Below are 66,048 nucleotides of genomic sequence, written 5' to 3' on the forward strand. Positions count from 1 at the left end.
CTTGTCTTGAAAGTGTGATGCTGCTTTTGATTTCTTGTATCCTCCTGGTTTTAAATTGTCTCTAACAAGTGAATTCTAACTGGTTTGAGGATTTGGATCAGGTGCCTCACAGGAGGTATAAGAACCAGTACCTTTGGAGGTGTAATTCAATAATGCTGTAAGGTGTTGTATCTAGTCAAATATTAGTTCAGCTCTCTTTATTCTTCTCTTCAAAAGGACAGCAGAATAATGCTGCTGTGTAGATTTGTTTGTTGCATGCTGCAGTTTGATATTTATGTGTAGAAATTACCTGAGCTGGATTCTAGCCAAGGTGACAGATTCCCAATGCCAGGTGTTCTGATGGGAAATTGATTGCCAGGTTATTTTCCCCTCAGCCTACTGAGGGACACTAGTGAAAGGATGCTGTTGACTGAGTCACTGTTCACGTTTCATCACAAACAGCTGGGTAGAGGGGGAGAGTGGGAGGAGAAAAAAACACAAAGAATCCCGGCCTGAAGTCTCCCTGCTCTGCTTTCCAGCAGATATTTTTCAAGTACTAATTTGCTTTATGATTTCCTTGCAACTTTTCTAGTGGTTTACAGGATTTGAGTGTCAGATGGGGTTTTTTCCCTGTACTGCTTAAATATTCTTGGTTTTCCTGACAGAGGGTCGTTCAGTTACATTCCTGTTTTGTCGTGCAAGGGGCAGAGACAGCTGGAGAATAGCAGCCTTCATTTTTGGTCCCTTTTTAGCAGGGCTGGATGGTAACCAGCAGATCAGCATCTAAAAAAGCAGAAATTGCTGACACGTGTTGTAGAAATGAACAGCTGGAGATAGAAGTACCTTGCAATGCTGGTCTCAAAAACACAATTGTCTCACAGAGCAACCTCCTTTGCTGTGACAGTCCATTGCTTGTGTGCAGAGAACAAGTTTAAGGAGGGTAGGTGACTTTAAGTATCATGTACACGCTGGGTAGATGGGTTACACTTTCAGCTTGGCTCTTACAAGAAATGGAAATTTTGAAAGTTCTCTTAGGCATCTGGAAAGACTCCTGTCTGTTTCACAAGAGATAGTCTACATCTCCAGTTAAAGATTTTCCTTTTCAGCTTGTCTCCCCATGCCTTGTTTTATCAAAGTACTATTCAGGTGAGGTAAATACTTCATTAAATACATAATATTAAATGTAACTATTAGAACATTCATGTTACAAGTTGTAAAATCCCGGGGAAGAGTTTCCAAAAGCAACTTCAGGGTTTTGGTAAACTGAGAAAATATTGCACTCATCAAGCATCTCCTCTGGTATAAGAAAGCCATATATAATGTGACTAAACAGCTGAAGATATGGATTAGCTGCTTACCAGTATTGAACCTGATTTTTCTGCCTTAGTGTTCTTCCTGAAATCAAGCTAATAACTACTTCTATTTTTTTATTTGAGGGGAGGGATGATGTTTTCATTATAACAAGGAGAGAGAAAAAAGATGACCATTAGTATGGGACATGTATGGGTGGAAGCACATGTATAAATTCTCAGACCATCCATAGGATCCAGTAATATGCTTGTAAGGAATGAGCAGTCGGCATTTTCAGTCTTGTGATTTGGGCATGTAGTGATGGACAGCACAAAAGGGGACTTGTGGGGATCATATAATGTACAATATTGGTGGTCCATGGACAAAAGCAGAATTTGTTTAGTGTGGCTTTTGGGTAGCAGTGGCTCAGAATAGGTAGGATTGATAAGAGACGGCTGTACAAATGATGTTCCGAGCAGTGAATTAATTTTGTTACCTACTTCATGCTTAAAAGGAAAATTAATCCACTTCAGGTCTTATTTTCAGTGAAGACAGTTAAAAAATGATTATTCTAATGCAACACGCAATTTAAGAACCTACAAAAATTACCTAAATAGCACACCGAATTGGACACCAGATCCCTCTGTGAGCACCGGGTTCTAAAGCAAGCTGTGCCCTTACCGTGTGTGTCAAGGATTTTGCACAGTGAATGAGAGGAGGCAGAGTTCCAGAGCTCTGCAGAACAGGAGCGACCTGTGCAAGTGCCTGTAACCAGCGCGCAGGGCATGGCTAGAGCGCGGTCTGTGCGTCTGCACTGGTGCTTCCTTTGCCTGCTCTGCCAGCCCTCGCTTCGTGGAAGTGTAACCTGAGACAGGGCAAGAGCCCTGATCCTGGGGGGAAAGGGGGAGGGAGGGAATCTTTTGTCTCTGTGAAATCTTAGTGCAAAGTAGAGGCAGGTTCCTCAAGCCCAGAGTGGGATTTTCGGGAAGGAGAGTGCCCCGCCCTGGAGCTACGAGCTACGGGACAGGAGGGGAGAGCTGGAGCAAGACTTGACCACAGTGGCAGAGGCCCAGAGCCAGTGCTGGGGCCCTCCGGTGCCACTGAAGGAATTTGCTTTCGTCTTGACTCTTTCCTACTTGTGTTGCTGCCTGCCTGAGTGATCCCGATGGTGAGATCCTCTCTCTTGCAGAGCTGCCGGCTGAGTCAAGCAGAGTAGCCTGAGCTGCCATCAGAGTCTTCATCAGCTGGAAGTACCAAACCACTTTCTCAGGGCAGATTAAGTCCTGCCTGTGGCATTTTGTGACGGGCCATGTAAATCCTGGCAGGCAAAAATCCTGCTGCCAGGCTGGCGGAAAAGTGGCGAGCAAGCAGAGCACCACCAGCACAGCTTTCTCCAAAGGCACAGCCTCCCCATCAGTCGGACACTGAGGCAAACCGGGTTCGCTGATAGCCTGGTTTGCAGCCAAGCCTGTGGTGACCTGGTGAGTCCACTGCAGGGTAGACTGGGCACTCGGTATTTAGGAAAATGTGGTAGGAAGCAGGTGTGCCGGTTGGTTCCGGTGTTTTGTTGCAGGTAATGTTTCCTGGAAGAAGTGGATATAATGTGTCTGGAGCCTGACAGTGAAATGAACTGAAAGGTGCATTCACAACCAGTGGAAGGCTAAATTAATTTCATTCTTCATGGACATTTGAAGAAAAGGATCATGCATTGGAAAAAACGCTGGGGCTGGATGTTATGGATTGAGTAAGCACAAAGATTCCTCTGAGAAAGCGCTACAGAACGTGCTGCTGCTGGAGAAGGTAAAGGTGGAGGGCACAAAGCACCGTGGGTGGGTGACGGCTGCCCGCCGGGGAAGGCACTGTGCTACCTAATGCGGATGTGATCGTCTAAAGTCAGCAGCTGCTTTTAGCCTTAGCTCCTCTGGAAATGTTCACCAAAAAAAAAAAAAAAAAAAAAAAAAAAAAGGCAAGCAAGTAGCTAGCTCTACAAAGTGATCTTTTAAACCTTTTCTAAAAATTTATAAAAGTGGACATGAAAGATCTAAGTAGAAATCGGGCTCAGACACATTCAAGTTGCTACCCTAAATACCTAATTATTCACATTACTTTTAACTACATCATACTGGTGAATATTTATCCATCATTTTCATTTGCTACCTGCAATTAGTACATATGCAATTGACTGTTCTAGTGATCTCTGCAGTCTATCGAGCCAGGCTGCAATGGAGGCTTTAGTCCACACAGAAAGTACAGCTGGGGATTATCGAGTGTTCTTAATGCATGTTTGCCACGAAAAGTCCTCTGAAATGTGATTGCAAAATACACCCACCAGCATCATAATGGTGGGTCAGATTAAATTTCTGCTCCTGGTACTGACTGCTGCCTCACAGCCCTTCAGTTTTCACTCGGGGCATTGGTTTTGGTCAGTAAATCCCTTTGCTGTTTGCAGTTGCTGGAGTGGGGGCAGATTTCGATATGCTGGGGTCATTAATCCTGGAGTCTCTTTTACTCTTGGTCCCTGGGGTTTGTGTCAGTTTGTCCTGAAGGCTGCTCTTGTGTTACCGACCTTTAGCAGAAGGAGACAATACCACAGGACCTCTGTAGTTCTTGCAACTTTCTGTGTGGTTTGGGCATGGTTAATGAGGATTGCTCTCTGTGGAAGGTGACTATAGGAGTACCAAGTTCTAATTATCGAGCCTAATGCAGGTAAGTGATACCTGAGCAGTGCTGTCCTTGCTTTGTGGCAGCTCAGATATCAGCTTTAACGTTTTGATGTGAACCGCTTTGTGCTTTAACTTTCCCAAGACTAAAAGGGCAGGAAGCATTAACAATCAAACCAGGAACGCTGCTAACAAAGACTAGAAGATGCTGCAGTGGAGGCATTCGGCTGTTCAGCCCTGTAGTAACTGCTAGGTACTTGGTGAGGTGCAAACAAATCTCTTTTCACTTGGATTTCCAAAGGTTGGTAGGGATTTTCACAGCTGTCGTTATTTAAGAGGTTTATTTTTACTTATCCCTGACTGTAGTTCTGCAATCCTCTCTGTCTAGGGATGAATTATACCTTAAGTTAGAAGTGCATTTTACCTCATTTCAAGCAGGACTGGATATAATTAGATCACAAAAGCTTTTTGTTGAAGTTAACTAGCAATTCTTCAAGAAAGAATTCAAAACTGCACTTTTTCTCGAAGCAAAAGAAATTGCTAACTTTTGGAAGACCTAAGGAATTCTTAATGATATATTTCAAAATTTTTAACAGGAAAATTTCTGATGTCTAGCCTGTGTTATCCTTGGCCAGCTCAACCTCTTTATTATTTTTTTAACACTGTCTTAGCTTAAATAACATAATTCTTTTTTTCTTATTTCTGTTATTTACCCTTCTTTCCCAGTAATTTGTATAGAATAGCCATTCCCTGTTGCAGCCCCAGTTTCTAACTAGAAAATTGATCTCTTGATCTAGTCATTTCTTGGGCACTCTGATAACTTTACTGAACTGGTAACATCTGGTAACTCCAGCTGGAGTTCCTCTTCCCTAATCACAAATTAACCTGCTGACCTCTTAACTCAATCCAGGAGAGGTGTTATAAGGAAGAAGAGTGGTTTATTGGTCTCTACCTAAAAAGCAGTAACATCTATAGGTACATTGGGAATGGTGCTCTCTAACTATAGTTGAGTTTTCTATCACTGATAAAAAATAATATGCTATTGCTGGTCTCCTGGGGATGATTTAGAGAACTTGACTCCATTGTTTTTTACCTCCTTGCTTCCTAGTAACTTCTCTGCTGATACATAGCATGGCTGGTTGAATACAAATGTAAGTTACTCCAGTAAATTAATTAGATTATTTCCCCTAATGTCCTGCCTCTTGCTGCAGTAACAGCAAAAGGGGTTTCTAACAAGTTAGAGTACTCTCATTTGTCTTTGTGAATTTCATTTTTTCAGTCAATTAATGTTGAAGTGATATTTTCATGATTTTACTTCAATTTCTGGAAGCTTAACTGAAAAAACTTTCTATTTGAATGTCTTTATTTAGGTAATTTTCTGATTAAAAATTATATATTCTATATCTTCCAAAAATTATCATAATGGCCATTTTCTGCTCTGAATTACTTTCCTCCCATTTCTTATATATATTTTGCTCTAGAAAAGCAAGTAGCAAGTTAGACAACTAAAATGCAAAGGACAATGTTTTCTTGTGTCTTGGTTTTTTAAAAACAATTGACAATATTTAAAATTTAAGGTACTGGTATCACATTTGCTGCCTGGATTTTACATAGAGATTTGACTGCATTTTTAATTTACCTGCTCTCATGTAACTGTTTGCAATAATGAGAAATTCAAGCCACTTGGTTTTTCATGCTTCCTGACTAAAGGCTGGGATGTTGGGAACCAAGCAATGTGGTTCTTAAGAAACATTTCCTGTACACGTAGCAATAGCAGTATTTGTAAATTCCAGCAGCGTCTGGTGAAATTTCACAAATGTGTGGGTGTACTAGGTGTCAGTGATGGGAATCACTTGGCTGCCAGTATCTTTATCCTTGGCTGTGGTACATGAAAAGTGTTGGGAATGAGTTTTCAGAGTTATGGGAATAATGAGCCAACGCTTTTGAGGTTTTTTTCTTTTAAATCCACAACCACTTGTTTGTTGGGCAATAGGTGAGAAGCAACGGGCACGCAGCACTGCAGCGTTAATTTTGCCAAGTAACATTTCAGTGAAGAATTATCCAGACCCTGTTGCTTGCTGGGTTTAAAGCCCTCGGCACTCAGAATTCCTCCTCACTGATTATCTCAAGGAGCCTTCCTGGCTACTGTTTCTCATCAGAGGACACCGTGGTCCCAAAACTCGTTGTTGCTCTTTATCCCAGCAGTTCACATGAGATTTGTTCTAGAGAAACACACTGGGGCGCTGGACATCCTGACTTCACAGAACAGACTACACCTTGACTGATACTGGTCACCGGAAGTTTAGTCAAATAAAGGGAAAATTCAGTCCTAAAAGCTTATAAATAACACAAACTGCCCTGCTGTATTTATTCCCAGATAAAATCCAGAATGTCTCTCTCGCCCCTTCGGATGGGGATCTCATCGGGTGCATGGTACACCCAGGACTGGGCAGGAGCTGTTATATTCTCCTTGGGAGGTGGAGGGGAAGAAAAGGTGAAAATCACAGCAATGATTTTAAAATTTCCCTCAGAGGGTGAAGCAGGGGCTACTTTAAAAAACATTTGATCTGGTAACTGAGCAAACTCTGTTGAAATGCCCACATCTCTCTGTGGACCATCTCCTGTGCTTAGCTGAGCTGTTCGGTCAGTTGCTCACCAAACGAGGGGCGCTCCCTCCCACCTTTCCCGTACAGCCTGGGGGGATGCAGGCAGGGCCGGTGCTGGGAGGGGAGTAGGGGACTCCCAGCTGAGATTAGATACAAATACTCGATTTGAGCGCACTGACCTCCAGAGCCCTTACAGAGAGAAACTGGGATGACAGTCCGGGAAAATGCATCTCAGTAGCTGCTTGCTTGATGTCCCTGGTCGTCACCAGCTCTTTTCTGTCATCCCAGCCTGCCTTCTCTCGTGACAGCAGCGTTTCCCATGTGCCTGAACGGCCTGACTCCCTCTTTGTGATTCCTATCGAGTAGAAAAGAAAATATCAAATTGAAACATTTTTGCTTAGCCTTTAGAAGCTGAATTTGCTGTCGGTTCAGCATCTCTGTTGCAGGGCTACAAATTATTCCCAAGGAAAGCTAAGAAAGCCCTGTCCTTTCCAGTTAGGCTGAAGCTGGGATGGGCATGCAGACTGTGACTTTTCTGTGGGCAGGTCAGGTGCTGGTCACCTTTTCCAACGAGGGCTCTGCTGCAGGCTGGAAATTTATATCTCTTGGGAAATATCCTATTGAAGAGTGACATTGAAAGGACAGTACACTTTCCTCACTTGACACTTGAAGTGTCAAGTTTTGTATGTTTTTGCTGGACATATTGAATGTGATCAGACAAGGAACTGTTTTGTGCTCTTGTTTGTACATTTGTAGAGTAATCTGATAGGTCTAGCTCCTCACTCTTCCTTGTGTGAGTCTCCCACAGAACATAAGAAGAGAAGCAGCTAAAAAATGAGCAGATAATCCCTGAAGCCGATTTGATATTCAAACAGAATGCCCGTGATAGGAAAGGGATGGAATTGAATCTCCTGCAAATGTTCAGCAACAGCTTAAGGAGTAAGGAGCAAAACTTCTGTTGTACCTGTGGGCTGTAATCACCTTTCAAAGAGCAGGCACAGCTTTGGGGAACTATATTTGTTCCTGGGTGATGACTCCCAGGTCTAAGTTATTTAGTGAGCTCAGCAGGCACTGGCTGCCTGGCTGTGGAGGTCCTCACATGCTCAGCTTCTCTGCGTGTTTGTACCAGCTTTCAGGAACAAATTTGCAGTGCCACCTGTGGCACTGGTACACCTGGGGTCCATTCACAGCTGGGTATTTGAGCATTTCCTACTTATTAGCAATTCTCAACATTGCTTAAAATGAGAGACAAATGCCTGTCCCAAAGCTACCTGGCAAGCTTTTAGGACAGACTTGTTCTCATTTGAGTAATTTAAATTTGTTCACAGCAATGAATGGCAGTGTCAGCATGGTTCTGCCTCATGTCTAGTGAAGCTACAGATGAAATTATGGCCTTGTGAGTAGCTGATTTCTGTTTGGCCTACAAAAGGTCATGACTCTGGAGTGGCTATTGTTTGTCAGGCACTGTAGTTACACATAGGAACACACCACCTTAACGATGGCAGCTCAGCAAGAGGCTGAGGATGTGCCTCATGGATTCCTTTGTTTTGGAGTCCCTTTCTTCCAGTGTCTTTCATCCTGCCCCACAAACAAGGATGTAGGTTTGCAAGTCAAAGCAGAATAATGTTGTACTTCAATGGTGCTGGCTTCTGTGAAATGTAACTCACAGCATGTGGTCATGCTTTGCATTGAACTGTTTAGGATTATTTAAAATTCTGTGCCTTTTTATTTTTATCAGGCCTGAAAAGAGTGGATGGCCTAAAACGGTGCTTTATTTTGCACTGCTGTGTATAGGCTACCAAACATGAAGAACAGTTTGAGTTTTTAACTGTTTTATTGTCAAACATTACTTTTAAAGTTATTTTCAATAAGATACTTGATTCAGAACTTACTAACTTGCATATTCTGTTGTAATTGGGTTTTACCAGTTATCACAGTTGTTCCAGTGGTGACTCTGCTGATGTATTTTAAGGAGGAAAAAGGGAAGAAAACATTTGTGCTCTTTGAAGGAGCTTTTTAATCTACCTTGCTATTATTTGCTTACTGATCTAATTCTGTGTACTGATTGTGTAAAACTTACATTATTTCACGCTGTTTTGTACCTAATTTTAGCTGGCATTTAGTCCTTACCACTGACTTTAGATAATACCCCTGCACATTTAATGCATTTCCATATAAAATTCTTACTAAGGTGTTAATCCTGTATTATGAAAGTCCTTTCTCAGTAGAATATGTATTGTACTAACCCTAAATGCTATATTCAAACTACTGACTGACCTCACAACAGCAAGGGACAAGGGCCTGTGATGTTCTTCAGAATCCTGATGCGTTTACCAGATCTGCTCAGACTGAATTACCTGTAAAAGCATTTGTGCATGCAATTTTTTCCACACTACCTCAGCAAGTAGTCTCTAATCATACTGTTTAGCAAGTATCACTGAACAGAAGTGTATATTTTTTTTATAATAAGCTCCATTCAACTTAATTTACTCTGATGTAAAAAAAAAAAAAAAAAAATCTCTAACCAGATTACTTGGAAAGTCCTTAGTATGTATTGTGTATTTCTCGGTGCTAAAGACTTTCAGCAGCAAAAGCTCTTGCTTCTGCCTTTTGGGTGAGAAAAAATTCAAGAAAATAGGCTGAGCTGTGCTATATCCCATGTCTTTTGAATTCTTGCACCTTGAATTCTGAAAAGCGGGTCTTAACTGCCTTAAAGCTCTTTTAGGATGAGGGTCATTTGAACAGGCCTAATTTTTTCTGTCTCCGTCAGAAATGACAATAGTTCATGTTAATATCATATAGCTAATGAAATAAATTTCATCAGTTACTAGTGCTTCTGCTGTGGTCTTTGATATGGTTTCAGAATCAGTAACTTCATTTCAAGGCTAGTTTTAGCTTTTTCTATACTGCCATCTTGCTTTAGGACATGCCCACTCCATTGCTGCGGAGAGCACCAGCCCTAATAATGAGCCCATACATCTGGAGTTCAGTTATGCAACAAAAGTTATGATTACAGGAACCATTTATTTGAGAGTTGAAGAGAAAACCAGTTGTTTTCTCATATGGATGCTGTTTGGCATTACCTCATTAACAGTGTGAGGAAAGTATAACCTTGTTTCTTTAACTTGGTGTAACCCCAGAAAACTTCACAGCTCATGGAAGTCAGAAGTGCCCTTGCATTGGGTTACAGAAAGCAGGGTGGTCGAGGTGGGAGGTACAGGTACTGGCTCCAGCTAAACCAGATGACTGCTGTACTTTTTCATTCCTATCCTACTGCCTGCTCAAAGCAGGGTCAGCTGTGGGCTCAGACCAGGCTGCTCGGGGCTTTATTCAGTTACAGCTTGGGAACTGCCCAGGGCTGGAGACCGCACAAGCTCTCTGGGCATACTGTTCCACAGCTGTGCTGTCCTTAAAGGTGAAAAGGTTTTCATTACAGCAAATCAGAACCTATTCTGTACCAGCAGGCGCCTGTTGTGTTTCATTGTCTCACCACACACTCCTGTGCAGAGCCTGGCCCTATCTTCTCAAGGGACTGCTGTCAGGTCCCCCCAAAGCTATTTCTTCTCCAGGTTCTGTAAGAGCCATTCCCTCAGCTGTGGTTCCCAGGGCAGGTGTTCCAGGCCTGCCCATCTTGGTGTCTCTCTGCTGAAATTGCCTCCATCTCTTAGGTGCTTCACAGACTGTATAATTTACTTTCCCCCCTGAAATTGTTCTACATTTTCAACACCCCACAGGCGCACACACATCTCTGTAATTTCCTTTGGAGCCTTCACTTTGGTCTGTGGGATTCAACAACCCAGTATCTTCACCGTAAGGGTTCTGTTAAACTGGCTTTTGAAAAGACATTTACTGAGCCTTCTGTTATACAGTGGAGTTGCTCGGTTATTGTCTTCTGTGACATCCTTTTGGCTGAAATTTGGATGAACTGAAACATGAAAAGGTTGTTTTATAGCACTAAAGCCATGGAGACAGGTTTGTGAACTGCAGACCAGAGTCCTCGAATTCAAATTAGCGCTGTTTAATCGGCAGTGTTCAAACAACTCCTCTGAGACCTCTTGTGGTGGTAAAGATGCTGCTTTTCTTTTCTAAACTGTTTTGGTTTGTTTTGTTTTTCCCTGTGGGCCATAAATTCCTAATGAAAGGGTGCAGAAACTTATTTTCTAGCAAGGGGATATCTTTAAAGTTGGATATCCAGCTAGGGAGAGTGGAAGGAAAAGTGGCTGTGCACATCCACAGCATCCCAGGCTTCCCAGGCAGGTGTGAAGTTGACCCCATACCGTTAAAGTTTTGTTCTCAGATGAATGAAAAACCTCCCTGCAGTGGGAGTTGTCCTAAAACAAGATCTGAAGCCTGCTTGGTTCCACTGCATTGTGTGATGGTGGCTCCTGTCCCAGCCAGAGGCCTGGGTCCAAGGGAAGCTACAACTGCACAAGCTCTCTGACAGCCTCTTCTGCGTAGGGTGGGACACAGGCAGGCATTGCCTGGGAGTGAGCTGTCATGAGCTCTGTCCCTCTGATCCACGATTTGCTGGAAAACCTCTGCAGGGAGCTGTGTTCTCTTTGGAACAGCTCTGTGGGTGCTGCTCCTCTGAAGGCCTAGTACGTGACTTCCCTGGGCTGGGGTATATGTGAGCTGAAGCTGGGGAATGTGCAAAGGGGAGGGGGAATGTGACCACAGGTATATCTTACTTCCAAGCTCTATATCATAAACTTTTTGTGGCTGCCTTTTATGTGACAGCGCACTTCCAGGCAAAGGAGGCAGCAGGAATATTGCAGCAGTTGGAGCTGAGCTTTAGCTGTACAGGCACAGGAATGCACAACTTCATCCTGATGCTTTTATAGTCAACCTTTCACTGTATAGGTAAGTACTTAGCCAACCCCCAGTACTGCTTGCTGCTTAAAACAAAGGTTTGGACATTAAAGAGCTATTTGAATGTCTGAGATTTACTGCAGAAGAGAGGGCACAAGCTGGAAGCAAGGAAAAGGCAGAGCAGTTTTAGTGGAGAAATGCCAGGGTTGCGAAGGGGATTTTTTGGATGAGGCCAAGTGGAAAAGCTGTGCTTGTGTCAAATTCCTGTAGCAGTGGCTGGCAGCACCTCAGGACAGTTAAAGGAATCAGAGACATTGCCAGTGGCTTGTTTATTCCTGCTTGGTTGTTTGGCTCCATGGTGCTTGTTTTGCAACTTGCTTGGGACCGTTTAATTTTGTGTTATTTTTTTATCTCCTTGCAATGAACATTTTGAATCACCCTGTCTTTTACGACCAAGCCTGACACTGAATGCTGAAGTGGTTAAAGATGACCTTCCTTGCTATCAGCTGTGCTCTGTATGTTCAATGCATATGTGAATTGGCTTAAAACCTATCAGCATGCTACATTATATGAAAAATAATTATCTGCAGTGGTGTTGCTCATAGCTGAATTTTTCTGTCAGTTATGCAGTTAATGCCCCAAAGGTAGATGTGCTTATATAGTTTTGCTTGTTGGCTGTTCTGCCAGCTGTGGGTGAAACAAAGATCTCTGGACACCTTGGGCTGTGTTCTCTTGAACAGTGGATTTGAAGCTGCATTCTTGCCCATGTGTTCAGGCAGTACCTCTGGAGCTTGAAACCTGCTCCTGAGATGCTCTTGGAGCATCCAAGTGGACATGTCAGTGGCCCTGCTAAGAGCTGAAGGGCTTCATCTCTGAAGGGCAGACATACACATTTCAATGGCAAAAACTTACCCACTGCACTCAGCTTAAGGAAAATGGTACCACACTGAATGTATTGGTGTCTGCTGTGTGACTTGTTCCTATCCGGGGACTTGGGCAGAGGTTGCAGGAGAGAGTTTTTCCTATTATTCCTGAATCTTGCTTTGTTTTCACAAAAACATAGCTGCCTGTGGGGCTTTTTAATAGCTGTTGAAAGAAATTATGACTGTGGGTTGCCATTAGGACTATGATTAGAGTAAGGATTTGATGATGGCTCTTGGCTAGAAACCTCAGAAAGCACTTAGAAGTCATATTTCCAAAAGTTCATAATGCTTGCATTTGGGAATAGGCTTTTGCGTATTGTTGGGAAGGCAGAAAAAGTGGTTAGTTTTTGTTTGGGTTATTTCTTATCAAGTTGCATGGCATCATCCTTCGAACGTTTTAAAGAATAAAATGTTAATAAGAACTTAGTAAGGATAAGGATAAGTTAATCATAGAAAGTTGAGAACTGTAAAAACCAGAAATTCCAACCAAATGGAGGGCACTCTTTGCCTAAATGTCCTGATTTGGGAGCGTCTGTCCAGGCAGGAATCAGTAGGTACAGAAACCTGACATTTTCATGTGTTTGTAGCTTCTTTGATGTCAGCTGAAGAAGCATTGGTGACCTTAAACTGACATTTAATCTTTTCTCTGAGAGTTGTACAAAATAATCAAACAACAGATATTGTTAGCTGCTCCTGAGAGCTGTTGTTTGTTTCAGTAACAGATTAAACACATTACAAGACTTGACAGTTTCATTTAATTGAACTATTTACTCTTTGCTTCACTAAAAGGATGTTTCTGAAAACAGGATCTAGTACAGAGTACTCATGCCAAAATAGTTTCTCTGTTATATACTTAAAATTGAAAATGTTTATCTTAACTGCCTTTATAATTTACACAGAATTTTTATTCTTTAATAAGAACACATCTTGTAAAAGCATTAATGTTCAAAAAGGAGTTTGCTAGAGTTCCCAACTTTCTATGATGTTCTTATTAGCATTTTATTCCTTAAAATTCTTTAACTATAAAATGTGATTTTTGCTATAAAATGTGACCACGATACACTCTAGTCTATAGAAAAGCAGAAGCCTTGCAGTTGGTAGCAGTACTCCTCTTGCTTATGATCTTCCTGGTACAATTCTGCAAAAAGTGAATTACATCAAATATGCCAAGGCTCTCATGCAGAGGCGCACAGGATCCGTGGCATCTTTTGTATAATCCATTCCATGACAGATCCTCCCAACTACAAAACAGAAACATTAATCTTCTATTTCCACATGCTGTGTCTTCTCTGTATCAACAGGTGTTTCGGGGTTTTTTTCTGGAATGGATTTAGTCCTAGCCCTTTATTGTTCTGTAAACAGTTTACCTGAACTTTTAAGAAGTAAATTGAGTGCTGTTGTAGTAAATGCCTCTCTGTTCACTCCCCCAGAATTCACCTGGGTTTCACCCAGATAAAACTTGTCTTGTATGTAATTTTTCTGAAGAGCCTGAAGATGCAAAAACTCTGCAATTGTTAAAAAACTCAGTGAAAAATGATAATGCTGACATTACAGAGATGGAACAAAACCACTTTGTGCTAGTCAAGAATACCCAGAGGCTTTTCTGTGTCTTGAGTTTTGTTATCCAATGCTCATATTACAGATGACTTCCCACATTGCGATCGGTAAGTGCTACAAAAAGGTTATTCTTGGGTTTTAGGTGTCCAGGTAATGAGCAGAGTTTGAACAGACCTGTAAAGCAAACTGAAGGATAAGAATACCTGAGCCCTGGCCAGCTGCCGAGATTGGCTTTGGTTAACGTAGTTCTGCAAAACCTGCAGAGGGTGGAAGGGAATGGGGCTGTGTTTAAACCATCAAGGGAGAAGCTGAGTTCCTTGACTGCTGACAGGTTCCCTGCGCAAAGGTGTAAGCAAGGCCCTCCTAAGACTATGAAGAAAGGAAGGTGATTGTCATCAGATCTACATAGAGTCGGGAAGTGGGCAGGGGATTCTGCAGGGTTTTTGAGCTGTGAAAGGACAAACGCTGAGGAGCTTTAATGAGCATGGTGCTCTGGTGATTTTACATTAGGCCTATGAAACACAGCTTGCACAAATTGTTAAGTCTTCTCCATGTGCAAATCTAAGGGATGCAGCTTTTATGTATTTACAACAAACTTGGGAGAATATTTGAAGTGCAACAACAGTTATTTAGCTATGGAAAGTGAATCTACAAAGTTTTTAATAAAAACTAGATAGACGCTTGTAGGGTACTGCCTGGGGCTTTACCCACATTGCTTATCAATGTTGCCAATGATCTAACTCTTGCTTTCACAATTTTGGATCTTATTTCAAAGTCAGGCGAGAATGATATCTAATATTTATGTTGTTAGCAAGTGTGCACTATTGACTCTGCAACAATCACTTCAGACTTGTGTTCAAACATGATTTTAGATTTGTTAAAATTCCTTCAGTATCAAGCTGGCTTATGCTTAATGCTTTGTTTTAAATATTATTCTGAAACAGCCTTCCCTGAATGGAGACACTGAATTTGAGGCTGCAGAACAGATACAGACAACAGCAACAAGATAAAAACTATAAAGATAATTAATACATTTTAATGACACTTGGTATTTTACTCCTTAGCAGTCTGGTGCTCTGCAGGAACAAATGGCGAAATTGGCAGCAGCACGGTGTGCCCACAGCAGACACTTCAGCCAGCAAGCCATTCACAAGAGTTATTACTGAATGCTGATGGCCTTTCCCATAGAAAAAGAAAGCTTGCAATGGTTTCTGCACCTGCAAGGAGTTTCCTAGCAACACCACTGAGGAAACTGTATGCCAGGATTTTCTTTTCAGAGTTCTTTTTGTTGAATATAGCAGCAGTTGTAAAACAAAGGTCAGGAGCAACTTAAGCTCTTCAAAGCAATGTTGTGTATTTCATTTACTCAGAGAAGTGTTTGTGTTGTAGTTTTCTGCCTAGAGGATAAATATTGGGTTACAGTGTCATCCAATAGACAACTGCGGTTTAGTTAAACGTGAACATCGCTTAATATAAAATGTCACTTTTTACTTGCGGGAAAATTCCTGTTAGCATTTAACACTGGGTCATGCCTTGTGAGGGAACCAGAAGTCCCTGCTGCCTTCTGCCTGCTCTGGCAGCTGGGCACAGCCAGGGGCTTTCTGTGCAGCACGGAACAGGGGAGCACAGAACATCACCTGGTCGAGGGAACAGACCATTAGTCTAACTAAAAAAAAAGAAGAAAGGTGAGGCTTTTTGGTTTTTTGTTTGTCTGAGAAGGTGTATGCGGTCATTGTCTCACTGCGTGCACAGACCTCAGGTGAGTCCCTGCTTCATGCCTTGTTATCAACAACTTCATGGAAAATACTTATTTCAGCTACATGATGCACAGGTATTGTGTCAGAAGTACTTGCTGGGCTTGTCCTTACTGGCTTTGCCATCTTGGGAAGGGGAGAGGACAGATTTTATCTGTGTTTTAAGGATGGGGGAATTAAGGTGAAGGACTAAGACCCTTTTCAGCCCTCTGGGCTGGGGTTGCAGTCACTGGGGAAGCTGGGCCACACTCTTGGCCCCTCCAAACTTCTGCTTTTGTCATGCAGAACAGGGACAATGTTTTTGTCTCCTACCAGGACAGGTAGTGAGGTAGCCTGGAAAATGCATGCAGCTGTAATAAACGTTTTTGGTCTCTACCCAGTATACTAAATAATCTCTAGGTCTAGAGCCCAGTCTAAAAGTGGCATTTTACCATTTCTATTCAATTTTATGTGCTAGACAAGGGACAAAGTCTATTACATGTCTTTTTTTTTCCTTGTGTTCTGACTTGGTGAAAACATTTTGTACTTAGATTGTTGGAAGTTGACCTTTTCCCATTAGCTACTTGGAGAAATACAGGTTCTGCATGGTTTAACATGTAAGCAGTCCTCTAAAAAATCAGCAGTCATTAGAAATAATTCTCTCTCTCTGCTCCCTGTTTATTAATCTAAATTATGAGTTTGGCTGGAATTTTATACCAAACAAACTAACATGCTTAAGGCAACCTTCTGTTTCCTTCATTACAAAGGCTCTTGACAAGTGTTAGCACCACTTTCCTCCTCTCAGAAATATTTCCAAGTAATTTGCCAAAGAAAATTAGTTGAGGATAAGGGAAATTTTCAGTGGAAATCTTTCACAGCTAACAGAAGAAATGAAACACTATTCCATTCAGATAATTTTCTTTTCTTTTAGGTGATGTGACCCCTGCTCTCATGAATCCTCTCCTGCAGTCAGGCTCTGTTCCTTTGGCAGAAGGAATATGTTGGACCATATCAGACATGAATGCAGATCATGTGATGGTCACACAGGAAACTTTAATGGAGCAGTTAGTGAAAAATTATCCAGGTAACGTGTTTGTTTCTCCCTCCTTTAAAAAGTGGCTGTATCATCAAGCTTGAGTTTTTGATAGAGGACAAGGGATCACTGAATGTTTACAACCAAAGCTGGCAAAGTGAAGGAGGGTAAGTTAACAGGCACCTGATAGAATACATGAATGCGCATACTTCTCATCAATCTGTGAGTGTCACTACATTGACTTGGATGTAATCCTTTTCACAGATTGTAATAAATCTTTGAGAATAAGAGGGAACTGAGTGCAGTGGCATGTGGAGAGTATGCCCTTTCCAGAGAGTGGGAAAACACAGAAGTGGTACTTATGTGCCAGATACGGAACTGCATAAAATAGACTGTTAGATCACAGAGATTCTAAGTCCTCATGTAAGAAACAGGAACACAGCTGACTTTGACTACAAAGGGACTGGGTAGGAGTCTACATCTGGTGTTTGCTATCAAAAAAATATAACCAGCCTCAAATTCAGGTTTGTTGGTCATAGCCTAGCCATTTCCTTCCTGAAAGCAAATTACTTACACTAAGTTCATCACTTCTAGCTCAGTTGGTTGGAGCACGGTGCTAATAATGCCAAGGTGGTGCGTTTGATTCCAGTATGGGCCATTCAAGCTGGACTTGATGATCCTTGTGGTCCCTTCCAACTCAGAATATTGATACTGAGATTTTGATAGGGTGGCAGATACTTCCCTTAAATGTTTTCTGTAAATCTGAAAAATATCCCATTTCCCTTAGATCTGCAACATCAAAGTGTTAATGTGTTTGAGACTTTGTACAGTCTCGTCATGGCCCTCTCAGTAGGCTGCTTTTTTGATACTGAGCTGCTTCTTTTGAGTCCTCTTAACCTGACAGCTCTGTGAATGATATAGGCTGACATGGTAGGCATTTTAAGCAGTGGGAAAAATATTAATGCAACCCCACAAACTGGCACAGGACCGTGCCAGGAACGTGTTGTAGTCACTAAGTGCACTGAGATAACCACAAGGTAGAATTTGTAGGTCAGCCAGAAGTAGCACTCTCAAAGTTTGTAGGGTCTTGGAGGTATTTCTTGCTGTGTTTTCACCCTGCTGGAAGTTTTTAATTTTGTGGACAGGAGATCAGCTGTGACTAGACTAAAGACTCTGAGACTGTGACACCTGATGGAAAACCAGTAGCTGAGACCAGTCTCAGTGAGATAATAAATTGACATCTGACCAAACTACACCAGAAACTTCAGAGAGAGTGATGAAAGTCACTGTTAAATAACATGCCAGGAGGGAAATGCTTTGAACAAGACATTGTTTAGTTTGTACCTGACAGAAGGTCTCTCTCATGAATAGCATATCCTGACAGGGACAAAGACAACATCCTTGCTCCCTCACAGTGGTGCTGCAGTGAAAACCAGAGACACAGCTGGCCTTTACCTAAATGCTTTGGATATTTTATGCTTGGTTGATTTCAGGACTGTTGTATGAGAGAGATTTTTTGGCCAGCACCCATTTTATTTGAAAACTTATTTCTGGTTTGAAATATCTTGTCTCTTTGTTGTAGGCATTGCAGTGCCCTCCCACAATTTATTATATAATATCCTTGGCACTCTAATTAAGGAAAGAAAAATCTATCATACAGGAGAAGGATATTTCATTGTGACTCCCAACACATACTTTATCACAAATGAAGCCACAGAAGACAACAGAAGGGTTCTGTTGGAGGACAGTTGTTGCTGTTCATCGCCTTCCATCACTTACCTGGTAAACATTAAGCCCTGTGCAGACCTAGTGAAAGAAAACATTCCTACAGTAACTCATTACAGATCCTGCCATTGTTTCCCTGACCAAAATATGCTCTGTGAACAAAGACATCAACAGGTAATGAGCCATGAATCTAATGGAGAGGGAAAGAGAGGCTGCAGTGAATTGAAGCCTTCAATTCAAACTCAAGGGATCTCTGCACCTGCTGAGAACCGTTCCTGGGACACCATCAAATCTCTGGCATCTGTGAAAGCAAAACTGAAAAGCAAAAGGTTTGGCATTGGTATTTTCTGGAGAAGTGGTTCTAAAAAAGAAAAACACAAGAAGGAGTACTCCACTTTTTCAGCCCAGTTTCCTCCCCAGGAGTGGCCAGTCAGGGATGAAGATGACTTAGACAATATTCCACGTGATATTGAACATGAAATCATCAAGCATATTAACCCTACTCTTACAGTTGATAATTTGATTAAACACACAATATTAATGCAGAAGTTTGAGGAGCAGAAAAAATATATCAGTAAAGAGGAAATATACATCAGTAGTGGTACCTCAGCTGAAGTGTCAATAGTCAGGCAAAACCATCATCTTTCAAAGGATTGTATTCAAAAGGCACCAAGTAAAATAGCAAAACACACCAGGAAAACCAAATCAAAGAAAGAAAAGCAGATTAGCAGGAGCAGCGGGAAATCTCACATACAGAAGCCAACATCTCAAAATGTGAAACTGGAAGAGAACATTTCACTGCCCATCAAAAACCAAGAGCCACCTGATGTAGCAGTGGAATCCCATGTGATATATAAGAAGCAGATTAAGAATCCTTTTCAGGGTCTGCCATGGAGACCTCACAGCTTTCATTCAAGAGGGTACCAAGGTGTTTTTGACAGTCAGCTGAAGTGCCGGACTCAAAAGCAAGGAAGGGCTTTCCAAAGGCCACAGTCCTTGGCCTCCTCAAGACCCTTCGGCTGTGAAACTGAACAGCTGGCTGTAGAAACTGAGGCTGACGAAGCTAAGCAAAACAACCTACTCCATGCTAATAGGTCTCGCCTTCAACTAAAGAAAGACAATTTAAGTGAAAATGGTAGTCATCTACAAGGCAGTAATCTGCAAATAGATAATAAAAGTAAATACTTTCTAGAGAGTAATATTTCTGAAGAAAATGTCTATAAAAGAACAGTAAAAAAAAGGTCCCCTTGCTCCTACATTGAAGATAGCGGTGTGTGCAAAGAAAATGCAGAATTTCCATTCTATCTGAAAGATGAGCACTGCAGACGCAAAGCTGACACTGTATGTGAGTTGTTAGATGGAACAGCCAATGAATTTCAAAATGTCCATCTTTCAAATTACACAGCCAGTGTTAATCTGACCCAAAAAAATGGTGTGAAATGCAGACCAAAGACTGATAAAAAGAGTGAACTTATATTTAACTATGACTGTGCCAGCCATCCTGGATCAATGGAGCTGGAAAGTGAAGGATTTACTGATAACTTCCGTCTTCTGTACCAAAAGGGACGTGATGGTGACACCTGTAACTTGTCACATCTGGATGAGAATTCTGAAGGCCATGCATCATGTCACCTGCCTCCTGGCCATGCCTTTTCAGACACAAGAGACTGGAGTACAGCTGTGCAAAAGCCAGGGGCAGCTGTGTCCTTAAAAGCCTGTAAGGTCAGTACTTGTGCTGCCCAGCACAACACAACTGTAAATGAATGCAACTCTGGAGAGCACGGATATAAGGGACGTGCTAGCTTTGCAGAATCAACAGACAGCTCAAAAGAGCATCCAAAACCAGACTCCACAGAAGAAAGCTGGTTGTGCAGTCAGGTTCTTCTGAAAGGTCGCAGAAAGGATGAAGGAACTGGCCTTACTGAATGTGGGAATGGCTCAGCTGTGGCAGATTGCTGCCACGCTGACGAGGCTGACTCTGATGCTGACACTTCGCAGAACTTCACACATGAGGTAGGAGAAGGAGAAGCACTCTGTGCCTTGGGCTCGCAGATCAAAGAAGTGAGAAACCCTTTAGGAAAAAAATATCTGTTTTTTAAGAATACATGTCCTGTGATCCCAGAACAGAAACACTCAGAAGGGACAGAAAACCACAGCATTACAGGAGACAGTGGAATTGACTCCCCAAGGTACGAAAACACATGAAACTAAGTAAGATGTTTTATCTTCAAATTGACCATCAGATTTAGGCAGAAATGATGCAGTAAATCATAAACTCCCTCCTCAACAACAAAATTCTTATTATTTTTTAAAACTTCAGTGTTATTGATCCACAAATACTCAAACTGTATAGTTCTGCTAAGTCTTTTTACATGAACATTTTCTCACATCAGTTATACAAATGCTGCTGTTTGTCTTTTGCATTTGTTGCCATGAGGCAAGAAAACAGTATGAGATCTGTCCTGCAGGTAGAGATGGCCAAGCGCAGAAACGTTAAGAAACATGGTGTTTGATAAACTCAGTGTTAAACACTGTGTTTAACAAGCTCCTGTTAGCAGGCAGGTTCAGCTCACATAGATCTCACCATATGACACTAGATATTGTCATAGTTTCTCCAGTTGTACATAAAGAATAGAGATCCAACAAAAATTTAAAGTAGAAAATACCATCTGACTTGCCCACAATAGACAGGAGAATGTGTACATCACCTGAGCTTTCATAGTGTATGTTTTGCCTGTAATTACACCTGAAAATCCCTTAATGGACAACAAATTGGCATGAAACAATCTTTTACACAGGTGTACATGGAGACCTCCAAAACTTAACCAAATTGGCAAGAACCTATGTTAAAAATCACATCCTTTTTTTTTTTTTTTTAACAGCGACACATTCTCTTAGTATCTTAAATGAGTAGTATTTAACTAATTAAACCATTGGAGTTCTCATTAGTTTTGTACTGTCACCTTGAGAAGCTGGTATATGAAGGAACAAACCACAAACTACAGTTTCTAAGGAAATTCTGCTAATTGTTAATCTTTTCCTTAAGCAGCTCTTGGCTGTGCACTCTTCCAAGCACACTTGAAATCTTTAGCAAAATGTATTTCAGAGGATCATTTTTACTGTTTGTACTGATGCCATCTCTGGCACTAAAAGCTAAGCCAACTCAGTTTGGTTTTGGAATGTGAAGTCTGACTTCTAATAATTCTATTATTTTAGGTGGACTGAAAAGAAGATGAAGCTTCCTGCCAAATTCTAAAAGTATAAATATCAATGCAAAGAGGAGGGCAAGTGAAAGGACAATTGCAACAAAATTCCTTACTTGATCTAACTCTGGTCATGAATATTTGATTATTTTTTTAAATGAGCTTTGTAAACTTTCCCCTTGTAACAAGGTACCCATACTGTCAATGCAGCCAGTCACATCAGTGAGGCTGTCTCTAAATCAAAGTTGTTAGTTAAAACTTTTGACAATGGTGTTTGGAGAGGTCATGTGTATTTTGTTTGCCCTCATCTTTAATTATTTTTTGTGTGTCTCTGTGATAATAAAAATGAGAACTGGCGTTCTTCATTCAGACCCACACCATTGACCGGGAAAGGGCTTGTGCTGCTCTAATAGGAACTGCAGTAGGCCAGGGCTGTTTAACACTGTAATTCTGGAGAGCATTTCCTACTTGTGCCACAGAAATTAGAGCATGCTTCACCTTCCCTGCAGGAAAACAAAGCAAATGAACTAGACATGCACCTGGTCACTACAAAAATTCCTTTAATACCAAGGTTCTCTGACTCTGTCCTGCAGCACTCTCAGCTATCCTCAGCCTACTTGGCGTGTTTGTATCTGACAAGCACGGTTTAGTCTTTGCAAATGAAAAGGTGCTGGTAGCAGGAGACAACAGGTAAGGCCAGTGGCACTGCTTTAAGAGAGGCCCTGCTTGTAGCCTGACCTTCCCATTCCACAAGGAATCGACATCCTGGCAGCTGTCAGGATCGCTTCATAGATTTTACTTCCTAAAACTAATTTTGACTTCTTTATCCTGATTTATCTCTGTAGCTACAAGCAGATTGTGCTGGGCTCATGCTGCAAATCACCACAGGCTTGAGGTTTTTAAATCGTAGTTATTTGGTCACACTGCCCTTTCCTACTTTAGACTTTTCACAACTGAACGCTTCTCTGCCGTAGTTATAGAGGCTAAGTCATCAGCTTGTAAAACTACTGGAGATTTGTTCTGGGGAAAGGCGCCCTGGCAACAGCCGTGGGCAGAGCCCTCATGGCGGACCCGTCATGGCGGCCACCCCCTCACAGCGCGCAACGCGCGCGGGGCGCGCCGGGGCTTGCAGTCCTCTCGTTGTCCCCTAGGGCACGCCGGGAGTTGTGGTTCCGCGCCGACGGCCGCAGGCGATTGGCTGTTGGATGGCGCGGCCCCGCCTCCGCACTGCCGGATCCGCCGTCCATTGGCTGCCGCGCGCCTCGGCCGCTCGGAGCGTGACGCGCGGCGGGCGCGCGGCTGCTGCGGAGCGCGGCGTGGCGGAGCGGCGGCGGCGAGCGGAGATGCCCGAGGCCACCCGGTGCAGCACCAGCAGCGGGGCCGAGTCGGGCTCCGACTGCTCGATGGACACCGAGGCGGTCCCGGAGACCGGCCGCCGGCGGCACAAGGTACCAGGGAAGGGCTCCGGGTACGGCCTGGCCGCGCCCGCACGCTGGGGCTGGTGCCCGGCGGGTCTGGCCTCGGATCGCGGCCACCCCGCACCGCCAGTGGCGCGGGCCGGGCGAGGTGTGCGCGGCGTGGCCGCGGGGCGGCCCGGACCGGGCGGCCACGTGCGCGGGCGAGCCGGGCCGCGGCCTCGCCGCGTGTCGGGGCGGCCCCACCAGACGTGCTGGGCTTGCCGGAGCCCGCCGGGAGCTCGGAAGGCGCTTTCCCCGGCACCCGGAGCGGGGGAGAGCCCCGAAAACGAAGGCCCGGTTGTCTCGTGGTCGGTAACGTGTCTCCTGAGCGGTGGCGGCCGGCAGGGATCTGCTGCCTTGTGCCAGCCACCGCCCCCGTCAGTAACTAGAACGTGCACTTCAAGCTTTAACTGTTCTGCACCCTCTTCTCTGTTCCGTGTCGCTTGGATCCACGAGCGTGTATTTTCATTTGCTCTGTGCCTTGCCAGAAGGAAAAAAAGGAGAAGAAATCTAAACACCGGGACAAGTTTCAGAGGGGAAGGACTCAGACAGATGAAAGCGAGGAATCGGATGAGGAGCGTTACACACCGAAACCCAAGAAATCAAAGAGTGTCAGTAAACAGAACGGTCATACGAAAGAGGAAAGCCTGGAGAAATCGAGATTGTCTTCCTTTAGCAGCAAATCCTCCCGCAGAAGCCGACAGAGTAGTTCTAGTGAAACGTCAAGTGAGAGCGAAAGTGAGAGCGAGCAGGATCAGGTAAAGCTAAGGACTGGTTTTAGTTATAGTGGTGTGTTATAATTTTTAACTCCTGCATTGTAACAAGGCCAAATTTAGAATGGGTTGTAGTCCCTTTCCCCCCTTCCTTATCAGTCGAAAGTGCTGTAAATTTTCAAGATTTAAAGTTCTTGAATTATTCAGTCTGCCAAGAATTTGGAAGAATTTTGAATTATGAAAGTCCTGAAGTGCTGGATCAGTGCATCATGGTTTCCTTGCTTCAGCAGTCTGGTGCTGTGGTAGCTGTTGCTGGACAGAAAAGTTGCACTGAGATGGAGCTTTAATATGATTCAGCATCATGAGGTGTATGTGATTTTTGGGGTTGTCCTGTTCAGAGGCAGGAGTTGGATTTGGTGATCCTTGTGGATCCCTTCCAACTCATGATATTCTACTATTCTAATGAAGAGTTTTCAGTTTTGGTTTGAGTGTTTTGGATTTACTATGCTGTTAGATACGAAACACTCTTAACCTACAGATGACTTCTGCTAACTTTGTCCAAGTTTCAAATATGATGGTAAAACAAAGAAGGCTCTTTAACTGCAGCTGTGACACTGTCACTGAAGAGTATGACACCAGTGGCTATGCTGAATTTACTTAAATTACTTCGAATTTACTGACAGTCATGTGATATTCACATGGAATCTTATCTGAGTTATTGTTTACCTAACAGGAGTTGACTGGAGAACAGAAAGAGGGTGCTTTCTCCAATTTTTCTATTTCCAAAGAAACTATCCAGCTTCTTCAAGGTAAGTTTCTTGGCAAGGTGTTGTTGTAGAATGTCAGTGATCTCTGTCATGTTTTTATGCTCAACACCCTCGATCAATAAGCTTTCGAGATGTGCTCTGCTTGTGCCTGTACAAGCACGGATGCTGTGCAGAAGACATTGATTGCCTGCTCTAAATACACCTTTGAGCGCAGACTTTCCTGTTTGCAGTGTTGTCCAGTTTAGCCTTTGCAGTAAAATTCTAAATGACACAAGCCAAGGGGGAAAAAAAAAGATGTGTGAGAATTTTTCAATTAAAGGGTTTTTTGGTGTGAATAAAGGAAAACCAGTTATATTTAGTATCTGTGATGTTAGTTTGCACATGATTTAGTATGAATAAAAAGAAGAGTAGAAGGGATTTTGAGATATGTTGGCACAGTACTGAAAGTCTTCCATAAAGGCTATTAACTTTCTCTGTCCTAGCTAGCACTGTCTCTGGGGGTGTGAAGTGAGAGAATAAAATGGATAGTCCTGGGGCACTCTTTGCAGATGACTCATCTGATCAAATAAATCAGTGGAGGTGATGATACAGTCTTACTTTAGAGTTGATGGAAATTCTTGGAATAATTTCCACTGAAGAGTATGAAAGAACACTTGTAAAATGATCATATTAAGGAAATCTCTTGAAATTGTCACAGCTCGAGGAGTGACATACCTGTTCCCCGTGCAAGTGAAGACCTTCAACCCAGTGTATTCTGGCAAAGATGTCATTGCTCAAGCACGAACTGGAACAGGGAAAACATTCTCTTTTGCTATTCCCTTAATTGAAAAGCTTCAGGGAGAGTCACAGGAAAGAAGAAGAGGCCGTCCACCAAAGGTAACTGTGCCTGGCTAAAATGGTGATTTTGCTTTGTCTTACATCTAAATGATTCAGGGTTTTCAGCTGCTAGAAAAATTCTTCAGGTCTGTGCAGGGGTAGGCTGACCCACATTAAAGTTGATTTGAAAGCTGTGTTTGCTGGGCTTTGCCTGCGTCCTGTGCTGCCTCCCAGCCTCTGATGAAGAGTGAAGAGCACAACAGATCTATGCACTTGTCAGTTCCTTTTTCTGCCACAGGGACACCAAAACTACAGGTGTTCAATGTGTTCCTATTTAATTTTGCTCAGTCACGTTCCCTGTTCAGGGCCAGTGGCTACTGGATGCTTGTTTTTCCTCCAAATTGCTAACAGATGAGTTACTAATTGTAACTTGACAGCTTGATAAAAGCTGTCTACTTAAACATGTTTCTTTCTAAAACATGTAAACAGTGGGAGGTTTTAAAAATAGACTTAGTTTTCACTAGGAGCACCACCAAATGTTGAAGCTTCTGCTCCAGAGAATGCAGATTCATTATAAGCTGTGTTCGTTCTGCTAAGGAATACCATGTGTGGTTTTTCACTGAATTCTTTACGATTGCTCCAAAAAAACTAGATAGGCCAAAGCTCAGCATGTCCTCATTAATAATTTTTGTCAGTTTGTTTAATCTTGCCAGCCATCTCATAGATTACCTGAAGTGCATTCCAAAACTAGTAGTAGCAGTTTTATATGCATCTGCCCATCACATTGCTTGGCTGACTGAGAACGCTGTCTCTAGATTTGGTACAGTCTTTTGGAGAAGGAAAAGCTTTCTTCAAGGGAGTTGTAAGCCTTATAAAAGATTCCAGGCCTCACTCTACCATAATACACTACTGTTTGCTTTTTGGTAATGGGTTTTAATGTTGAAAGAGGTAAATAGGATAAGAGGATAAGGATTTTAAGGTTCCTTTTGTGAAGCGACTGATGCCAGGTTGGAGAGCAGTGCTTCAATCACATTTTAAATGGAATTGGTTAACCTGCCTGCAGGGAAGCTGTGTGTTGGAAGAGAGGATGGTTCCTTGGTTGCCTCTGCAGGGATATAGATTAGCACAGCAGCACTGCAGACTGAACATATGTTTCCCTGAGCCACAGGGAAGCCGAGAGACAGCTGATAGCTCTTCCTTACACCTTCTCATAGGACTGTGAAGCGTTACTGAGCAGGTGCAAAAACCTTTTGTTACCCACATCCTTCAGTCTTGTATTCATTCAAACAGCATATGCACATGCAGAAGAAAACTTGTAGCTGATCTATTCAGGAGCTAAAATTAAATAAAATTTAAGTATCTCCTATCCTGTTTAAAAAGAAGTTAGCCTGTCCTAAGTGAGTATATGCTGAAGGAGTTTAATGATGTTACAAGAGACTTAAGCAGTGTGTTTCTCCAGCCTTTGCTTAGATAATTATTTAAAACAGCTGTGTTTTTTTTAATTTTACAAAGGGTCAGATCTAAATTAATTATCAGAAGTTTAGTGGCTTCTCAGAAGCCATGCTGAGAAGATACCTGTTTTGTCTTTTCTATGCAGGTTCTAGTTCTTTGTCCAACAAGAGAGCTGGCAAATCAGGTTGCGAAAGATTTCAAGGACATCACAAGGAAGCTGACAGTAGCTTGTTTTTATGGAGGAACTCCCTATAATGGACAAAGTAGGTGACTCTTCGGACTAATAATTGAAATATTGATTGACTCCCATATTTAAGAAATGCAGTTGGGTCTTTCCAAACACACACTTACAGCTCAAGAGCTGGATACTATTCATGGGAAATTCAGCAGCTCAAAATGTATCTTCTTATGGAGATAAATGGCTGTGGCTGTCAGTTGTATTCCTGGTGTTGCTTATCTGTTCATGTACCTTAAATTAAAGTGAAACAGAGTATACTGTTTGTATCACCTGTATTTGGGTTTAGGTTTTTGTAAACCCATTTTCTTTAAAAAAGTTTAATCTTAAAGCTGTGGGTGGGTATGTGTTTTTTCATGTGATAAGAGATACATAGAGGATCTGTAAAGTGGAGAAGAAATTGTTGTGACAGCGTAATTTACTGTCTGGGTAGTTGTAAACAAGGAATGAGAATGAGCTCTTTCATTATGATACATCTTGAGGCATTAGGGATGATTGTTTTTCCACTGCAGAACCTCAGGAAGGAGTTGATTTCTGCAATTTGAATAGTTAAATAGGTAAATTTTAAAAAATTTCCAGTTAAAGTAGATAATTTGGGAAGAGCTAACTATTTCTAAAGAATATTAAAAGAAGCTTACCCTTGCTACTTTAAATCATGGGGACAGGGAAGGGAAGTACACTTTTTTTTTTCTTCATGAAGAGAGGTAGATATTCTACCTTACTTTTTTTGTTCCAGATTTTTTCTTCCTGTTCATCATTTGTTCTCACTTTTGTAAGGAGTGTACTTATGAATGGTTTAAGAAGCTGTTTCATTACTACCATGTGTTATTGCTCCCTAGTTCACTGCTAACTTTACTCTTCCCTGTTCACCAGCTGATCTCATGAGAAGTGGCATTGACATTTTGGTTGGGACACCTGGTCGAATCAAAGACCACCTCCAGAATGGCAAGCTGGACCTTACCAAGGTGAAACACGTTGTACTTGATGAAGTTGACCAGATGCTGGACATGGGATTTGCTGAGCAAGTGGAAGACATTTTACGAGTTGCATACAAGAAGGGTAATCCCAATATTTAAACAAATAGTAGGAAATATTAGGGATAATTTAGTTAGCTAAAATTCAGGTATAAAGGGACTTTGTTTAGAAATGACTGAATATTCTATATTGTGATCTTGAGACTCATTCACAGAACCTTTGCAAACTGGAAATTCAGTACCTAGGGGTCTGTAAATAACTGTCTTTGACACCTATCTTCAAGTTGTGCTTGGGCTTCTTCAAATTAAAACGAATTAGCTTTTTACTTCTATCAGTGCTTGAAAACAGATTGGATTTTTTGGCCTTAGTAATTTTTTCATAATCTTGAAATTATTTAGACTTTCTAGAACATTTTTTACTCCAGGTGTCAGTAATGCATAAATTTAAAAACTTCAATTGCCTTCTTTATGTTATGTACTGATGTTTAACCTCATTTTTAATCACCCATGTAATGAACTTATGTACATCTGTTAGGTGAAATGTATGAAGTTTGTGAAGCATTGTTCTGGTTTTTTTTAAGATTCTGAAGACAATCCCCAGACACTGTTGTTTTCTGCAACTTGCCCACACTGGGTGTATGATGTGGCTAAGAAATACATGAAGTCCAGATATGAACAGATTGACCTTATTGGGAAAAGAACTCAGAAGGCTGCTACAACAGTAGAAGTGAGTAATCTCATGCGAAATGTTTTCAGGCTTTTTCCCTTTTCTTTTATGTTATGAGAGCTCATCTCTTCCTAAGGTGCATTACCACAGTGATGTTGGAAGTTGTTTTGAGAATTTTTTTCTAAGCATAAGGCACATTACAGCTAGTGAAGCTGTTTCTGGGTTTAGGATCTCTCTTCTCACATCACAGGTAGAGAGAGGCTTTTCTTGTCCATTTTGTGGGTTTTCAGAGAAAAGTAGTATCTAAATTTATCCAAGTTGGAAGCAAAAGGCACACATGAACATCAGCCTGCTGCTTTTAAATCGTCATGGACATCACAGTCAACTTCTGCTATTCTGTATACAAGATACTTTTTTTCAAACTTCCTGTAGTATCTCACCTCAGTAGGCCTTCGCTTGCTGTGCAGTAAATACCATAGCAAGGAATATAATACATGTATGCTAGACACCTGACTTTCTCTTACTGTAATTATTTTGCTGAACATAAGACTAATTGTGGTGAGCATAAGAGCTTTATGGATTTTTTATGTTCCAGGATCGTGAGTTAGCACATTTTCCCCATCAGGGAGCTGTCTTTACTATTTCTGTATTTAACAGTTCCAAAAGTATTTTAAAAGAATCTTAACTTTACACAAGCTAATCACTGGAATTCTTTTCCGCAGCATTTGGCAATAGAGTGTCACTGGTCTCAGAGAGCTGCAGTTATTGGAGATGTCATTCAGGTCTACAGTGGCAGCCACGGGAGGACCATTGTCTTCTGCGAGACCAAAAAGGAGGCAAATGAGCTGGCTCTGAATGCTTCAATCAAACAGGTATTTTATCATGTGTATTAAGTAACAAAACCTGTCAGAGATGTATCAACCCTATGTTGATACCAGACCTATGATGTGTAAGTTTTAAGGAGAGTTTCAAAATGCATAGGGCAGGCTTTTGTGTGTGGTCAGATAGGATTTTACTCTCTCTCATGCACATGAAACAAAAGTTGTAGATTTCTATTTTGAAACAGCCATAGATGGTGTGGATGGCAAATTAGGGCAAAGTTTTCATATGTCACAGTAATTAGATGTAGAGCTAAGACACACATTGCAGTTCTGTTTTCCTACTACTGTTAAAGGCCTTTTAGGTATATTAATAAGAATTACTGAGTACATATTGTAAGACACTTAAAATATAAATTTGAGTAATTCAGTTCATCTTCTGTATCTTGCCATACGGTACCTATCAAATACCAAGATGTTATACCCAAAGCTGACCATAAAATGGAGCACTGTATGGGATTTTGGTACAGTTCTAAAATAATACTGTTTTTCAGGATTGCCAGTCATTGCATGGTGACATTCCTCAGAAGCAAAGAGAGATCACACTGAAGGGTTTTAGAAATGGTTCATTTAAAGTTCTGGTTGCAACCAATGTGGCTGCCCGTGGTTTAGATATCCCAGAAGTTGACCTGGTTGTACAAAGCTCACCACCAAAGGTAGGAGACTGTTATGTTGGATGTCTTGTAATAATCTGTAGTCTTGTTCTCAAGTAGTGTACGCTATCAGGTGATGATATTGACCACAGAGAGTTCATCAGCATTGTGTTTAAGGGGAAGGAACGTCCAGATATGTAGAAGTAGTTTCTTAGGGGATTTTTTGAAAGTGTGTCAGCCCCTAGTATGTTTAAAGATGATTTCCTTAAAATGTCTTCTTATGAGGCTGTTCCAAGCCTCTCCCTTTGAAGCTAGGTGTGTGCAAGACTGGAAGCAGTGAGAAGAATAGTTCTCTTAAGTGGGGGTGAATGTGAGCTATGGACCAGAACAGTGAGAACAGTGGCTGAAATTAAGAGCGTTTAAAAGAAGCAATGTAATGTTTCAGTGAATACGCTATTAATACCACAGTAACCACACTCAAGTGGATGTGCAGGAGGGTGAGTGGGACTGTTGTAGAGAAATACGCACTCCAAATGTGTGGTGATGCATAAAGTTGATCTATGCTTATGGCTCTGGCTTTCAAACCATGATTTTTAGAGGATTATGGAAAAGCATATTTGCTTGATATTAGTGAAATAATGTTTTCTAATTTAATTCTCTTATGCAGTTACTGTGCACTGTTCAGGCTTAACGGTAATGGCTTCTACAAGTTACGTGGATGCAATGAATTGATCAAATTACAATGAATTAGGTAACTCATAAGGCTCTCTTTTTCTGAAGGATGTGGAGTCTTATATTCATCGTTCTGGACGCACAGGTCGAGCTGGGCGGACTGGGATCTGTATCTGTTTTTATCAGCGAAAGGAAGAATATCAGTTAAGACACGTGGAACAAAAAGCGGTAAAGTACCGTTTTCTTCTAATTGCAAGACTCTTAATTTGTTCAAGTACAGAATGTTGTTTATAAAGCACCTAGAGGAGGTTCGGGTGTCTTGAGGAGGGTGGTTGGTTACTGTCGGTTACTGTGGAGCAGCGAGAGCACTGAAGATTCTCATGCCCACACCTCTTCAGCAAATGCCAGTAAGGTTGTCCTTGTGGAAATGAGAAAAAAACTCGCAGTATTTCAGTGTAGTGTTCACCCTGGTTATCATCTGACCAGTGATGTGCATATGTGCAGCTTTACTGAGAACTGTTACTTGAATTTTTGCACTTTGTGCAGTGTTCCATATGGTAGTTTCCTTGACAATTAAGTATGTGATTGGGATGAGATGGTTTATTCCTGGCACATGAAACAGTTACATTTAGACTGAGACTCTGTAATTTGTACTTAGATTCAAATCTATCAGACTAAAAGTAGTAATTTAGAATTTGTAGGACTCTGTTTTCCCCAGGAATCTGCCAAAATGGTTTCTGTTTTCAGTTTGGGGTCACTGAACCGTTTAAACTGATCTGGTACATAAAAGCCTTTTAAGTGTTACCCATTTTCCTGTAAGGTTAACCTTGCAATTTTCTCTAGAAAAAATTGGAAATTAAAAGGTGAAAATAAGAAGAAAAATTACAGACTTTAATGCTTGTTCTGTTGGAATTCAATACTGCCTCTTTAGAACTGAATTATTTATGGTCTGCAATTTTTATTTGTCTTTTGCCTTTTAAATTTCAGGGCATTACATTCAAGCGTGTTGGTGTTCCTACTGCAACAGATATAATAAAGGCTTCCAGCAAAGATGCCATGAGGTGTGTTCGGGGACTCAAGCCCTGCTGTATCTTCCTCCCTTCCTCATTCAGAAGGACTGTTTGAATTATTCTTTGCTGTCTCTTTGAACTTTCTGAACACTGTTGAAATCTTGGATTACTGTGGTTTTTTCCTATTCCAGAGCCTAGTAAATACTGGTGTATAAATTGTTAAATTTTTTTGCTTTAATTGCTTAGGTGCCTGGATTCTGTTCCTCAGACTGCTATTGAGTATTTCAGAGAATCTGCTCAGTTGCTAATAAAAGAAAAGGGACCAGTTAATGCTCTGGCTGCAGCTCTGGCCCATATTTCGGGCGCTACTTCCATCGAACAGCGCTCACTGCTGAACTCAGATGTGGTAAGGAAGGGTGTATGGCTTAATGCTTGTCTTGAAACTGGAAAAAGAGCCACACCTCTGTGTTGTCTAAACAGAGAATTATTTGTCTCCTGACCATTTTGTTTGAGAACTATACTTAAGCCACTAGGAAGTACTGATTTTGTTAAAAGCAACAATAGAGTGGCTGTAAAGATACTCGATGCCCTGTAACAGTACCGACTCAAAGATTTAGTTAATAAACTGTAAATTGGCAGGTTTCTCCTGTCCAATATATGTGCTGAAGCTTATTCCTCTGACTGAGTGGAACGTGCCCCATTTCTTTTTAGGGATTTGTTACAATGATACTACGCTGCTCTGAAGAAATAAACAATATGAGCTATGCCTGGCGAAGACTGCGAGAAGTTTTGGGTGATGATGTTGATCGGAAGGTGAACAGAATGTGTTTCCTCAAGGGAAAAATGGTAAGTTTTTGTTTTGTGTCTTTGCTACTGGGCTCTTCTGATTGCAGCCTTTTCTTAGCAATTGTCAGGGGAGCTATTTGGTCTTTTTCTCTATTCCAGGCACTGTTGATGATGGGCCTCAATCTGTTATTTTAGTGCTTAGGGCTCTGCTGACATGCTCAGGAGGTAGGATAATGCATGGCTATGGGGATAGCAGAACAGGTAAAAGGTAGGAAGCATGTTAATTGTGCCTTAATGTCAAAACAGAAAAGCATTTTTTAGGACAGTCAGTCCTGATAGTACCTGTCTGTCAGGTGTAGATTTGTGGGCTCTGTTTTTAGTTGCAATCATTTAAAACGCTTGACTTGTATGCATTAAAATTATTCTTTCTTTTCAGGGTGTGTGCTTTGATGTTCCTGCGGCAGACCAAAAAGAAATAGAGGTATGTTCATTGCAAATACTGGGTACAGCATACTGGAGATGAAACTGGCCGGACTGGGTTAGACTGAAAAGATGATGTAGCCTTTATCCTGCCTTTCCTAGTGGCAAAAGGGATGGCTTGGAAGGAAGTGAAGAGCAGAATAAGCACAGTGTTTCTTTTCTAAGCCATTCCCCTGTGACCAAAAGTCTATAACTTGAAACTTTTGCACTGAGAAAAGTGGTGCTGGATTCATCTTTGTAGGCAGCAAGCTTTATTCCTCTTTTCTCTATTCTGTTTTCACCCAGAATTCTCTCCACAGAAAAGTGAATTCAGGCTTTTGCTTGGTAGCATTAGTATTACTGTGCCAAAATTATTGATCCCTCCAGTTAGAAGCTTGAATCCCATATATCAGCTCACGATTTTACCTTTCAGTTGAGCAAATTTAATAATTATTACATACCCTATATTTGTATTCCTAGAATTTAACTTGCTATGTCTGACTTCATTCTGGTAGGCAAGATGGGAAGATTCAAAACACTGGCGTTTGTGTGTGGCGACTGAATTACCAGAGTTGGTAGAATCCATACGAGGAGGAGGCGGAGGTGGTGGAGGAAATGGCCGAAGCTTCTCAAGCTCCAGGAATGGTCGGCGTGGTGGCTCTGGTAGAAACAGATTCAGGAGCAGGGGCCAGAAACGAAGCTTCAGCAGAGCGTTTGAACATTAACTTCAACAATCCAGAAGTGAGAAAAAAATGGGACTGAAGTGTTTTATATTACATTACACTAGGCTGTTTCTGTGTGTTTGTACCATTGGGGAAAATACTTCATTAAGGTTTTTTTTTTGGTCAGTACTACTTTGCTCATAAACAAGGTTCTGTTCATTTTAAAAAAAAGTGCAAAGGAAGAAAAACCCCAAAAAATCCACAGGGAAAAATGAATTGTTTATTTTGTTTCTCATATTGCTCTTTGAATCTTTCCATAATATGTCTGTTGCGTTCAAGTGTAGCCTGGTTCACTGTATAATATATAGAGATCTGAATTGCTGCTCAAACCTGTACATTTTCTGATAAAATTAAATATTATTTTACAACTTCATATTTTGTTGTCACATATTTGAAGCAGTATTTTGGTGGCGATGTTGGGAGGTGCTGGATTGGGGAGCGTGGCAGCAGGAGCCAGTGAAGGAAAAATAAATCCTATTGGTTTTTTTATTTTGTGGAATTGGAATTAAACTCTTCTTTCCCTAAAACTTACTGGTTTTTAGTTTCTGTCCCAAATTGTGACTCCTTATACAACAGGCGTAGGAAAGACAGTTTCCAAAGCTTGAGGGGAAGCTCCTGAAGAGGAACCCTGATGAGGGACAACTGTGAAGGAGATTCATAACCCCATTAGGGTGTTGCAAAAGGTGGAATATGGCAAGATTATTATAGGTAAGGATGTTCTTCACTGTAACATCTTTGTATATTTTCAAGCCTAATCAATGCAACAGATAACAGTAGCCCTTAATCAAGGACGTCCTGGAACTAAGAAGCTTTAAGGATGAAGTAAATCAGTATGTTGATGTATGTGTATGTATACATTGCTGAGTTGGCAAAATGCTCATGGACCATGTATCCTATGGGTGAATTATGTTTTAGTATTGTAACTAAAAATCACGGCTACAGGTCAGAAAGACGCCTACCTAAGGGGGTCAATACCCTTTTCCTGAGCATGTGGAGAAGTTAGCTGGGATTACCGAATTTGTGTGGAAAATACTAACCAATCCCTGTAGAGTGCTGGGCCCTTTCTAACTCGGGATTTCTGTGTTTGAATAAGCCCGATAGTGGTGCTATACTTGTGCCACCGAACACCCGAGCTTGTGCAGCTCTGAAATCAATAAGGTCTCTCGAACGTTGGCTTGTTGCACACCGCGGAACAAGCCCGGATTTGTGGGCAACAAGGGGAGCCCCATGAGGGGAAGTCCGCGAAAGGAGGTCTGCTAAGCGGACCACGAGGCCAGGGCCGTGAGGGAGCTCACGGTGGCGGAGGAGCTGGCGGAAGGGGCCGGCGGGCGTTGCGGCGGAAGGGGCGGGCCGAGGGCGCAGCGGCTGCATGGGGACCGTGTGGGGCCGGGCAGCGCGGCTGGGGCTCCCTGCGGTGCGGGCGGCGGTGGCCCCGGCGAGCGGCGGCGGGCGGCGGCTGGGCTGGCTGTGCGGCGCCGGGGCGGGCCCGTCGGTGCTGCTGTCGGCAGCGCTGCCCTGCGGACCGGCCCTCCCGCCTCACTTCCTGCGCGCCGGGGCGGGGCGCGCGTCCTGGGGCCGCCGCGCCGAGACCGGCCCCGACACTGGCAGCAGCGCCGCGGCCGCGTACCTTCCCGGGGAGCATCCGGCAGCCATGCCCGCCGCCGAGCCCGAGCACAGCCCCGCCGAGCCCCAGGCGCCGGCCGCCGCAGAGTCGGTGCGCCGCGGACGCCGCAGAAAGGCCAAGGTGGGCGCGCCACGTGCGGCCGCGGGTGCGGCCATTTTGTACGGGCTTGGGGGGCTTAAAGTCGACTGGGGGCGGGCAGGGGGGAAGAAGGGGCTTCTTCGGTGTGACGGCGGCTTTCCCGCAGCAGGAGGAGACGCCGGAGAAGAAGGTGAAGCGGCAGGTGAAAGCGAAGCGGCGCGGTAAGGCCGAGGCCGAGCAGGCGCAGCCCGAGGAGAGCGGGTTGGGGGACGGCGATTTCGAGCCCCCCGTGCCCAAGAAGACGAAAAAGATCAAGGAGAAGAGCAACGGTTTGGTAGGAAAGAGCGACGCGTCCCAGCACGCGGTGGAATCTTCCTCCGTTGTGAGCGACAGCGTGACATCCCCAGCTGCCGGAGAGCAGGACAGCGGCGCCGAGGTAGGGGTCCTCTGCCAGCACAGCCCATGTCTTGATTAATTAACGTTCTGCTTGTAATTAGTGGGTTTAATAACACGTAGTGCGCGCTGTGTGGAGACTTGAGCTGCGAGACAGTGGGAGCACGAGGCATCTGTCGTAGGCACATTTTGCAGCTGTCCGCCTTGGATGTGCGGCACTTGCTCCTGGGCATCGGGAGTGCCCGGGCATCCCGCCTCTCATCCTGCCCGGCGTCCTGCTCGTTCCCGCCCGGGCTGCGGGCAGTGAGTGAGGCTCGGCACCACGTGCACCAACGCGTGGGAGCTGCTCTCCGTGGGAGCTGCTCTCCACGTGCTTTCCCCCTCCCGCTAAATGCCGACCGTTCGGAGCGGCGTGTCCTGTCGGGATGGCGGCTGGTTAGGGGAGCAGTTTCCGTGTGCTACTCGTCTTCGTGTCACAGGTTGTTTGTGTCCCATAGCACAAAGGTTTTTCCCTGCTGCATAGGCAGCCACCATTCCAGAAACATGACTTAACTTTGTGCTGTGATGGTACTCTCTCTGATGGCAGGACCTTTGAAGAAGTATTGGTAAAGTGTTCTGTAATAGAAAGCCACAGTTGTCCTCATTAATTCCCACTTCTGGAGTTCTCCCGCTTCTCTCACAAATGTCCAACGGGGCCCTGTGTAGGGCCTCCTGTGAGTAGTTTTGTGTCTAGGGTGGGAACATGTGTCAAGAGAGTGTTTTTTGTATGTAGGGTGTAATGATGCAACCTCTTGGATCTTTGAAGTAAAATCTAAATTTTGTGTTTTAAGTATTAACTCACGTGTAAAGTTCAAAGCTCTTTGCATGGTGTACTACGTAGGTGTCTTCTAGAGGGAAATTCATGCTTCACACAGTGAGTGAATTGTTACAGCAAGTATGTTTTGTTGTGAAAAAGGGTTTTCTCATGGTTTCAGTGGACTCTAGTTAAAATTTTTAACAAATAGTTTCCATTTCCTGATTTGCCAAGCATGCCTGTATCCAAAGGGTTTTCTTTTTCCTTTGAGCAGAAAGGAAGTATCTGGTTAAACTGTGGTAGTACAGCAAATGCACAGGTTTTCTTGGGTGCCTGTGTAGAGTATGTTTTATGCTCATCTTGCAGGACTACTAAGTCTTTTTTCTTTTTTATATCCTGTTAGGAGTTGACGGAAGAAGCAAAAGAAGGCGCCTTCTCTAATTTTCTGCTCTCACAAAACACTATCAACCTTCTCACAGGTTAGTTTGTGTGATAAAAGACATTTCTGTAAATGTTTGTTCAGAATTGCACTCTGTTACCTGCATAAGCCAAAGTTAAATAGTCCTAAACTGTGTTACATTTATTGTATGCTAAGAATGATATGAGCAGTCGTTGTGGATTTAGAGAATCTGCTGTTAGTAGAAAAAAGTGTTCTGGTTTGTTCAATTTCAGGTGCCTTAAGATGAAATTATTCTTCCATGGGGTGGTTATTCCTAGATACACATTCTAGAGACACATTCCTTGTCAGCATCATTCTCTATATCTTTATTTCTGTTCCTATGTCTGCTCTCTACAATGTTGCTTCTTAGACAACCTTAATGGAGTTTTGTATATGAAGACTATTTGCCTTGTGTGAACAGATTGTCTAGGGTTATTCTCATAGTTTTGGGCATTTTCATGTCTTTGTGATTAGTTTTGTTGAGGAAGTAATCGCTGTAGGGTTCTTGTCCTCTGTGTTGGGAAGATGTGCAAGTCTTGTTCCTTGGAAAAAATTCTCCTTGTTGCTTTATGTTGTCCTAGCTCTGAAGTTTCTGTTGGATGGGTTGTTTCACTTCTACTGTGCAAAATCTCTTTGATGTTTTAGAATGTTTTGAAACAAACACCATCATCTTCTCACCTTCAAAACCAAGCTACCACAAAATCTTAAACTGTATCAGAAAAAACATGCTGGGGTTCTTCCTCCTTCTCCTGTTCTCTTAAACTATCCGTCACAAAGAAGACTGTATTTCATCATGGATACTCAACTCTCACCATGGGGGTGGAATATCTTTTGATCTAGAGTATGAGTAAAACGTAAAGATATATGGTTTTCTTCTAAGCTGCAATTTCTGTGTACAGGATTTGAGGTGGTGTGCCCTACGTATTTGGGCTATTTATGTATGAGGGCTTCTAATTGTTAGTTCACCTTTTAGTGAAACGTCTTTCAATTATCTTACAGCTCGAGGTGTAAAATACCTGTTCCCTGTGCAAGTGAAGACTTTCCAACCCATATATGACGGCAAAGATGTAATTGCTCAAGCTCGAACAGGAACTGGGAAAACCCTTTCTTTTGCTCTTCCACTGATTGAAAAACTTCAGAGTGTCTCGCAGGATGGGAGAAGAGGCCGTGCACCAAAAGTAACTTGCACTTAAGGGTTTACACCAAAACCTTAGAGCATGGCAGGTTTTGAAAGTGATTTTACTGTTGCTTTCAGGTTTTTTGTTTGGGACTTCTTTGTCCTATACTGCTTTTTGTAATACTGAGTGCTTTGCTCAGATCAGGGGATAGAGTGTAACAGAGTTTTGCAGCATCACAGCAATGACAAATTTGGTGTTTGAGGTCCCTTGTGACTGTGTTTGGGAGAACAGTCAGGGCACTGCAGCAGTGTCTAGGGAGCTTCCAGGCTGCTGTCGTCGGGCACTTAGTGTGCAGCTTTGGGGCTCAGTCCCCTGCCTCTTCTTAAGTGATGTTTGAGTCACCTGGACTTGGCTCTGTTTGCTGAGGTTGTTTTTCACTATAAATTCCATGGCGATAAGTGAAGGATTTTGTTGGTGTTTTTTTTGTTTTGTTTCCTTCATGTCTGGACACTCAAGAGATGCAAGTGGTGTTTACTAGAGATGGAATTGGTAACCAGATGCCAGTGATCAGATACCTATTCCTATACATTGGAGTGTATATATTTATCGTTAGACTGCAGAACTATATATAGTCTGCAGATTTGTTGCCTGCTTTATCCTTCTGTTTTATTAACAATGTAAATTTTAAATTTAAATTTAAATTAAATTTAAATAAACAATGTAAATTTTAAAATCCTATTGTCTGAAAGCTTTAAGAGATGAATTCAGCTCTTTGTTTTATTGGTTCACTCTTAAATAAAATGTTGGTGGGAAGGGTAGATATTAGAGGAAGGCAGGTTGGTGGAGAAAAGGAAGGATGTATGGCTAGAGTGCATCATCTTTTAAAATCTTACTACACCAGATTTAGTGACTGTTCCTACCCTTTAATGCTGAGCTGCACCTTCCTTGCCCTTGGTAATGTTACTGAAGTGTCTTTTATCTGGCTTTAATATTAATATTGCTGGGATGGTGGGAAGCTGTGGGCTCTACAACAAATGTAGAATAAAGATGGGAGTGCAAGGTGTTTGATGGGTAGTAAACTCTTATCTCCTACACCTTCTCCCAAGCACAGCTACATTTTTGCCTGTTTATCTGTCCCTCCAGGTGCTGGTTCTTGTTCCAACCAGGGAACTGGCCACTCAGGTAGCCAAAGACTTCAAGAATCTCACAAGGAAACTGTCAATTGCTTGTTTTTATGGAGGAGCTCCATATAAAGAACAGCGTAAGTAACTGCTAAGGAATTACTAATGGATTGAAGCTGACTTTTCCCAAATGCATTCCATAAGTAAAAATGGGCTTTTTGCCCCCTCAGACCTCGAGTTCAGTCAGGAACTCAAATGACCTGGCTTTCAAAGGAAGCACACGGCCTGGGTTGAATTATTTTAGTTCCAATAAATCTTTATGGAAAAGAATGGTTGTAGATCTGTGACATGTCTAGTCCTTTTAGTTTGTTCTTTATTGTGTTTTTGTGTGGACATAGACTGGGACTAGGTGACAGTCCACAGAAAGACGAGAACTATGTATGTGCCTGTGGCTCTGTGTGTCTCCAGAGGTAGCTGTGACAAAGAGTTTAGCTGGAAAATGAAAGTGTTTCCATGTAGTAATGGAAATTTAGGGTTAGGGTCACTGATCACTCTGGGATTGAATTGATGGAACTGGACACAGAGAGTGATCTTGTAGAAGATATCCAGGTCTTTGTCTGGGTCCTGAGTGGAGCTCAGGACCAAGCCATAGTGCTCTGAAGGTTTCTAATGTCAGCTGATTGTTGCTTGGAAATTGGTGTATTTCCCTGTAACTTTGCCTGAGGTTTGACTGGAACTCCTGACAGAGCAGCTAGGACTGCAGGTAGCTGTTACCTTTGGATGTAGTGCTTTATTCTGAGGTTAAAGGGCAGCAGCTTTTTGCTTCTAAAATGAGAGGTGTTGCTGTGTGCTGCTAACTTTTTATCATGTTGTCTCTTAGCAGTCTGACACTGTCCTTGTTTCTCTGTCTTCCAGTTGATCTCCTTAAAAGTGGCATCGATATTCTAGTGGGAACTCCTGGACGGATCAAAGACCACATTCAGAATAGCAAGCTGGAACTTTCCAGTGTGAAGCATGTTGTTTTGGATGAAGTGGATCACATGTTAGACATGGGCTTTGCAGAACAAGTGGAAGAAATCTTGGGATCATCCTATAAGAAAGGTGAACTCAGACATCAGGACACGAACAGGGGACAATGCAGAAAACACAGTTATACTACTTTAAAAACTTCTGGTGCACCCCTAACTTAAATTCTTTGTGTGATGCTAGAAAAGGGCAAGGTAGAATTGGAAAAAGTTCGAAGAGAGGTGACAGATGGCTGAAGGGCTGGAGTGGCATCTCTGGATGGACTGGAGTAAAAAAAAAAGCTAGGGAAAAAAGCAGCGAACCCAACTGCTTAAGCCCTAGTGTTCCTCATCCTGAGACGTGACTTGAGCGAAGGGTTTAGGGTTATGATCTGTCTGTACACTTGTCGTCACACAAAGCTGACAGCTAGGGAATATTTGCTCTTTTCTGATGTAGTGGGTGTTCAGTAGAGCTGTCAGGTACCAGGTACAGAGCAGAAGGAGGTAATATTAATGTGTGAAACTCCTTGCCACATTTCACTAATGCCAGAAGTTTTGAAAAGGCTTGAATTACTGGAAATAGAAATCTCAACAATTACTAAAAACAATGTTTACCACTTTGGCTCTAAAAGCCACAAAAAGCTGATTGCTGGCAGTGTTTCTTCACATCTTGTAGTGACTTAGTGCATGTAGAGACTTGTCAATTTGAGAGCAACTCTTGCTTTTTTATCAGTTCTCAAGTGTCATGGTTTGTTGTGATGTCTGAAGTCGATGGTCCTTCCTTCCAGGCTCCGAGAACAACCCGCAGACACTGCTGTTTTCTGCAACTTGTCCACGATGGGTTTATGATGTAGCAAAAAAATACATGAGAGATGAGTACGAACAGATCGACCTGATTGGAAGGAAGACTCAAAGGACAGCCACAACTGTGGAAGTGAGTGATTCTGCTGCAGAGCAGTGCAGGTCCTGAAAGCAAGTGGCCTTGATAAAATGGGTTGTGCATTAACTTTACAAATGGGGGTATGGAATGACTTTTCACATGGTTGACAACACAGATTTTGTTTGCAAGCTTAAAAGAAATTAAAATGTCTTTTTTGTTCATTTTATCCTGTGCGTGGCTTAGGTTTAACACAGTTTCTTGTTTCTTTCCCAAACAGCACTTGGCTATACAGTGTCGCTCATCTCAGAGAGCAGGAGTTCTTGGGGACATCATTCAGGTCTACAGTGGCAGCCGTGGGCGAACCATTGTCTTTTGTGAGACCAAAAGGGAAGCAAATGAGTTGGCAATGAATGCTTCACTCAAACAGGTACTGGGGGCTGAGCACAGAGCAGCGGTTCTGATAGTCGGGGTTGAATGCCCTGAAATAAATAGGAGATTGCAACTGTCTGAAGAAAATTGTTTCTCTAGGTGGTTTTAAGACTTGTGAAAGCTGTTTCAAAAAATGGAAATTTGAAGTTAAAATATCCTCTTGACTGAGATTATGAATTTATTCCTTTGGCTTTAAAACTGTGCAGGACCCAGATCAATAGGAAATACACAGCTTATGCTGAATAACCAGGAGATAGTAATAACTGTAACAAACAGGAGCTAGTGTAGTGGACTTACATCCCATCTTACATTAATATGCTTTTTGGATTCCCATCTCTTAATGGCATTTGATCTTTGAACAGTCATTCAGGAAAATCCAAATATGGTAGAACGAAATGTCTTGTTGCCCTTGGAAGGTTTGCCAAGACTGTTTGGAACTCAGGTGATCTATTGAGCAGGTCTTCTGTGCTTGCTTGAATTACTGCCCTTTTTCTGAGTGTGAGGAAAAGTGCTGCGTATTTTTTTGAGAAAATCCTGTTTGATACTAAGTGCTGATTTATGGGCAAAGAGCAGTGGTGGGAATACATGGTTTGCCTAGTGTTAGAGAAATCTCATATACCATCCACGTAAAAAACTTGCAGCAATTTCTGCCAGTTGGCCATGCTGCTTTCACAGTAAATCCCAGAAAAGGATCAAACAAAGCAGGATGCTTTATATTCCTTTGGTATCAGCTATGTAATTATTTTCTGTTGCTCTGAACAGTATTTTGAGGTTTGCAGGTAAATATCTTTAGATGCTGCAGCCTAGACTCCCATTAACTGTCGTGTTGATGGTTTGTTGCACTGACAGGATGCCCAGTCCTTGCATGGTGACATTCCACAGAAACAGAGGGAAATTACATTAAAAGGCTTCAGAAATGGTGTGTTTGAGGTTCTGATTGCAACAAATGTAGCTGCCCGTGGTTTGGATATTCCCGAGGTTGACCTTGTTATACAGTGCTCACCACCAAAAGTAAGTCATTAGGGGAAACTAAAATTCTATTTACCTTTTTTTTTTTTTGGTGCCAGAGTGGTGGGTTATTTCTCTTTCATCAGAAGTATGTTCTGTTCCAATTCACAAATTAGGTGAATTTTTTTTAAATGCCAGATCTAAAATTTTGTGGTTGAAAGTTTTACAGTTTGAGCTTTGATTAAAGTCTTGGGTTTTGTTTACTCTGGAAACTCCTAGGTTTTGATATTGTGCATCTTTTCTGAATTCCTTCTGAATGTTGCTGAGTTTCATAAAAACTCTAAAATATTTTTGCTGCCCTTTTCATCGCTCCACTCTAGTGGAGCTTTTTATATAAAAAAATTAAAATGCCTGTCAGCAGTGTTTGTTAAAGCTGAGTAGCATACTTTTGGGTGGGGGAGCACAGGCAAACCTAAGTGGTTTATGTGTAGTTATAAGTTTGGGTATAAACACATAATGTATCACTCCTTAGGCTGCTAAATTTGAATTTAGCTTGTGTTTAATCTGAAATGTCAACAGTTTAAATAACATAAGGTTTTCTCATGTTGACCTCAATTTGTGAAGGATGTTGATTCCTACATCCACCGTTCTGGACGCACGGGCCGAGCTGGCCGAACTGGTATCTGCATTTGTTTGTTTCAGAGAAGAGAAGAAGATCTTCTGAAACAAGTCGAGCACAAAGCGGTGAGTTGTACCTCAGGTCTCTGCTTAAGGAAATTATTCAGCTCTAAAAGCACCCTGCTACTCTTAGACTTTGTAATCATGGGCTGCTTGTAAGTCCAGAATGGGACTCTCCTGTCCCATAGACTAGTAGGCCTGAAGTGCTGATATTTGGTGTTTGTAGATGCTTTTGTATTGGCTTGTTCTTGTATTGCCTTAGTTTTCCCATGCTGGCAGTCCTCTGTGGATGTCAGCAGGCAGGCTGGGACAGGAATGCATGAGGCAGACCATGCCTTGCATCACAGTCTGCATGTACATTGGAGTAAAGTAGGTCCAAATTAACAAAGCTGGGAACTTAAAGGCTTTATTTTAGCTTTAGAAATAACTTAGTAAAGAGTATGTTGGTCTTGTAAACAGTAAGTAGAGGTCTCAGTAATGTGATGTAGGTACCATTGAATTGTATAGTGCCGAAAATACCTTTAATGTGTTTTCTTGATTTCAGGGTATTACCTTTAAGCGTGTAGGCGTTCCTTCTGCTACAGATGTAATTAAAGCTTCAAGTAGTGATGCCAAAAAGTAAGTTTATTTGCCTATTTGCCTGTTCTTAAAAAAGGTTTAGAGATGATGTTGTTCTAGATGCTTAGAGCTTAATGCAAAGCTTTAAGGGATCACACCTGTATGTGAGCATGGCTTTGCCTATGTGGTATAAGTCACTGCTTTCTGTATGGACAACATAAGGTGGTATCAGTAAATCTCTGTGGGCTGAACATAGACCTTTTGAAAGAATATAATGTTCTCTAATCTTTTGCAAAAATTACCCTTTGTTTATAAAATCAGAAATCAGTGACAGATGAGGGAATTACTGTTGTGAGGGGAAACTGATTTTGTCTGTTCAGATGACATGGTGGAAGCAGTGTGCAAAAAGCAATACTTGGTATAATGAGGAGTTACTCTGCAGTAGTGAGGGTGTTTTAGCCCTGGCTTGTGTTTCTTTGTATTATTTCCAAGGGTTATGGCTTTTATTCCATGCAGCTCTGTTTACATTTGCTTCCCCAGTGGCGGAAATTGTCTTGAAGCAGATTATTATAATTAGCAAGGATTTGACCAGTGTAAAACAGATGATGGGCATGGTTTTGGGTTCACTGTATACTAAAAAATGATGGGGGGAGCTGTTGTACCAGAAATAGCATTACAGAAGTAGCTGTTCTTAGTTTCCTATCTCTTTTTTTTCCCCCTGCCTTTTTCAGAAATAACCAATTTGGGCTATGTCTTAAACATGGCTGCGCTTCACAGTGGCCTTTTCTTACCTGTTTAAACCTGTGTTGTAACTGTGTAGGTTGCTGGAGGCTGTTCCTCCCTCTGCGGTAGACTACTTCAGAAAATCAGCTGAAGAGCTGATAGATGAAAAGGGGGCGGTGGCTGCCCTGGCTGCAGCCCTGGCGCACATTTCTGGGGCAGCTCATATCCAGCAGCGCTCCCTGCTCAACTCAACAGCTGTAAGTAATGATGCACCTGTGATAACAAGGATGGATGCATGAATTGCTTGTGTCCAGGCCACACGTGGCATCTCCTTCCCAGCCTTTTTCAGCTGGGTTTCTGAATAGCTGTTAGCCCCAGGCTCCTGCTGTGTTGCTTGTTCCTTAGCTGAAATCAGCTCTTCCTGGGTGACACTTGAAATCAGTAAATTTTCTTGTGATGAGAGTTAAAAGAATTTCTCCAGAGACTGACGTAACAGAAGACTTTGATGCTCTAAGAGAGTTTAGTGACATTTTACAAGCAAATAGATTGATTCATGCTATTGTAGTTTCCCCCTTATCAGAAATCTTTTACGTTTCTGTCATATTGCAAGTACAGCATGGGATTACCTGATCTCAAAGAGATCCTAACTGAAGAAAAGTACAGCACTTCCTTTTTCTGATGGATTTAGGGAGAACGTGGCCCAGCTCATTGTGTGGTAACACAATTTTGGACATACTGTGTGATTGGACTGTGGTTCTTGTATCAGTTTGGGGGTTTTTTTATCTTTTCTAGCAGTAGGTTTGACCAAGTTTAGCCTTGTTATACATTTTTCTCTGTTTCCTGCAGGGTTTTGTGACCATGGTGTTGAAGTGTTCGATAGAGATGCATACCATGGGCTATGCCTGGCGGGGGCTGAAGGAACAGCTTGGGGAGGAAGTCGACAACAAGGTGTCTGCAATGCGTTTCCTCAAGGGGAAGATGGTAAGATGGCCAGCCTTGGGAATGAAGGGATTTGGGGCTTTGTGTGTGTTCACATATAACCAGTTTGTGCAGTGATTGAGGCTGGAGTTCTGAAGTATTGGTACAAAATGTTGGTACCGCACTATCCCTACTCAATCTCTTTTCTCAGGAAATGGTAACCTATCACGAGTGTGCTGTTCATGCATACGCTAATGAAAAAAAAAAAGCATTGATGTTACTTGAGTGCTTTAAAACTTTGAGAATTATTAGAGACATTACTCCTAAATGATAATGCAGGAATTGCCTCCTAAAAAAAAAAGCATCAGAAATACATATGTAGTGGGATTGGTTGTCGAGGCCTTTATTCTTTCGTTGTAAATTTGTGCCTCTTTTGTTTTGTTTCGTAGGGTGTGTGCTTTGATATCCCTGTTGATGAACTGAGTAACATACAGGTATGTTTGTGTAGCCAGAGCTGGCTTTAAAACCTGGTGATTTGAAAATTGGCAGCTGCCATAAAGGATTGAGTATAGGGTGGTTTTGGAGGTTAAGGTTTGTGGTTTTAATAAGGATGTTGTGTTGGCAACAGAGTGACTAGAAGGAACACAGGAGAGTCATTAGAAAATACCCTGCCATGTCTCTTCTCATTTCTGTTCCCATATTACCCTATTTCATTAAAGAAAATTCTGTGGTCTTTGGCTAGTCTGTTTTGGCCTCTCCAGTGTATTTGAGAGTTCACCAGTTTTCTGTCAACTTCGTTCCCTTTGTCCCTTGTGATTGTTTATCCTTTGTCACAGGACTGTGTTTCCCATGGGGGGATCTAATGGCCTATTTTGGCAGGGGTGGGATTTGTCTGGAAATGCCTTCGCATTCAGTGTTGCTTCTGATGCTACCTTGGACACCCCTGCAGGGACATAAAGTCTGGTTACATTGGTGTTGTTTCAGGAGCAGTGGAAGGACACACGGCGCTGGCAGCTGTCGGTGGCAAGTGAGTTGCCTGAGCTGGAAGAATATCCCCAGGAGGCGGGACGAGGGTTCTCCAAGTTCGGAAACAGCAGGCAAGGAGACTTCAAGAGAAAAAGCTGGTTCAAGAGTGGAAATCGGGGACTTTAACAGGACACTCAATTAACCTCTGCTACAGATACGGGACTGAGCTGAATTTTATCAGACAGTAAAAGCCTGTTAGATACTCCTCTTTGTCTTTATTCCTTGATAAACCAACCTGTCTTGGAGGATGGCTAAAAATCATGTTTGCTGAAATGACCAGGTGTTTTGGGAGATATTTCTTTCTGCTCAGCAAAGTAGCTGCTGCCTGTTAGGGCATCTGTGACCCTGTGAGTGTGCTGCAAACTCAGCACTGTGAGGGAACAAAATTCATCCAAACACGGACAGTAACCATGCCTCGCCTCTTCAGCAGCGTTAAAAAATCGGGTTCTAAAATAAATTTTTTACAGAAAAACTGGACATTAAGTCCTCAGCACCCTTCCTCGAACGCTGCCCGCGGGTGCCAGCGCTGTGGTGTCCTTTGGGGCGCTCCCGTTTGCCGGCTCCCTCAGGGTACCGCCTGAGGGGGCGGGGCGGGGGCGGGGCCGGGCGTGGGCGCGTCAGGCGGCGCGGGGCGGGGCGGGCGCGCGGGAAGATGGCGGCGGCGGCGGGCGGAGGGTGGCCCGCGGTGTGCGGGAAGTTCCGCGCCGCCCGCACGCTCTCAGCCGTGGAGTCCCTCAAGGACCCCGAGACGGAGCCGTACCGCTCCAAGTACAGCGCCCGGGCGCTGCTGCAGGAGGTGAAGCAGCTGCTGAGCGCCGCCGAGGAGGGCGGCGAGGCGGTGCTGGCCGTGCGGCGGGCCGTGCTGGAGTACGAGCTGGGCGTCAACCACACCGACACCGAGGAGCTGTCGGCCGGCGAGGAGCACCTGCAGCGCTGCACGCAGCTCCTGGAGCCGCACCGCCTCTCCCCGGACTGCGTGTCCCTCTACATACAGGCCCAGGTGGGCAGGGGAGGCCGCAAGGGGTGTCCGTGGAGCGGGAGGCTCAGGCGGAGCAGGGCCTTGTGTCTGCGGGCTGTGCCGGGTGGTCTCTGCAGTGGGCTGCGAAGAGATCCAGGGCAGTCCCGTGTCCTGACAGGTGCTGCTCGTTTAACCATAATCAACACAGCAGCCCTGGCGTTCAGTTCTTGTTGGAAGGAATCATTCACAGGTGGTGGCTGTTGGAGGGGTGTTCTTCTCTTTTAAGCCTCTTGCTGATGCCTCTGGGCGTGCAGAGCATCTAAAATGTGTTCTCCTAATTGAAACTGGGTGTTGATGGAACAGCGTGCTCTTCTGGACACACTGAGACAGAACTTGTAAGAGCCGTGAAAGAATAAATTAGTGAAAGACCTCACTACATCCAGAATTTATTTGTGATTCCTTAACTCAGTGGTTGTTAAAGTGAAGTTGGGAGGTGCTTTTATTGATGTGTTATCCTGAAATGATAATTCGTTTGCTTTTCAGCATTGTCTGTTATATTTTAAACTATTATATTTTGTCCCAGATGGGTAAATACAATTTTGTTGGTGCTTGAAGTAATACTATTTTCTCTTTATTCAGAAGAATAGAATACTGTTATCAGTATTAGTTTTTGCTACACGAAGATTCACACAAGGGCCTTTACTTGATCACTCTGTCATGGTAGCTGGTGTATAGTTAGGTATCTTAGGTATCTGACGCTAGACTGTAAATGAAATTGAGCAGTTATTTAGATGTCTCTGTCAAAAATGGTTGCTCTAATTAGAAAAGGTTCCATAGTGCTTTCTCATCAAACTGTCAAGGAATTGTGGGCTGGTGTGGAAAGGTGCAAGTGAAAGGATGACTTGTCTTGCACTGGTTAAATTAGCTGAGTTGTCTGGAACAGTGAGGTTACATCTGCTCCTTGTCCTTCAGTGTGAGGGTATGGGTACACTGCTACAAATCTGTTACCCTTTGTAAGATAAGGAGGCTGCTCCAGCCGAAATAAGATAACATCTTTCCACATGTTCCTGGGGAGATGTGGCTCTTGTGGCTCAGCACCAGAGATTGCACTGCACTTCTGAATTGGTGTGCTGCAAAGCAGCTCTTCTCTCTATTAGACCAAAGTTTGCATGGACTTCACTGTTTCAGGGCCTTCAGGAAGCAGCAGGATAAAGTTTGTTATGCATATGAAGTGCTGTGGCCCAACACTGATGGGCCTGCTGTTGCCTGGCACTGTCCTAAGGTGTGCACAGTGCTGGGAAACGAGCCCTCAGCTCCCGGTCCCAAGGGCTGTAACAGGCTTCAGTACTTAATTTAAACAATTCCTGATTTTAAAGCAATGATTATCATCAGTGGCCATACTTCTCCACCTTCTGGGATGCCTGGGGTGTGTTGCCATGGCACTAACTGCTATTTTGAAGGAAGAGGCATTCCTTTTTCCTGCTGGGCCTCTTTCTTTAGCCCCACTTCTGATTTCTGAGCTTTTGCATAAGATTGTGTATCCCAGTCTGTCTGATGGAATCTGGTCTGTTCCACTGCTTGGCCTTGGGCAAAGTGTTTCAGTTCATAAACAACATGTGATGTGCTTTCTTAGAAAAACAGTAGAATGGAATTGAAAGGGACACAGGGCTGGCATACAGCTACACATTCTAATTATTTTGAAGGTTTTGGGGGGTTTTTTTTAGCCCTCTTGAATTTTGTAACAGCACTGCCTAGGATTTAAATTAGCACATCAGACATAGGTTATTATTAACACCTTCATCTTATTAATAAAATTAGTGTCATTTTTGTAAGAGTTGGGTTCGCAGATGCAGTGAGTTACTATGTACATTGCTTTAACTTAAATTTGAAGGCAATAATCTATAACTTTTGCATCTCAGAGGTGCTTCTCATCTCTTTCCATTGCTGAAAATATGCAAGCATTCATTCCTAGCATATTTTTTTCCTGTTAATTTTTTCTGTGGAGTCATGTTAACAAATTTCTGATTTCTTGTCTCTTTTTATGATATTTGTATGTGATGTAAAAGCTGCATGAATTGGATGCAGAACATACTCTGTGGAAAAAGCTCATTATTTCAGCACACCGGTCCTTATCTAGCAGAGTAAACAGAGAAAGTTAGACTGTGAGGTGAATTTTTAATGTGAAATTTGCTGTGTGAGAACCCCCTCCTTTTGAGCAACCCACAATGAACTTTGTGGGCACAATTTCTGGTTTTTGAAATACTTTGTATTAGAAGACACACACATATATATATATATATGAATGAAGACTGATCAATTGTTTGGAAAAAAATGTGTGATGTGAATGGAACATGACTATTTTTTTTACCTTTTACCTTTAGAACAATCTAGGTATCCTGTGGTCTCAAAGGGATGAAATCGAAACTGCACAAACTTACTTGGAATCTGCAGAAGCCTTGTATAATCAATACATGAAAGAGGTACTGTGTTAATATCATGGCAGGTTTTACTTTCACATGCCACTTGCAGGTTAAGTAATCTTTGAAATAAACATGCAATGGAATTTGAGCTTCTGTGCTTTATACTGGCTGCTGTGATACTTTTGGCAAGTGATACGAGTTGCACTGCAGTATAGGACAAGGCAAACTAGAGTATTACTTGAGAATTTCAAAATAGAAAATGATTTTGCTCAAAAATAATGGTCCCTTTTGAAAGGTCTTTAATAATCCAGAGTTGATGCCAGGTAGAATTTGGGTTTTAATGATGACAGTTATTAAATCTTATCTTGGAAATGCAGTAAAAATGTCCTTTGCTTGCAGTAGGAAAAGGAAACAAAACTAATATTTGTTTGGTTTTCTCTGACTGTGCAGTGTTTTGCAGGGGCAAGTAGTTTAGTTCCACATCCAAGAGGACAGTCTCACAGACAGCTAACCCTTTCATGCATATTAAACAACCGTTTGAGCTGTGGATTCTGCTGTGTATCCTACAAAGACTCCCTTGTGCTATTTTTAAGCTCTTTGCAAAGCTATTTCTACACTGACTTGCCTCAGGGACTGTTCTGGAGTGAGCTAAAAACATTTGTGGTCTTCAAGAAGCAGTAGCTGTGTCTCAGGACAGCTGAATAGGTTGGACAGACCTTAGTTTCATGAAATTACAGGTTCAGTTCAGGTTTTACATGAAATTGGTTTAGAGTACCAATTATTCTTGCAGAGATTTTTAGAATGGGCAAGTATTTATTGGTTGGTTACTGCCGTCGTTCCACCCTTGCAGCCATGCTGGCCTACAGTGATAGAAGAGGTAATGGATCCAGAAGAAAGCCCCACTTGTGCTGAAGAGCTTGTCAGCATATTTCCTGCTCTCTGGATCAGTTGGACTAACTAGAGATACTACACCTCTCTACAGATTCTCTCTCTAATTCCTGATGTTCAGCTTTGATATTTATACCCAGCCCCACCTATCACGTGACCTCCAAAAGCTTCTGGCACTTGCTCCAGTGATTATGAAATTAAACTGGTACTATGGTATAGTGGATTAAAGTGCTGCCAAGTACTTCACATTTTCACTGTAGACTTTTCTGAAGCTGTTAATTTTTGTTAGTAGTGGTTACTGAATATTTCTTCTGGGGCTTTGCTGCCTGACTGGGGTTATACATACATGACGAGCCCATGTGAGATTGCTTACCACACCTTTTCCCCTAACAATATTTGCCACTTACAGTTCAAGGCATTATGCAGTCAAACATAACAATGCTTTAAGTCTTTTTTTTAGAAGAAACTACAGATTTATACAGCATTTGTCTTTCAGAAATTATAAATATGTGAATATGCTTTTCTTAAAATTCCCCATTTTTAGGGTATCAGGAAGCCTTCTTATTAGGGAGTCTTTGGTAAACTGCTGATGATGGAGACATTTTGCTGAGCAGGTGGATTTAGTTGTTTACTCACTGGGCCTAATTAACTTACAAATTGGATAGGGTGGTTTCCCTCGCCTAAAGCCAAAACCAATGCAAGGAGCTTGGGCTAATGAAGTCTGCTTAGAAAGGAGAGTTGGAGAGCTCTTTCTGAGGATAAGTAAAGACATAAGGATTGATATCAGAGAGAGATCTGTAGATACAGGAAGGAGGCGAGAGTTTTGCGTACTATGTCATTTCAGTTGCTTTCTTTGCAGGAATAGCTCTAGTCTTGCCAGAATATGCTCCAAATCTTGTTAGAAGGTTTATATCTAAATAAAACAAGAGGAAGGGTTATAAATTCACATCTAAAAATGAATGAGGTGTAAACAAAACCGTACAGATTAAAAGATCATGTACAAAAATCTACATGCCTCTGGTAGGTTAAACACGCTTTAATTTATTTGTCACTATCTGTTTCAGGTACATTTGTTCATTTTTTAAGATGAGTAAAACACTTCTATTAAAAGCAAGTAAACAAGTCCATTCAGGGATTTTTAATGAGAAGCAGTACAAACATAGTGTGTTTTCTTCCCTGTAAAGTGAGTGTATTCTCTGCCCTTGTTCCTGTTCCTGCCTAAGTCTGTATTAACTTATGAAAAGTATTTATTGAAACTGATTTTTATTTGTTGCCTTACCTTCTCTTGGGCTAAGAAATAAATGGGGTTAGGAAAGGGCTAGACAAGCTGCCTACTAACCTGGGCTTTGTTGCTGGCAGACACATTGGACGCCCTCCATGATGCACTGTGTAGTGGGAGAAAAGTTGTCTTAAAAAGATGGTTTCATATGAAGTGTTTTAGAATTGACATCTGAAGTTATTCACAATTGCAAAGGAAATGGGATAAGCACATAATAAAGCTCTGTCATGAGCGATGTTCATCTGTTGGGATTGCTTGTGAGCTGTCTGATAACGTTATTGACAGTTGTCTTAAGGCAGACTTGGATACAGCAATGCCAAAAGGTGTATAGTTGTCCATGTAAGGATTCTGACAGAACTCATGGTTTAAAGAACAAAAAAGTGCTTCTAATGATGTGAGCTACCACATTTAATAACTTGCATGTAGACTATGCCTGATAGGAAGATTTAGCAGCTTCATCCTCCAAAGACATTGCATGTTGTCTCATTTGTCTGTCTGAGTAAAAGATCTCGCCAGCTCGCAGATACTTGGGAGTCCCTTCACAGCAGTTAGTCTTCACAGCAGGTCTGCTGAGCACTCTGCACTTCATGTTCTCTGCAGTACTTCCTGCAGGATGTTTTCTTGCTACTGATCGGTGCAGCTGGGCAAACGAATATTTCACACTTGAAGGCGTGCTTGGTATTAAATTGATGCCTCAAAACCCAGTATGTTATTGTACAAAATAAAGGTGCCCAGTAGAGTCCTATGGAATCCAGGCTGAGTATCTCTGGTGCAGGCAGCATGCATTGCTTTAAAGTACATAAGCAGAAGTCTCCTGCAAGCTGTGAACCTTGTCATTCCTTGTGGAATTGTGACTTTCATTCTCTAAATCTCCTGAATGTTGTGGAATTACTCTGGAGATGTGTCACTGGGATGGGTTACGCAGAGCTTTGTTAAATTTGGGGTTGGCAAATGGTAAATGATGTGCAGCCAGAAGAGGGAGCACTGTGCCACAGAGTAAGAAATGTACTTCGCTGAATGTATCATGTACCCTGGCAGGATGGAAATCCTCCCCTGGATCCCAGTGAACATTTCATGGCAGAAGAAGAAAAACTCACAGACCAAGAAAGATCCAAAAGGTGGGTGCTAAGCAGCATAGTTAAATTATTATTACTTTTTTTTTTTCCAAATTATGAGGGTGTATTTAGGGAGGAAAAAAAGAAAAAAATCTTAAGAGACTGTTGGGTTTTTTTTTTCCAGATTTGAAAAAGCCTACACTCATACTCTGTATTACCTGGCACAAGTCTACCAGCACCTGGACATGATTGAGAAGGCTGCTCAGTATTGCCATACTACTCTGAAACGACAGCTTGAGTACTGTGGCTACTACCCAGTAGAATGGGCACGCAATGCTGCCACTTTGTCACAGTACTATCTCTCCAAGGTAATATACCCAATGTTTTTCTGCTGTAGTGATACCATTAATGTTACTGTCAACTAAAACAGTTGTCTTTGAGACAGGGCTCCAAGCTGAATTTAAAATGGGCACCTGTAAAACCACAAGTTGTCTTCTGACATGAAACATCTGTCAGTTTTTTCTGAAGAGGACATGGTGGCTTTCCTGTGGTGTTGCGATGGCAATGGGGAAGATGAACAGGGGTGTAAACAAGAGAAAAGCTCTATAGCTAATGAAATATTAGCAATAATGTGATGTCATGTTCATAAGTAAACTTTAACATTATAATAATTTAATTTAAAATTCTTTCTTATATTGTTCTCTTACAATAAAGTTTGAAAACAAAAAGCATCTGAGAGCAAGGTATGGCTTACTGTTTTCTCTAAATTATTGTCCTTTGTACCTTAGCATATGCTCAAGAGTTGTTTGAACCTACATGAACATTAAATTGGATATGTGAGTTGGTAGCTGTTTGCTGTGTGTTGACTCTAAACAATCTACTGTTAGGACGTGCTTCAGCTTTATTTAGGAATTTCTATATTCCAGGCTATTTAGATTATTTTTTCTGATGTTTAAAAAGATTCCTGCCCTACCTAAGCCAGTTAATGCTAATTTCAGTAGTAACTCCTAATTTCCCTATCTTTTTGATGCATTGGTAGCACTAATTATTTAACAGTGCACTGCCAAATATAGGTAAAGGAATCTAGATCTGACTCACAATGTTGACTTGTATGTCCGGCTCGTTCCCACTAACACCCTGTGATAGTGTTTGCCACAAGGCATCACTTCCTTCACCTCAAGGCAGCTAGAGTAGCAGAGAGCAGAACATTCAGAATGTTCAGTGTGCATAGTTAATATTAAAGTCAAGGCTTAGTGTTGTGGCTGTGGTACAGAAAAAACAATTGGTTAGAAAATACTGTATTCAGTAATAGTTGTGGAAAAATTGTATATTTTCTTCCAGTGCCCAGGGAATATGCTCCAGAGTCTCTCAGTTTTGTCATTTCCCTTGTGGTCATGCATGTTCACTCTCTGAGGTGAAGGGTTTGGCCAAGTGAGAGCAGTGCTTGGGCTGCCCACACCAGTGCTAAATGCTGCTCTGTTCCTGTTTCTCTTAGGAATGCTTTATGGAGGCTCGACACTGCCTAGCAGCAGCCAGTGTCATCTTTAGCCAAGCTGGACAGGTGCCATCTGCTGAAGATGGTAAGTTTATAAAAAAGTTTTGAATAAAATTTTTGTGAATTAAGCATCATTATGTGTTAATGTTTAAAACTGAAGTTTAAACATTAATAAATGTACAAAACTTACCCAGTGTTAATTTTCTAGAATATTTTTCAATAAAGTGAAAGGTTTCTGAAAAGTGACTGCTACTACAGCTCAAGATTGGCTACGGGTAGACCCTGTGAGAAAAACTCAAGTGCTTGTTGCTGGTGTTTCAGAAAGCATACCAGAGTAAAAGGGAAATTTAAAACAATATCCACTTCAACAGTGGCAATGTCTCTGTTCATCCATTTGGCTTTTTACATGTGCTAAAAATGCTGTTTGCCTCAGTGATCAGAGGGCAGTGATTCAGGAACCAAACCAGATGCTTCCTGGGAATAGCTTTAAAAGAGGGAGCAAAATTGCAGCTTTTAAAACCCCAGATCCAGAAGGTACTTGTATTATCTTTTGTTGCTAGATGCTGCAGCCTCATCAATGGCTGGTTTTGGAGTTGTAGCTGCCCTCCTTGTTGTTTGGGCATTGATGCAAAGGAACAACTTGGCAGTCCAGTGTGACTACCAGTAGAAGAAACTTTCAGAGTCTGAGTCTGAAGTTGGCTTTTTATTTCATGAACAGGAGTGCTGCTGTCCTGTAGGAATGTCCTCTCATTGTTCAGCCAACTCACTGTGTTCTGCATAGAGACTGGGAAGTGAGTTTTCACTGAAATGTGTTTGGTTTATGAAAATGTTATCTTGAGACATCAGCAGTGCTGCTATTTATGATAGTGGAGAGACTTTGGGGAGAAAAACACAGAAGTTGTAGAGCTAATAAATCTTATGTTTGTACCAGGTAGCTTAACTAAAGGCAGTTTCCCCTATTTTGTTCCCTTTTTTGGTAGCAAGCCTGGGGCCATTTGCAATACCAATGCCCTTACCTTCAGAAACAATTACGGGCAGGCAGCTGAATCTCAGAAAATGAATTATCCTGATTTCTTTCTCTTACTACAAAGAGACCTGGAAACCTTTTCCAGTAAAACACCTTGAAGATGAAAGGTCTTTTAAAAGATACATTATGATCTATTTATTTTCAGAATTCATAGATGATAAATCCACGTTAGTCTATACGGGTTTCTACCAGAAATGACAGTTTACAGAACTGTTACATAAACTAACATGGAGAACATGTTTCTGTCTAACCATGAGGAAAAATTAAATACAAGTATGATATTCTTTGCATGTAACGTTTGAGGGTCTTGCTGGACTTCTCTTAAAGTTTTTATGTGTTTATGTCCATTCAGTAGATGAAACAGAGCCAGACCAACAGGACCTTCCAGAGAGGAAAGCTGAAATTGCAAGGTGTTGGATAAAGTATTGCCTGAATCTTCTGCAAAGCGCTCGAAAATTGCTTGAGGTAACAGAAAATCGGCTCTGTAGCTGTCATTGTCTAACAGCAAACTAAGTCTGCTTTGATGTTTGCAAGAGGAATCAATTTGCAGTGGGTAACAAGAAGTAAGCAATTGCCCAGTGAACAAAACAACAAATACTTGCAGTGTAGCAAGTATTTCATGGTATGCTTTGACTTAAATGCAGCACTTAAGAGTAAGCACAGATAGGAGATCAGCTCTGTAGAGTGATCAGTGCATTGCTTTTACAGCAACCTCACAAATTTTTCTCCTCTCTGCTGCATTTTCTTGCAGCTTGATTTGACAGATACCTTCTTATTTAACTGCTAGTAAGAACACTGTCTTAATATGCAACAGTTTTGTGTGCTGATGTTCTCATTCATTCAAGCATTTGATTAATTCAGATTTGATTCAGTTCATTGAATTCACTTAAGTATTTCTACAGATGTTTAAAACAGCATTTGCTGAAACGCTTTGTGGAGCAGAGGCTTTGGGCTTAATGTTTATTCCTTTGGCTGTTTTGTCACATAGGGTAGGGAGACTGAACCACCTTAATTTTGTCTTGTCAGAATTGACACTGTAATTTACATTATTCTTTTGTTAATATAAGGCCTAATATATCAATTATTTCTCTTTTGTCTTGTTGCTTACTAGTTCATATTTCAAAGGTGACTCAAAATGATTCAGTGTAAGTATCGCTTTATAAGCCAGATTTGTTTTTAATTAGCATGCTTTCTCATTTCAGGATAACATAGGAGAGCTGGATCCAGACAGGCAATTGGAACTTAAAGCCCAAAGGAAAAAAGAAGAGGATGAAAAAGAGAAGGGCAGGAAAAAAGCTGTTCTTTTTGGGACAAGTGATATATGTGACTCTGTCTTAGCCATGGAGGAGAAAGTAAGCAGTGTATATCCTTTAGATTTTCAAGAAGCCAGAGAAATCTTCCTGGTTGGCCAGAACTATGTTCAGGAAGCAAAAGAGTTCTTTCAGGTTGATGGTTATGTTACTGACCATATTGAAATTGTTCAGGATCACAGTGCTTTGTTTAAGGTACTTGCTTTCTTTGAAGAAGACTATGAGAGGCGCTGCAAAATGCACAAGCGTAGAATAGACATGCTGGAGCCAATCTATGCAGACCTGAACCCCCAGTACTACCTGTTGATTTGTAGGCAGCTTCAGTGTGAACTAGCTGACACCTATTATGAGATGATGGATTTAAAGGTAGCTATTGGTAACAGGTTAGAGAAATTAGACTCCCACACAGTTAAAAAAATTAATTCTCTGGCTCAGTTCGCAATCAAATATTATGAACTCTTTTTGGATTCTTTGAGGAACCCTGATAAGGTGTTTCCTGAAAAGCTCGAGGAAGATGTTCTTCGCCCTGCAATGGTGGCTAAATTTCATATTGCACGACTGTATGGTAAGCTTATTACTTCAGATAGCAAAAAGCAACTGGAAAATATGCAGACATCATTGGAATATTACACATTTCTGGTAGACTATTGTGAGAAGTATCCAGATGCTGTCCCTGCCATTGAAACTGAACTAGAACTCAGTAAGGAGATGGTGAATCTTCTTCCAGCAAGCATGGAGAGGCTAAGAGCAAAGCTGTCTTCATTTGTATAAATACTTGCCTTGGAGGCAAATGGGCACTATCAGAACAGTTACCTGTCCGAGCCAGTGCTGTTGCACAGCTTCTGTACTGATTGATAGAACTAAGGTGTCTGCAGGGACATCCACCTAGAGCCTGCACTAGTGTAACCTTGTGAAAAACTCAGAGCTCTCCTGGTCCATAGCTCACCCACGCTAATGGTATAAACTCTAAATGTAAAGTATAAGTCCAGCTAATGCTTTGTACTGTGTGTCCTATATGTAAATATAAACCTTTTCTCCCTCACAGCTTTTTTTGGCGTATGATTCAGTTTTTAAGTGTAGTGCTGTATGAAAATAGTTTCTTTTAAGAGAATCTTCTTCTCTAAGAACTTTTTTTCTAATAAACCTGAGGCACATTCTTCCAACTAGAATACATTTTCTCTCTTCTAATGTTTGTCCCCAGAAAACTTTATGAATGTGAAGGCAATTTGTTTTTAGTATTTATTTTGTAAGTTGCTTGTTGTTCTTTTCCCTTGTTAATCAAAACCTGCTTGATAGAGACTCAATAAATTGACTAGCTTGGCTAAATGTTTCTTCAGAGTCCTTGGAATTCTGTTTCCTGTGAACTAAGATACAATGTATATTTCAACTTAGGCCAAAGTAGAGAGTTGAGAAAGTGTTTCCATATGAGTGTCTTCAGTAAAAACACATGAGCAATTGTAGTGCCAGTAGCCAGAGCAAGAAAACAGCAAACCTCCTTTGTGGTGGGAGGAGTTACCCTGCTCTTAATACGTGATAGAGAATTCACAGGTTACAGGTCCCATGCTCTAGTCCTCCAAACATTTGCCTAATACAGCTTAAAGCCCTGGGATGCCATGGATGGCTTCTTACTTTGTGTTGCTCAGGGAGCCCAGGTGCTGTTTTAGCAGGAGCTGTAATTGGGACCTGTCTGAAGTGGTTTTAGATGAAATAAAGGCAGAGCACATTGTCCAACTTTATAGTAAGAGATGATGGCCAGAGATGCCAGGGGACATGGGGCAAGTGAAGGGACAATGTGACTTTGTGCAGTAGTGCACCAGCAGTCTTATCACTGACATGGTGATAGGGTGGGAGGATGTTTACAACACTAGAGGGCATTGAAAGGGAACAGTCAAAACAACTGGATTCTTCTGGAAAATGGAGGGGGAGAAACATTACGTTTGCTTAAAGGGTGTGAGGGGAAAGCATGTGCAAAGCAAGAAAGCATGTACATCTGAAATGTGTAGCAAAAATCTCTTCTGCAGAGAATTCTGCAAGCTAGACTGCTAACCACAAACAAATAGGCCAACAAATGGGTGCTGGAAATGAGCGGCAGCAAAACTCAAAACTAGGCCAGCTACTTGTGTGCCTGTAGGAACAGAGAGAGAGTGAGTGCACGTGCCTGTGTTCTTTCTGTTTTACTAAATAATTGTCTAGTCAGCCTCTAGGAGTTTCATTTCTGCAGTCAGATCTTTAATTCAGATTTTCCTGTGGCCTGAAGGTAGGACAGCCCTAGTTTCTCACTGAAACATTTCTCAGCAGGCTGTATTGCACATTATTTTTGTCTGATTTCAGTTAAAGCTAGTGTGCACTTTTGCCACAAACTCAAAAGTTAGAATTTTCTACTAACTTTCAGTTTCACATTCAAGTGGAAGGTGGCAATACATGTTTTGGGTAGTTCTTTGGGGTTTTTTTCCTTCCATACTTTTGCCTTTGATCAAATTTTGTAGACCATGGATTGCCTGCCTCATCAAATTAGTTTTCTTGTAATTTGGAGGCGGATAGTTTGTGGGCTATCCTAGCATAAAAAAATCATCTTTTTTTTCCCCTTCAAATACTGGTCTGAAGTAAGAATGAAAAGTTACCTGCAGGTAACTGCAAAAGTGAATGAAGTTCAGGGTCACGTATGCCTTTTAACTATCAGGTGTATCCCTTTTAATAATTAGATGTATCCCTTTTAACCAATTTAACCATCATGAGGTGTGCAGACAGACACCCTGAATCCACTGGAACCACAGTGAGAGCTCAGCAGACAGGTAAGAGTAGGTCCATAGTTAAGAAGGCCTGATATAAGAGGGATCAGAGCTTTTTCAGCACAATCAGTGTGATTGGCACTGTGGTTTGGAGAGCTCTCTTTTCTGAAGATACCCAGAACACTTCAGCTTTCCAGCTTTTCTTAAAATACATTTCATATGAATGTATATGGACTTACAGAAACCAATTATGCCAGTTCATCTCCTAGAGTAAATGTCCAAGGCTCCTGCCAGCTAATCATATTTTACTAGTGGAGACTACGTTGTGCCAGATGCTCAGCACAATGCACTGTGCTGTGTTTCTTTTAAGGCATGTCTTTTTAAGCAAACCCTTTGAATAATTCCTGTTTGTTCAATGATTTGAGAGAATGAACTTATGTAAGATTGTGTATTTAGTTAAAAAAAAAAGTAGGCGGGGAGCTTGTTGGATTAGGCAGCAAAGCTCCCTTCAGGAATGTAGAGTTTTAACTGTAAAGTATGTGTGAGGTCAGGCATTTATTTCAAAGATTAATTGAAGATTAGGTTCCTGTGAACTCTGTTTAACCTGCATTTCTATTCCTTTCTGTACAGCAAAAAAGTCTTACAACTGAAACCTCATTTTTGATGTTCTACTAGTTCTTTCTCCTTAGCCAGCATAAAGCAGCAAGATTTACGAGAAGTCCATGTTTGTGCAGAATTCCTTTCAAGTGTGGCATCTGACCTCAGAGCTATAACCTCAGAGTACTTCTTCAAATAGCGTGCAGCACTCATGAGAAGTGAGTTGGTTTGACTAAAACCAGTTTTGGTTTAATTGAAGCGCTCTTAATTCTCATGCTGGCTAGAGATATGGTAGGTGTTCTAAAATGGAGTGATGGGGATGGTTGTGCTGTGCTTCAGTATTTTGTGAAAGAAAGAAACCAGTGCCTTGTTCTGCCTCCCTACAAGGTTGTCAGAGCAGGCTCTTTTTTTTTTCTCGAGGGGCCTGGACTGGAGAAGCATGGCGGGAGGTGACTGCTGTGTCCTCTGTTGCTCTTAAGACAGCTGAAGCACCAGGGGCAGTGGGCAGAAGTGAGCCCTCACTTCCCCTTTGCAGCAGGAAAGCAGGTCCCCTGTGTTGCAAGGGGAGATGCTGGTGCTGGTTGCTGCCTCTGTGTGGCAAAAGCTCCCTGGGCTGGTTCTCTTCATTTGTGCTCCTGAAAGCTCCTAGGTGGGGTGTTTTGGTCCTGCCCTGGCACAGGCTCGGTGTGGATGGTTTCCTTCTCTGTGTGCACATGGAGACATGTCAGTGTAATGGTGCAGTGCTTGCACTGGGTGCGATTACTGCTGCGCTTCCACGTCCAGAATTACTGTGGGAGCCTGATTAGCCTTGACACCAGACAATGAGAAACACAACTGATCTTGTTAATGTGGTTTCACCTATCTCACTTTTGCTTGGTGTTCTCTTTTTACTCAGCACTGAGAGAGCAAAGATGACCTTTACTTGTGTGTTTCTATTAAAAGACTGAGATAGTTGGTGTTACCTAGATGTTTTCTGTGGAACTTTTTGTTATAAGATGCCCAGATGTAGTCCTGCGAAGGAGGACATAGCTGGTCTGGCAGCTCACGAGGCAGACCCTTCTGTAGTCTTGAAATTACAGAACTAAAGATTGTTACGTTAAAGCTAAGCGCATAAAGTTGTGGTGAGAAGCATTTGTCAACTTTCTTTCCTCTTTTCATAGATGTTTTGCAACATCTATGGCTATTTTAGAGCTTGCTACAAATGATTAATTTTTGGTTTGAAAAGTGCTTTTACGTACTTCTCAGGAACTCTGTCCAAAGTGCCTCCTAATGCTTTTGCAGTTTGGTGGTTTCTAGCTCTTCCTTGTCATGGGTAGGCGTAAAAACAGCCATTTCCCAATGAGAACTATTTGCCTGGCTGCCTTTTTTCCAAAACCATCATTTGCTGTGTCTTTACAGCTGAAGAGCCAGGCAGACTGTTGGGATACTAAACACAGTACCTTTGGAAAATGTGTTGCTTCCATTCAGAACAGAAAATGTCTGTGATACTGACTACTTGTCTAGGGAGAGGTGAAGTATAATGTGGTGCCTTTAACACCAAAGGTTTTAATAATTTGGGTGTTTATAGCAATGTTTTAAATATCTAGTGCTTGAATTTTTGGCATCGGGTGTGCACAAAATACAGCAAAATCTTTTTACATGCTCATTGCTGTGAAAGCGACTTACTAGTTGGCATTGGACCAAGATGCAAGGATTTCTTTGTGTGAGCTTTTTAATGCAATTTTCTGCAGAAACAAAGAGGAATTGGATGAGTGATCAGTGAAAGACTGGAATAGGCATGTGATGAGTGAGCTGGTGTTAGTCACTGAATACTGTAAGAGGAGTACAAAGTGCTTGTATCAGAGAGTTACCCTGACATCCGTGGGTGAAATGCATGGGGCAAACAAAAAAAAGGAATGAACAAGATGATTTTCTGCATACTTAAGTGTCTTGGAGTGGAGCAAGAGCAAGAAATTCCCAGGCAGGGTCTCAAACCACTCTGAGTGTTGGCTGTGACGTTCCTGTTGGTTTCCTGGAGGCCATCTCTGGATAGGCAGTGGGTTCAGCTAACACCAGAGAAGTTTTCACAGCCCATGAGAGAATGCAGTCAGAGCCTCCTTCCACCAGAATGCCAGGGCCCAGAGCCTCCTTCCACCAGAATGCCAGGACCTTTTAAATAACAGTGATGCCCTAGAAGTGATTTCTAGTGCAGACAAGGAGACAGAAATGGTGATACTGCATCTGATTGCCAGCAGGTGGTCGGCAGACAAGGAGGGGACCATAAAGAACAGCCATAAAGAACAACATAATCCCCTGCTAGCAAAGTTTATTTTGAATTCAAATATTTGCCAATGGCCTGTGCATGACACCTGATAAGTGTCAGACACTGCTATCCACCTTGCCTGTCCACATCTGGAACTTTTGGCAAATAGGTGTCAAATACTTTTTAATGTCTCCATGTGCTTTGCCTTAATGTTCTCTTATGGTGATGAGCTGCCATGTTACATAGGGTTCATGGAAAGACGTATTTTGCTTCTCACTGCAAAGGCACAAGGTACTGCAAGTGCAAGGGTCTTGTGACTCTCACCTCCCTGGCCTCTCTGCTGCCCTCTTTGCAGAAATGTTGGATGAGGTGAATCTTGCCCCAGGCTTTGGCTTACCCTGCTGACTGACCCGAGTCCTTGAAGTAAGAAAAGACAAAAAATCTTTTTTCCTAGTTAATACAAATTATGTTTTCAAAAGGGATGTGCTCGTCTTGAAGGGGGGCAGAGCAGCTTTGTCAGCACTACAGTTTCTGAGCCTGAGGGACAGCAGTTTGGAGCCTGTTGCTTCATGCTGCAGCAGCACCCAGCCAGAGAGCACAGAGCAGATCCTTCAGAAGGGCTTGGAGGCCTGGGAACTGCCGGTCCTGCTTGGGAGAGGCTCCTGTGGCAGATCTGATTTTCATACTTTTCCTCGTTTTTCTCTTCTGTCACATTTCAAAACAAAAGGATGATTCTACTAAATCAAATGTGCTTAAAGCTAGCTAAGAAATGCCCAGCTCCTTTGCTTGATAGGAAACAAAAAAACCCCCCACCCTGTTCTCTTTTAATGTAAACATAAATTCACCTCTTTCCCCAACAGCTTGGTGAAGATCACAAAATTACAACTCCAGGCTGTTTAACTGGGGCCTGAACACCAGCTCTGCTCCACTTTACACACAGGATGAGAGAAGTAGGCCTGGTTCATGGGGACACCTCTGCAGGAGCATCCCTGCTTACTGTTCCTCTTCATCTTCCCAAATTTACTGATGTCCTTTCTCCCCACACATGGTGTGAAGTTTGTCTGTGTCACCAATGGTGCTCGTACACAAAAATAAGTTTGCATTCGTGCAGGCAATGGAGGCAAGGTGAGCTGCTTGGTGTGGATCTATGGGCAAGAGCCCAAGGCTGACAAAAAGCATCTAAAAGATCTGAGTAGCTCACTCATGTGAGGTTGTCCTGTGCTGGAGAAACCATCTGATGGAAAACTAGCTGTGTCTAATTCCTGGGTAGTTGAGCTTGAACCAGTAACATATGCAGCAATGCCAACTGGTTTGCAGTGAAAACACATTCCCCAAGAAGCAGTGGAGGAACAGGGCACCAGGCTTTGCTTTGAAAACATCTTTGCCCCACCATCCTTCTCTCCCTTGTTAATTCCTTATGGGTTTAGGGGCATTTTCCCAATAAGTGCTGCATGACCCCTTGCTCCACCGTGCAGGTCCTGCTTGCATTGCGGGGCTGGTACTGCTCTGGGATGGAGTTTTAAAGGACAGTCAGCTGCTGAAATTGCCTCCCTAATCAGTAACCAGAGCTTGGCTGCTGTGTCATGTCTTAACAAGTTGTTGCTTTTAAACTGTTGTCCTGAATTTGCCAGCCAAAACCTCCTGCTGCACTGTGCTTCAGCAGGTACAAGCAGAAAGCATCAGCACTCCCAGCAGCAAGGAAATTGCTTTTTCCACCTGAAGGATAGGCCTGTTGCTTGGTTAACGTTTCTGGGAGAGAGGGGAGATTGCTGATGGGGAAAGGTCGTTGGCAGCTTCCTGTCTGCCAGCAGCTGTGCTTGATCTTGATGCAGCTGTGGCTTTGCAGCAACGATTTCCCCCTGCACTTGTTGACCTTCACCATGGGAAGAAAGAAGGAGTTGCTCTTCTGTGAGATCTATATGGTAACAAGTGTCTGATTTCTACATGATAAATGTCAGTGCTTTCTTACAAGATCTGAATCTTATCTGCATGGACCAGGCCCTGATGCTGCCCTCAGAGGAGAGAGGTGGTGGCACAAGAGGCCGAGGGATGCCATGGGCTGCCTGGGCCATGATGCTCTGGGTGCAGGGGTGAACACGGGTCAAATGCTGAGCTCAGATGTGACCCAGGTTAAGAATTACTCTTTACTCAGGGCTGGATTTAGAAATCCCCCCATCTGGACCCAAACCTCTCTCTCTGGCTTGCCAGCTCTTTGCTATTTTGAAGCAGGAGAGGTTTTTGCTTTCAGTCACCAAAGGTTGGTTGACTGGTTGGTTGGTTGGTTGGTTGAACAGGAACTGTTGGCAAAAGGCATCCTTAAATTTAGCTGGAATGCCTGCCTGGAGGGGAGTTCGCTTCTGAGGGCATCAGGGTGATTTTGGGCATTTAAGAGTGCAGCTCATGAGTACCCCCTGAGATGCACCAGTGTGCTCAGGACCCATTGGATGTCCAGGTCTCATGAATCTCATCCCAATTCAGCAGTGAGTGTCTGGGAAGAAAACTGTTCTGCCTTCCCAAAAGGCAAGATGGGCAAAACAAATGCTCCTTGTGTTGAACCCAGCTGCCATTCAGACACTCTCCCCTGTGCTCTGTCTGTCCTCTATTTTTTTTCTGTTGCCATCATTCTCTCTTCACTCTTGTTTCCAGCTCTGCTTGTAATAGATGTAACCTTTTCTGTACCGGCTGCTCCCCGGTGTACAAAATATGTATTCCTACTTTCTCAGCAAAGTAAATAAAGAGCTGAGAATCACAGGCAGGGCCCAGTGCTTCAGGATCCCCAGCTGCTCCAGCTGTCTGCTGGCTTTGCTGCTCCATGGGGATGAGTGTTTGAGGTGTGCAGGGGTCGGCCTGGATTCCCATGTGTCCTGGGTTGCAGTATATTCTATTACCATCCTCAGGAGCCGTTGAAATCAGGTGGGGCAGTGTTTCCTTGCCTCCTCCCCCCAGACTATCTTGCTGTTAATTGCCCATCATTGTCCTGCCGCCTGACTCAGAGATAACTCCCTCCGGACTATCTTCTGTTAATGAGCCTAATCAACACTTTGCCTCATGACTCATTACCCCATTGTGAGATGCTCCACCCAGAGGGAGGAACCAAGCATCCCATCGTGGATATAATCTGGGACTCTGACCACCAGAGAAAACCCTTCCCACTGGATTTCCAGAGGACAGGAGCTATACAGCCACCATTGGACTTTCTGAGGAAGAGCAGACCCCTTTACTACAGGATCACTGCTTCAGAGGACTGCAGCCACCATTCTACCAGACTGCTACCACCACCCTGCCTAACAGGGTGTCAGGTTGTACCTTGACTCTGTCAGTTTGAACCAGTGTTTTCTTTAATTTCCATTAAATTGTTATTCTGACTTGGTGCCTCCCACTAGTTTGTTTTCAAACTAGTACACTATGGAAGCCAGAGTTGAGCTCCCATCAGCTCGGGCAAGGGAAAACTTGACCCTGAGAGCAGAGTGACCCCACAGCAGTTAAGGTTTATCTGATTTCTGAGCAGTTGTCAATGAGAAAACTCTTTATCAGGACCCTGCCTGGACAGATAGTGCCTTGCCTGCGAGCCTTGCTGATAAGCACCAGGACTGTGGGTG

At 42.5% G+C, this 66,048-nt stretch overlaps 4 protein-coding genes across 9 annotated transcripts; all 4 read left to right on the forward strand.

Moving 5' to 3' along the window:
- The first annotated feature begins 1,742 nt into the window (after window positions 1-1,742).
- Window positions 1,743-21,893, forward strand: STOX1 (storkhead box 1). 5 transcript variants are annotated; one of them, XM_042033452.1, is made up of 5 exons: window positions 14,692-15,509; window positions 16,489-16,641; window positions 18,173-20,328; window positions 20,438-20,504; window positions 21,532-21,893. In XM_042033452.1, exons 2-5 carry the CDS (start codon window positions 16,509-16,511, stop codon window positions 21,549-21,551), a joined length of 2,376 nt encoding a protein of 791 aa, XP_041889386.1. In that variant the 5' UTR covers window positions 14,692-15,509; window positions 16,489-16,508; the 3' UTR covers window positions 21,552-21,893. The 5 variants fall into 5 exon arrangements, with proteins under 5 accessions (XP_041889384.1, XP_041889386.1, XP_041889383.1 ...); XM_042033450.1 differs by lacking the exon at window positions 14,692-15,509 and adding an exon at window positions 1,743-3,069 and having other exon boundaries at window positions 18,173-20,504; XM_042033449.1 differs by having other exon boundaries at window positions 18,173-20,504.
- An 814-nt stretch (window positions 21,894-22,707) lies between these two features.
- LOC121667143 (nucleolar RNA helicase 2-like) lies at window positions 22,708-34,092 on the forward strand. The gene is made up of 15 exons (XM_042033456.1): window positions 22,708-22,966; window positions 23,464-23,733; window positions 24,422-24,497; window positions 25,153-25,331; window positions 26,869-26,986; window positions 27,832-28,017; window positions 28,514-28,659; window positions 29,322-29,471; window positions 29,972-30,133; window positions 30,851-30,970; window positions 31,730-31,803; window positions 31,999-32,158; window positions 32,464-32,598; window positions 32,975-33,019; window positions 33,513-34,092. Exons 1-15 carry the CDS (start codon window positions 22,724-22,726, stop codon window positions 33,720-33,722), a joined length of 2,274 nt encoding a protein of 757 aa, XP_041889390.1. The 5' UTR covers window positions 22,708-22,723; the 3' UTR covers window positions 33,723-34,092.
- Window positions 34,093-35,073: 981 nt separating this feature from the next.
- On the forward strand, window positions 35,074-46,926 carry LOC121667142 (nucleolar RNA helicase 2-like). Of its 2 annotated transcripts, XM_042033454.1 has the most exons (15): window positions 35,074-35,463; window positions 35,591-35,857; window positions 37,011-37,086; window positions 38,046-38,224; window positions 39,308-39,425; window positions 40,201-40,386; window positions 41,078-41,223; window positions 41,447-41,596; window positions 42,448-42,609; window positions 43,171-43,290; window positions 43,769-43,842; window positions 44,603-44,762; window positions 45,352-45,486; window positions 45,873-45,917; window positions 46,408-46,926. In XM_042033454.1, exons 1-15 carry the CDS (start codon window positions 35,089-35,091, stop codon window positions 46,573-46,575), a joined length of 2,361 nt encoding a protein of 786 aa, XP_041889388.1. In that variant the 5' UTR covers window positions 35,074-35,088; the 3' UTR covers window positions 46,576-46,926. The 2 variants fall into 2 exon arrangements, with proteins under 2 accessions (XP_041889388.1, XP_041889389.1); XM_042033455.1 differs by lacking the exon at window positions 45,873-45,917 and having other exon boundaries at window positions 35,588-35,857.
- A 149-nt stretch (window positions 46,927-47,075) lies between these two features.
- Window positions 47,076-58,211, forward strand: LOC121667144 (kinesin family binding protein). The gene is made up of 7 exons (XM_042033457.1): window positions 47,076-47,449; window positions 49,789-49,887; window positions 53,033-53,112; window positions 53,234-53,417; window positions 54,545-54,629; window positions 55,924-56,036; window positions 56,774-58,211. Exons 1-7 carry the CDS (start codon window positions 47,102-47,104, stop codon window positions 57,650-57,652), a joined length of 1,788 nt encoding a protein of 595 aa, XP_041889391.1. The 5' UTR covers window positions 47,076-47,101; the 3' UTR covers window positions 57,653-58,211.
- Window positions 58,212-66,048: the final 7,837 nt, after the last annotated feature.

Source organism: Corvus kubaryi, unplaced genomic scaffold (genome assembly GCF_017639235.1).
Source record: "Corvus kubaryi isolate FWS band 111438036 unplaced genomic scaffold, C.kubaryi_AGA036_p1.0 37357, whole genome shotgun sequence".
NCBI classification, from domain to species: Eukaryota; Metazoa; Chordata; class Aves; order Passeriformes; family Corvidae; genus Corvus; species Corvus kubaryi.

What these genes read in the sequence shown, in the direction of transcription:
- STOX1 (XM_042033450.1), top strand. Translation starts at nt 16,509, where the DNA reads ATGAATCCTCTCCTGCAGTCAGGCTCTGTTCCTTTGGCAGAAGGAATA. An exon ending in GTTAGTGAAAAATTATCCAG is followed by an intron (nt 16,642 to 18,172) that starts GTAACGTGTTTG and finishes TCTTTGTTGTAG; the next exon opens with GCATTGCAGTGCCCTCCCAC. An exon ending in AGTGGAATTGACTCCCCAAG is followed by an intron (nt 20,505 to 21,531) that starts GTACGAAAACAC and finishes CTATTATTTTAG; the next exon opens with GTGGACTGAAAAGAAGATGA.
- LOC121667143 (XM_042033456.1), top strand. Translation starts at nt 22,724, where the DNA reads ATGGCGCGGCCCCGCCTCCGCACTGCCGGATCCGCCGTCCATTGGCTG. An exon ending in GAAGAGGCCGTCCACCAAAG is followed by an intron (nt 25,332 to 26,868) that starts GTAACTGTGCCT and finishes TTTTCTATGCAG; the next exon opens with GTTCTAGTTCTTTGTCCAAC. An exon ending in ACGAGTTGCATACAAGAAGG is followed by an intron (nt 28,018 to 28,513) that starts GTAATCCCAATA and finishes GTTTTTTTTAAG; the next exon opens with ATTCTGAAGACAATCCCCAG.
- LOC121667142 (XM_042033454.1), top strand. Translation starts at nt 35,089, where the DNA reads ATGGGGACCGTGTGGGGCCGGGCAGCGCGGCTGGGGCTCCCTGCGGTG. An exon ending in GAAGAGGCCGTGCACCAAAA is followed by an intron (nt 38,225 to 39,307) that starts GTAACTTGCACT and finishes CTGTCCCTCCAG; the next exon opens with GTGCTGGTTCTTGTTCCAAC. An exon ending in GGGATCATCCTATAAGAAAG is followed by an intron (nt 40,387 to 41,077) that starts GTGAACTCAGAC and finishes CCTTCCTTCCAG; the next exon opens with GCTCCGAGAACAACCCGCAG.
- LOC121667144 (XM_042033457.1), top strand. Translation starts at nt 47,102, where the DNA reads ATGGCGGCGGCGGCGGGCGGAGGGTGGCCCGCGGTGTGCGGGAAGTTC. An exon ending in CCCTCTACATACAGGCCCAG is followed by an intron (nt 47,450 to 49,788) that starts GTGGGCAGGGGA and finishes TTTTACCTTTAG; the next exon opens with AACAATCTAGGTATCCTGTG. An exon ending in ATAATCAATACATGAAAGAG is followed by an intron (nt 49,888 to 53,032) that starts GTACTGTGTTAA and finishes GTACCCTGGCAG; the next exon opens with GATGGAAATCCTCCCCTGGA.